Genomic DNA, 66,100 nt, shown 5'->3' with positions numbered 1-66,100 from the left:
CGCACCACTACAGTCCAGCCTGGGCAACAGAGTAAGATTTGGTATCAAAAAATAAAAAAATAAAAATACAATAAATTAGTGAACCCACAAATCAGCCTCCTTATGTCAGGGCCTGAACCAACAGGCTATTCTAGCTGCTGCCTGGTGAGCCATGGGCCACTCTCTCTTCCTTCAGGGACTCACAGCCCTAGTGATCCCTTTGAATGACAAGTCACTGTAGTTGATGATCCTGTTATCTGGAAACTCCAGAGAAGGGAAACAGCCTCTGCCCAGATGCGCCCCTTGGGGTGGTGGATTCACTGACTCTCTGACACGACTGACTAGACTGACTACCGGGTACACCCCTTGTTTTCCTTTTTTTTTTTTTTTTTTTTTTTTTTGAGATGGAGTCTCGCTCTGTCACCCGGGCTGGCGTGCAGTGGCCGGATCTCAGCTCACTGCAAGCTCCGCCTCCCAGGTTTACGCCATTCTCCTGCCTCAGCCTCCCGAGTAGCTGGGACTACAGGCGCCCACCACCTCGCCCGGCTAGTTTTTTGTATTTTTTTAGTAGAGACGGGGTTTCACCATGTTAGCCAGGATGGTCTCGATCTCCTGACCTCGTGATCCGCCCGTCTCGGCCTCCCAAAGTGCTGGGATGACAGGCTTGAGCCACCGCACCCGGCCCCCCTTGTTTTCAAAAAGCACAGTTAGCTTACAACGGGCTCTTGTCCCAGTGAACCACCTGACCGCAGAGGCCTTGTGACTGGAGCCTGACAGTCCCATTCGGAGGGTTTTCAACTCAGACACAACAACCACAAAGAAGGAGGGCCCGAGAGCTTCTCTTCGCAAATGGAAGATTCTGTATTCAACAGCAGCGGGCAGGCCCCCGGTGATGTCTCAGCTTCACATCGAAAGTGGCCACTCTCCCTTTGGGGGAAACTTGGCTAGCTGTACTCCACCATCCGAGGAAAAGCTCATGGTTCTCCAGGGCCCTCGATCCATCAGGCCCCTAAATGGCCGCTAAGCTCATGGCTCTCCAGGGCCCTCGATCCACCAGGGCCCCCTAGACGGCTGCTAAGTTCATGGTTCTCCAGGGCCCTCGATCCATCAGGGCCCCTAGACGGCTGCTAAGTTCATGGTTCTCCAGGGCCCTCGATCCACCAGGGCCCCCTAAACGGTCGCTCACCTGGGGCTTGCAGAACTGGAACCTGATAGTGACCCCACAGCTGCTGCCGTCTGGCCTCAGCACCAGCAACACAGGACCTAGAGTAAACATGGTCACTTGGCTCAGTGGCCAGAATTCAAGCCATTCGTCTAGCACTGGCCAATACCCCCGTTCACAAAGCTTGCTGTATTTTCACTGACTTTTGGGCTGTTTTGAATACTGTACTGATTTGAATACTGTCTCCTCCAAAATCATATCCACCTGGAACCTCAGAATGTGTCCTTATTTGGAAATAGGGTCGTCTGCAGATGTAATGAGTTCAGGTGAGGTCATACTGGACTAGGAGGGGCCCTGATCCCATGGCTGGTGTCCTTCTGAAACTCAGAGATGCGATGGGGACACATGGGGTCCAGGCCATGTGACAGTAAAGGCAGAGACTGGAGCGACGCATTCACAGGCCAAAGAACACGACGATCACCAGCAACACCGAAGCCGGGAGGGAGAAGGAAAGACCCTCCCCTGCAGCCCTCCCCACACCTTGGTCCCAGACTTCTGGCCTCCAGCGCTGTGGGAGAATGCATTCCCGTCGCTTTAAGTCAGTTTGTTACTGTTTTTTTTTTTTTTTTTTTTTTTTGAGACAGAGTCTTGCTCTATGGCCCAAGCTAGAGTGCAGTGGCACGATCTCAGCTCACTGCAAGCTCCGCCTCCTGGGTTTATGCCATTCTCCTGCCTCAGCCTCCCGAGTAGCTGAGACTACAGGCACCCAGCACCTCGCACGGCCGATTTTTTCTATTTTTAGTAGAGACGGGGTTTCACCGTGTTAGCCAGGATGGTCTTGATCTCCTGACCTCATGATCCACCCGCCTTGGCCTCTCAAAGTGTGGGGATTACAGGCATGAGCCACTGCGCCCAGCCCGACATTTTTTTTTTTTAATTTTTTTTGAGACAGGGTCTCACTCTGTCATCCAGGCTGGAGTGCAATGGCACAATCTTGGCTCACTGCAACCTCCGCCTCCCAGGTTCAAGCGATTCTCCTGCCTCAGCCTCCTGAGTAGCTGGGATTACAGGCACCCACCACCACACCCGGCTAATTTTTGTATTTTTTTAGTAGAGACGAGGTTTCACCATGTTGGCCAGGCTGGTCTTGAACTCCTGACCTCGTGACCCACCTGCCTCGGCCTCCCAAAGTGCAGGGATTACAGGCGTGAGCCACTGTGCCCAGCCGAGTTTGTGACGTTTTGGTACAGCGGCCCTAGGGAATGGAGACAGCCTGCCACCTGGAAAACCGCAGATTAAAGACATCTGCCTTTGGGGCTACAAACCTGAAATAAATCAAAGTTGCCGACTGAAGTGTCAGGGTCACTTGTACACGCCCGTGGCAAGGACATCTGATGTGACCGGCTAGAATGAAACTGCTCTGCCACCGCACCAGCCCCAGCTATGGCCTGGATCTGTCACAGCACCAGGTACAAGAACGTAGCATCCCATCAGGTGTAATGCCATGGACCTCGCTCCTGCTGCAGACGTGGCCTCTGCAGGCCTGACACAGGACCTTCTGCTGTACATTGATCATTTCTCTCATGGGGGGGTGACATGGTTGCATGGGGTGTTCCTGTAACTGCCCCGTAGGTTCACCTTGCCCACTGCCTAGACAAAGCCTATTTATTGAGACAGGGGAATTGCAATAAAGAGTAATTCACGGACGAACGCGGTGGCTCATGCCTCCCAGCACTTTGGGAGGCCAAGGCAGGTGGATCACGAAGTCAGGAGTTTAAGACCAGCCTGGCCAAGATGGTGAAAACCCGTCTTTACTAAAAATACAAAAAATTAGCCGGGCGTCGTGGCACATGCCTGTAATCTCAGCTACTGCGGAGGCTGAGGCACAGAATGGCTTAAGCCTGGAGGGGCAGAGGTTGCAGTGAGGCGAGATCGCGCCACTGCACTCCAGCCTGGGCGACAGAGTGAGACTCCGTCTAAAAAAAAAGAAAAGGTAATTCACGTTTTATTATTACCGTCCGGGGATCAGAGTTGTTTTATTTTTTGGGGGGGGCTTTGGGGGGTATAGTAGCTCAGTTTTATTTTCTGTAGTAACAAACATTTAAGAACCAGGTAAAACAGGGGGCTCCTGCCGGGCACGGTGGCTCACACCTGTAATTCTAACACTTTGGGAGGCCGAGACAGGTAGGTCACCTGAGGTCAGGAGTTCGAGACCAGCCTGGCCAATATGGCAAAACCCCATCTCTACTAAAAATACAAAAATTAGTTGGGCGTGGTGGTCCATGCCTGTAATCCCAGCTACTTGAGAGGCTGAGGAAGGAGAATTGTTTGAAGCTGGGAGGTGGAGGTTGCGATGAGCCAAGATCGCACCACTGCACTCCAGCCTGTGCAGCGGGAGGGAGACCCCAACTCAAAAAAGAAAAGAAAAACAAAAAACGAAGGGCTCCTGAGCACCCAAAGGCCTCAGGCTGAGCATGAGGCCCTCACAGGAAAGCAGCAACTGTGGGAATTCCTGCCCTAGGGAGGGATGGACACACTGCCTAGAAGAGGGGCAAGCTTAGACCTCGCCCCATTTTCCCAGGCCAGGCTTAGTGGGAAACGGGGGGCGCCCAAAGCTCAGCACGGTCCGCACCACCAGGGAAAGCTGGTCGAGAACGTTAATGACGGAAATTCGGAGCAGGTGACACTCTTCAGCTATCCCGGGGACAGCCAGGATCCTGCCACTCACTGGGAGATCCTTCCCAACCACCCTTTGGTGAGGCTCGGCATCCGGAGCCAGGAACCCATGGGCGATTTCCGCCTCCAAGGGGGTGAGGAAAGGCACACAGAGGGTGCATATGAGCGGCCGCATTCCCGGCCCCCTGGCTGCAGATGCTGCGTCTCTGCCGGGACCTGGCTCCTGCGGTGGGGGAGCGGCATCCGCATCCCGCATGGATCAAAGTTTCTTTTTTTTTTTGAGACGGAGTCTCTCTCTGTCGCCCAGCCTGGAGTGCAGTGGCCGGATCTTAGCTCGCTGCAAGCTCCGCCTCCCAGGTTCACGCCATTCTCCTGCCTCAGCCTCCCGAGTAGCTGGGACTACAGGCGCCAGCCACCTCGCCCGGATAGCTTTTTATATTTTTTAGTAGAGACGGGGTTTCACCGTGTTAGCCAGGATGGTCTCGATCTCCTGACCTCGTGATCCGCCCGTCTCGGCCTCTCAAAGTGCTGGGATTACAGGCGTGAGCCACCACGCCCGGCCTAGATCAAAGTTTCTAAAGACAGTTTGGTAGGTGGGGAGGGGCAGTGAGCCCGGAGTGCTGCTCGGTTGAGTTGGAGATGAAATTATAAAGGTGTCGCTGTCTCCTTAAACTGAGTCAGATCCTGGGTGGGGCCACAAGATCAGACAAGCCACTTTATCCATCTGGGTGGTGCCACAGCTGATCCATCAAGAGCAGGGTCTGCAAAACATCTCCAGCAGTGATCTTAGGAGCAGTTGAGGGAGGGTCAGACTCTTGTAGCCTCCAGCCGGTGACTCCTAGACCATAATTTCTCATCTTGTGGCTGATGTCAGTAGTCTAGTCCCCAGGCAAGAAGGAGGTTTGTTTTTGGGACAGGACTGTGTCGTCTTTGTTTGAAACTATATCCTATAAACGAAGTTGCTCCCAAAGTTAGTTCAGCCTACGCCCAGGAATGAACAAGGACAGCTTGGAGGTTAGAAGCAAGGGGGGAGCTGGTTAAGTTAGATCTCTTTCACTGTCTCAGTCATCGTTTTGCAAAGGCGGTTTCATTCCCCCACCCCAGCTCCTGGGAAACTGATTCCATCAGACCTCCAATCCCTGCTCGGGGTGATGGCTGGTGCCTCACGGCCTCCCGACCTTTGACACTTCCCCAGGTAGGTGCTGTGTCTCCAGTCAGTCAGTTGACCGGGCCCGCCCTGGTGGCCGCTGAAGCTCATCAGTATGTCTTCAGCTTCCTTCCCAGTCTGACAGCAGTGCTTCCTTCATTGCGAAAGCTGCCAATCATGGGCTGATGGCCAGGCTACACAAAGGCTCTCCCATGCCTGCTGCTGCCCACAGGTGTGTGGTGCTGCTGAACTGGAATAACCCTCTCCAAAATTCACCTGAGAAGACTTCTTTTTCTTTTTTTGAGACGGAGTCTCGCTCTGTCACCCAGGCTGCAGCGCAGTGTCACGATCTTGGCTCACTGCAACCTCTGCCTCCTGGGTTCAAGCAATTCTCCTGTCTCAGCCTCCCAAGTAGCTGGGACTACAGGCGCCCAACACCATGCCCGGCTAATTTTCGTATTTTTAGTAGAGACAAAGTTTCACCATGTTGGCCAGGCTGGTCTGGAACTCCTGACCTCAGGTGATCCACCTGCCTCAGCCTCCCAAAGTGCTGGGATTATAGTCGTCAGCCACGGCACCCAGCCTCTGAGATTTCTGACCCTACCTCTGTCACCCCCTCCTGGCCCAATGAATGTGGCTGTCCCCAGAGAGGGTCATCTCTGTCTGGCAACCTCCTTCTTGGTAATGATTAGGATGAAAGGGTGGCAGGCATAGTCCAGGTCTATTTCGGACATTCCAGGTTCTGCCCTGACCCTTCCCACCCCTTTCACCTTTCATCCTGATCATTACCAAGAAGGCCGAGGGCACTGCCCTGTGGCGTTCTAGGTGGACCACAGGGGCCCAAGAATGGTGTAGTGGGTCTCAGTAAGGTTTTTTTTGTTTTGTTTGTTTGAGATGGAGTCTCTGTTGCCCACACTGGAGTGTAATGGCACGGTCTTGGCTCATTGCAACCTCTGCCTCCAGGGTTCAACAATTCTCCTGCCTCAGCCTCCCGAGTAGCTGGGATTACAGGCACCCACCACCATGCCTGGCTAATTTTTGTATTTTTAGTAGAGACAGGGTTTCACTATGTTGGCCAGGCTGGTCTCGAACTCCTGACCTCAGGTGATCTGCCCACCTCGACCTCTCAAAGTCCTGGGATTACAGGCGTGAGCCACCGTGCCCAGCCATGGTCTCAGTAAGTTTTTTTTTTGTTTTATTTTTTTGAGATGGAGTCTCACTCTGTCACCCAGGCGGGAGTGCAGGGGCGTGATTTCTGCTCACCGCAAGCTCTGTCTCCCGGGTTCATGCTATTCTCCTGCCTCAGCCTCCCGAGTAGCCGGGACTACAGGCCCCCGCCACCATGCCTGGCTAATTGTTTTTTTTTGCATTTTTAGTAGAGATATGCCAAGACCAGCTCAGTCGGGGAGACCCTAACCCAGCGGCGCTAGAGGAATTTAAAGACACACACACACAAATACAGAGGTGTGGAGTGGGAAACCAGGAGTCTCACGGCCTTCAGAGCTGACAGAGCCTCAACAGAGATTTACTCACGTATTTATTGACAGCAAGCCAGTGATAAGCATTGTTTCTATAGATTGTAGATTAACTAAAAGTATTTCTTAAGGCAAACAAAGGGATGGGCCGAAATAAAGGCATGGGCATTGGCTAGTTATCTGCAGCAGGAACATGTCCTTGAGGCACAGAAGTTCATACTATTGTTTGTGGCTTAAGAATGCCTTTAAGCGGTTTTCTGCCCTGGGCGGACCAGGTGTTCCTTGCCCTCATTCCGATAAACCCACAACCTTCCAGCTTGGGCGTTAGGGTCATTGTGAACATGTTACGGTGCTGCAGAGATTTTGTTTATGGCCAGTTTTAGGGCCAGTTTATGGCCAGATTTTGGGGGCCTGTTCCCAACGGGGACGGGGTTTCACCATGTTAGCCAGGATGGTCTCAATCTCCTGAGCTCGTGATCTGCCCGCCTTGGCCTCCCAAAGTGTTGGGATTACAGGCGTGAGCCACCGTGCCCGGCCTCAGTACGTTTCATAAAAATGCCCGTGTTCCTGTGTACCTGATCCGCCAGCCAGAGTCCCCTCAGGAGACAGAAGCAACACGGTGATCTCAACAGGCAGAATTTACCACCAAGAATTGTTCACTACAATGGAGGTGTGACTGACCGACATGAGGACTCCCCCAGGGCTGAGCTACAGCCCCTGCCCCTAGGCTGAGATCCAGACCCTGTGGGGCAGGCACAGCTATGGCCCACTGTGATGCCATGCCAGAACTTTCTAGAAATCTGCCCTCTGGAACTTGCTGGAAAACCAGGTTGCTGGGTGCCGGGGCAAGCCGCTCACAGGAAGGCGTTTCACGGAAGGCAGTCACTACCAAACTGCCTGAGGGGGTGTCATGGGAGCTATGGGGCACTGGGCAGGAGTCAGATGCGGCGGACACCAGGTGCAAGAGAAGCATGCCTGCTATAGGGGCTGGCTGCGCAAATACTTCCAAACCAGGAAGGCAAAGCCCCTTTCCAGCATGCTCTCCAGCACCCTCTATGGCCAACACTCCGCATCATGCCCGTAGCAAAGGAAACGCATTTCAAGGGTCCAGCTTAATTTTCATCAGGCAGGCAACGTAGGGTGAATTTGGAGCTGCGAGGGATTAAACTGATAACTGGCAATGACTCTTCCAGATAAAAGGTCTGGGTGTGAATAGGGGATGATTGGGGAAGAGACTCAGTTATAGCAGTTGGAATGGGATATGCCAGTTTTGCAGCAGGGCAGGGAGAGCAATGGGCTCCCTGCCTGGGGAGGAAACTCCCAGGCCTCAGGAGGAATGGCAAGGAAAGAGAGGGCGGAAAGATCCTCGACTTTCAGAATTGCCCCCGGAGCCTTCCCCTGAAGGTGTGTGTGAGCCTGTGTCTCTGCAGCGGACCTTTCCTTTCCTTTACCTGCCGTTTGCACTGGCCAGGGTTTGAGCTCAGGGCCTCAGGCCACGAACGGCACTGAAAACAGCAAGGCACAGCCCAGTTCCTGCCCCTCACACCTGAGATACCGGTCAGCATCTCCCGGGTCCTCTGCCCCATTCGTGTTTCAGGCAGGTGAATACCACCCACTGGTGGTGCAGAAAGAAGGGCCCTAAAACGAGAACTAGACCCACTCAAACTGAACTGGAACCCGGCCAGTGCCCATTCTAGGGACACTTGATGGGCTAGTATCCACGGACAGTGTGCAGGTTCTGGGCCGGGCGCCGCAGGTGCACAGGAGAACATGGTCACTGGTCCCTGCCTGGAGGGAGCACCCCATCCCGCGGGCCCTGCTGGGAAATGCCTTTTTGGAAGATCTCAGGGACAGGGTCACCCAGGGCCAGCTATGCATTCACCAGGCACTCCTCCCAGGGTGGGCCATCTCCATCCTAGCAGCCTGAGGGTGGCACTGAGGCTGCGCTCATCCTTCTCATGGCCCATACCTTCCCCAGATCCTGACCCACGGACCACTCTCTCCTGTGCCCCTCCCCCAGGAAGCCCTCCCCAGGAGACCCTCCAGAACTTTCTTGGCCGCAGTCTTGGCCTGGCTCACGTTGACGGAAGGCATGCGCTCCTGCACCCTCTGGGTGAACTCCCTGCAGGCCGGGCCGACCACCACTGCCCTGCACCCACTCCCCCTGGCCCTGGGACAGCCCTCCTGCAGGAGGAGGACAGGCCACTCAGGGAAGCACATGCTCTCCCAGCTGCAGACATGGCAAAGCCTCCCTCCAGGCCAGGAGAAGCCCGCGTGTTGGCCTCTTGGTGCTTGTGCTCTGTGTCCCACCCTCTCGTACTGGTCTTCCCTTTCTTGGAGCTCCGGGACCCTCACTGGGAGACAGACAGTGCTTGGATTGAGGGAGAGAGGAAAGGTCACTTGGGGACATGGCAGTCCCTCTTCCCAGCCTGGGCTGCAGCTACCTTGGGGGTCACTGAGACTGGGAGGGTCTACCTGCCACTTTCTCCCACTGGCCCCTCTCCCCTTCCTCACGTTGCCTCCAGCCCTGTCCATCCAGGTCTCTGGCCTAGGCCACTGCCACACCCCCGGGCCCACCCCTCCTTTCTATACCTGGCAGAGAACCCTGACCCTGTTGCCCCCTGGCGTCATCCCTCTCGGTTTAAGTCCCTGCCATGCAATTCTGTGGGGAGGGACTCATCTTTTCAATGGATGCTGCCAGAAGGATTGGATGTCCATGTGCAAAAAATGCTAACAAAACCCCCAAACCCCAAACTGAAAACACTCTGATCCACACCCTGCATAATACACAGAAGTTAACTCGAACTGGGTCGCTGACTTAAATATGAAGCTGAATACTATACAACTTCTAGAAGAAAGCACAGAAAACCTTTGTGACCTTTGGTTAGGCAAAACTTTCTTAGAGATGACACACTCAGAGCATGATCCGGGCTGGTTGCAGTGGCTCACTCACGCCCGGAATCCCAGCGGTTTGGGAAGCCAAGGTGGGAGGATCGCTTGAGCCCAAAAGTTCAAGACAAGCCTGGGCAACATGGCAAAACCCCATCTCTACAAAACATCAAAAAATTAGCTTGGTGTGGCCGAGCGCAGTGGCTCATGCCTGTAATCCCAGCACTTTGGGAGGCCAAGCTAGGCGGATCACGAGGTCAGGAGTTTGAGACCATCCTCACCAACATAGTGAAACCCCATCTCTACTAAAAATACAAAAATTATCTGGGCGTGGTGGCACGTGCCTGTAATCCCAGCTACTTGGGAGGCTGAGGCAGGAGAATCGCTTAGAACCAGGGAGTCAGAGGTTGCAATGAGCCGAGATCGCACCACAGCACTCCAGCCAGGTGACAGAGCAAGACTCCGTCTAAAAAAAAAAAAAAAAAAAAAAAAAATTAGCCTGGTGTGGTGGCACACACCTGTAGTCCCAGCTACTCAGGAGGCTGCAGCAGGAGGATCACTTGACCCAGGAGCTGGAAGCCGCAGTGAGCCATGATTGGGCCACTGGACTCCCACCTGGGTGACAGAGTGAGAACCCGTCTCAAAATAAATAAGCAAAAGCACAATCTATAAAATAAAAAAATAGTTAAATTGGCCCTTATCAAAATCAAGAACTTCTGCTCCTTGAAAGATACTGTTGGCCGGGCTCGGAGGCTCACACCTGTAATCCCAGTACTTTGGGAGGCCAAGGCGGGCGGATCACCTGAGGTTAGGGGTTCGAGACAAGCCTTGCCAACATTGTGAAATACCATCTCTACTAAAAATACAAAAATTAGCCAGGCATGGTGGCTTGCACCTGTAGTTCCAGCTACTTGGGAGGCTGAGGCAGGAGAATCACTTGAACCTGGGTGGTGGAGGTTGCAGTGAGCTGAGATTGCGCCACTGAACTCCAGCCTGGGGTACAAGAGTGAAACTGTCAACAAAAAAAAAAAAAAAAAAAGGAAAGGAAATAAAAGAAAAGAAAGAAAATGTTAAGAGAATGGAAAGAAAGCCACAGACTGGGAGAAAAATCTTTGCAAATCACATATGTAATAAGGGACAGATATCCAGAAGATATAAAGAAGTCTCGGGCCAGGCATGGTGGCTCACGCCTGTAATCCCAGCATTTTAGGAGGCTGAGGCAGGTGGATCACTTGAGGCCAGGAGTTTGAGACAACTCCTGCCTGGGCAACATAGCAAGACTGTCTCAAAAAAAAAAAAAAAAAAAAATTCTCGGCTGGACATCAGGTGGCTCATGCCTGTAATCCCAGCACTTCGGGAGCCCAAGGCGGGATGATCCCTTGAGCCCAGGAGTTCAAGACCAGCCTGGGCAAAATAGCGAGACCCAGTCTCATTCTATATATTAAAAATTAAAACCAAAACATAAAGAAGTCTCAAAACTTAATAATAAGGAAAGAACGTGATTTTTATTAATGGTCAAAAACTTGAATAGACTCTGGAGAAGATACACAGGTGGTAAATGATCACGCAAAAAGTGTTTAACTTCGGCCGGGCGTGGTGGCTCACGCCTGTAATCCCAGGACTTTGGGAGGCCGAGACGGGCTGATCACGAGGTCAGGAGATCGAGACCATCCTGGCTAACACAGTGAAACCCCCCTCTCTACTAAAAAATACAAAAAACTAGCCGGGCGAGGTGGCGGGCGCCTGTAGTCCCAGCTACTCGGGAGGCTGAGGCAGGAGAATGGCGTGAACCCGGGAGGCGGAGCTTGCAGTGAGCTGAGATCCGGCCACTGCACTCCAGCCTGGGCGACAGAGCCAGACTCCGTCTCAAAAAAAAAAAAAAGTGTTTAACCTCATTCCTTACTCGGGAAACGCGAACCACAGCCCCAGCGAAAGTCCACCACCAGGGAAATGGCTAAAATTTAAAAACCTGCCGATGGCGAGAGCCGCCCGGGATGCGGAGCAGCTGGAAGCGCCGGCGGCCGCGGGGAGGGAGCGCGTCTTGGCAGTTGCTGGCGGCGCCCCACATCCCTCAGCGTCCAACTCAGCCCCCCCAGGTGTTTACCCAAGTGCAATGAAAACTTCTGTTCACACGGAACCTGTCTGTGGAGGCGGCAGCGGCTCATCCCTGAGCACCCCACGCGGAGGCGACGGGAGTGTCCTCGCGGCAAGTGGCCAAGGCGCGGGGTCTCAGGCCGGAGGGAAGGGTCCAACCCCAGGGCGGGCTGCAGGATCGGCCGGCCCAGGGTTCCGCGCGTCTGACCCCATCCTGAGGACCCAGGGAAAAGACCAGCCCTGGCTCTGCGGCCTCGAACCGGGGGCGCGCATGGGGAGCCCTGAACCCCGCAGCCTGTGCAGCGCACTGGGCCTCCCTTCTGCGTGGGAAGCGCCCGCGAGACGCCAAGGCTTGCCCGGGCCCCAGCCCCGACCCCAGGCCCCTCCCGCGCGCCCCCGGCCCCTCCCGCGCGCCCCCGGCCCCTCTGCAGGAGGGGCGGGATCTGCGGGTGGGCGTGGCCTCGGTACCCGCCCCCTCCTCAGCCCAGTCGGGGGTCCAAGGCGGGCTGCGCGCCAAGCCCCGCCCCCGCGCGCCCCCGCCGCGCCGCCGTCGGCCGTCAGAAAGGCGCGCGCCTTCGCCTTTAACGCGGGCCCGGGGGCGCGCGGCCCGCATGGCGAAGGAGCAGCGGCCGCTGCGGGCCGGGCCGGGCCGGGGCTGAGGCCGAGCGAGCCGCGGGGCCCGCGCAGCCCCGGCCGGCGCCCACCATGCGGCGGCTGCGGCGCCTGGCGCACCTGGTGCTCTTCTGCCCCTTCTCCAAGGGCCTGCAGGTAAGCGCGGTGCGCGCCCGCCGCCCCCGGCCGCCCCTGCTCGGGGAGGCCAAGCTCCAGCCCCGGAGTGGGCCGAGCGCGGAGCGGGGCCCCGGGTTCAGACACGAGGGGTTCATGAGCCCGGGCTGGGCAGGGGGGAGGGGGCGAGTGGCTCGGGAAGGACGGGACACTGGGCGAGGGGCGGTGGCGGCGACAGGAGAGTCTGGCGGGGGATGCTGCGGCCTAGAGGCCCCCCGCCCCGCCCTGCAGGCGGTCCCTGCCCCCCAGGCCCAGAAACCACACAAAAGTCCTTTCCTCTTTTCTTCCATTAAAAAATAAGGTGTGTTATTCTGCAGTAGAAAACTTGGGACACACAGAAACGCCCTGGCAAGGACATGACCTCCCTGTCCCCCGCCCCTTCATCCCATCAGCCAGCCATAGCGCAGGGACCCTGCCCTGACCCCGGGATGACCTTGAACAAGTCACCGTCTCCTCCAGGGGCGTTGCCGGGTCCGCATGGGAGACCCGGGCTGCCTTGGGTTCCGGCTGCCAGGCGCCCTTTCACCTTCTGCTTTGGGGAGATGCAGGCCAGGCCCATCAGGCTCCAGTCATCCAGGGCCCAGCCTCTTGACGGGATGCCTTCCCAGACCCTCGAGGACCCCAGGCATCTGCCAGAGGAGCCAGTCCTGGTCAGATCTGCCTGTACCTCCCTGGTCCCCGCAGGGTAGTCCCGGGTCAGCAGGAGGAACCCTGCCAGGGTCCTGCCTGAGCTCAGGGCCTGGCTGGCTTCAGCTCCCCTTCTGGGAAGAGTGTATGGAACCCAGCAACTCACAGATTGCAGCGAGACCCTCTGTGCCCACCTGGGGTTTCAGGGTGTGGTGGTCCCGGCTCAGCCTTGGGGCAGGGTGAGAGCTAAGGGGACCACCCTTAGCTGAGGACCACCCCAGTCGCTGGGAGGTGGGGTGCACAGTGGTCCCCTCCCAGGAGGAAGGGCCTCAACCAGCGGCTGCAGAAGAGATGCTGATGCTTGGAGCTCCGCCCAGGAATGGCAGGAGAGGGGTGTTGGCTGTTCCCAGGGTGGCTGGCTCAGGGCCAGAGCCCTGGTCGGAGTCCAGCCTGCCCCTCTAGTGGCCTCAGTTTCCTGGCCTTGTGAACTGCCTTTCTGGGTCAGTGTTGTGGGGCTCCCGGCCCATGGTCTGAACCTGCCGGGCTGAGGACCACTGTGCTGTTCCATCCCGTGGGTGACCCTCCCCACCCTCCAAGTGGCTACACTGGCAGCTGGTCCCCACCTGCCCCTGCAAAGCCCCAGCCCAGGTCCTGGATGGTGGGGCCACCTCCACACTCAAGCTTTGCCCATCCCTCTGTGCCAGGCCCAGGAGCCAGGGTGGGCCAGGGAGCACTATGGGGCCCTTGCAGAGCAGCTGCTTGGGATCCCAGGACCCACAGCGGGGTCAGGGATGGCAGCTGGGGAAGATCAAGACCCCGGGGAGAGCTGGGCAAGGTGGCTCATGCCTGTAATGCCAAGAACTTGGGAGGCTTGGTGGGAGGGTCACTTGAAGCTGGAAGTTCGAGGCTGCAGTGAGCTGTGACTGGACCACTGCACTCCAGCCTGGGCAACACAGCAAGACCTTGTCTCAAGAGAACAACAACAAAAGACCTGGTGGATGAACCAGAGCTGGCCAGGCGGAAAGAGGCCCTGGCCCAAGCCCAGGCAGGGCTCTGGGGAGCAGAACTGGGTAAGTCCCTAGCTTGGTGTCACTGTCCCCAGCTGGGGTCAGCCCTGGGCCCAGCACCAGCTGCAGCCTCCCTCCTCCTGGCTGTCCTCCGAGGCTCCGCCCATGCTGGGCCTCCCTACCTGGCCCTGCTTCGGGATCGTTCACCCCAGACGGAGCTGTCCGACCTTATCCTGCCAGAACAACACCCACCCCCCATTGTTTCTCTGCTTTCCTGTTTTTCATCTTGAGCAAGTCTGCCGGAAACAGATTCAGTGCCCAGGACAAGTGGTCTGAGGGGTCGAGACCAACCTGGGCCTGGAGGGCTCCCCCCACCGGAGCCATGCCCTCTGCTCCAGGCCCCCCAGGACCCCACTGCTACTGGAGCTCTGGGCCCTTCCCCAGCTGCTGGGGGTCCTCCCTCTGTAGCCCTGCCTGGGGCAGCCATCAGTGAGTGGATGCCAGGGAAGCAGGAGGCCAGGGCCCACCCCTCCTGAAAGAACCAGAAAAATGACCTCAGTTGCCTGGACTGTGCCTTGTCCTCGTTGAGGAGCTGGTGACCCCATTTCAGGGAGGAGTCCCCTGCTCACGGCCTGAGCAGGGCTGCAGACCACGACCTCTGACAGGGGCTCTGACTTGGGCAGGTGGGTGTGTGGCCAGGCGCTGCCAGGAGGAGGATGTGACCAGTGCGTAGCCTCTCCCTGGCCGCAGGTGGACAGGAGGCCACAGGAGTGCTTGGAGCCAGCGGTGGGGCCTCTCTGAGGGGAAGCTGACCCCCAAGCCTGGGCCCTTCACCCTTCAGCTGCAGGTCAGGGATGTCTGAGCCCCTGTGTAGGGCAAGGCCCCTCTGCTGGCCACTCCTGGACAGTGCCTGAGAGGCCTGAAATTTGCTAGGAGGCTGGGGAGAGGGAAGGCGGCACGCAGCTGTCCCTGGCTGTCACCCTTGGAAGCCCAGCTTGGAGGCCTGGATGGGGATGGATCGCCCAGCAGCCTGAGCCTGCACTCTAGAGCCCGTGCCTGAGCCTCCTGGTGCCAGCAGGGAAACCAAGGCAGAGGGGCTAAGGATGGCAGAGTGACCTAGAGCCCTCCCAAAAAGCTGGTTCCCAGACATCTGGGTCAGAGTTTTAGGCAGGGGCCAGAGGCTGCATGATTACTTTTTTTTTTTTTTTTTTTTTTTTTGAGATGGAGTCTTGCTCTGTCACCGAGGCTGGAGTGCGGTGGTGCGATCTCCGCTCACTGCAAGCTCCGCCTCTTGGGTTCAAGCGATTCTCCTGCCTCAGCCTCCCAAGTAGCTGGGATTACAGGCATGCCCCACCACGCCTAGCTAATTTTGTATTTTTAGTAGAGATGGCATTTCTCCATGTTGGTCAGGCTGGTCTCGAACTCCTGACCTCAGGTTGTCTGCCCACCTCGGCCTCCCAAAGTGCTGGGATTACAGGTGTGAGCCACCGTGCCTGGCCTTAATTTTTAACTGTGGTAAAATACATATAGCATAAAATGTATCATCTTAACCCTGTTTAAGTGCACAGTTTAATGGCACCAAATAAAAGACTCTCTTTATGCAGCCGTCACCTCCCTCCATCCACAGAGCTCTCCAATTTCCCAAACTGAAGCTCTGTCCGCATCAAACACACACTCCCAGTCACGTCCCAGCCCACAGCTCCCTCCACTCTCCTTCCTGTCTCTATGGTTTTGGCGACTCTGGGGACCTCGTGTAAGTGGGTCCTGCAGGATTCGTGCTTTGGTGAGGGGCTCGTTTCACTGAGCCGCTTGTCCTGGTATTCCTCCCTGCTGGGTGAAAGTCAGGATGTCCTTCTTTCTCAGAGCGCAGTCACTCCGCAGTGTGGATAGGATAGACATAGCTGCTCTTCCATCCCCTGGCTGTGAACTCAAGGACTGCCCACCACTGGGCTGTTGTGAACATCAGTGTCTGAGTCTGCGTCTTTTTTTTTTTGGGGGGGGGGACAGTGTCTCGCTTTGTCACCCAGGCTGGAGTGTAGTGTGCGGTCACAGCTCACTGCAGCTTCAACCTCCCAGGTTCAGTCAATCCTCCAGCCTCAGCCTCCCAAGTAGCTGGGACTACAGGCGTGAGTCACCACGCCCGGCTAATTTCTGTATTTTTAGTAGAGATGGGGTTTTGCCGTGTTGCCCAGGCTGGTCTTGAACTGCTGAGCTCAAGCAAGCCACCCACCTCAGCCTCCCAAAAAGCTGGATTACAGACAGGGTGAGCCACTGCACCTAGCTAATGTTTGTATTTTTGTAGAGGCAGGGTTTCACTATGTTGCCCAGGATGGTCTCAAACTCCTGGGCTCAAGCAATCCGCCCACCTCAACCTCCCAGAGTGCTGGGTTTACAGGGTGAGCCACCACGCCTGGCCCACCTGCGTCTCTTAAAGGCTTCCAGGATGTGGCTGCGTTGGGCTCCTGGGGTCCCGTTCTCCAAACCTGGTTCCCTTTGCAGGCCTGGTCCGGCCGGAACTTCCTACCAATCTCCATTACAGTGGGAAAAATAGGGGCAGTGTCACGCGCGGTGGGCGCGCTCACCTTGTGCGGAGGTGATGATGTTATGAAATGAGGTCAGGATAGGAAAGCTTTGTAAAAAATAGCTTCATTCGGCCAGTCGCGGTGGCTCACACCTGTAATCCCAGCACTTTGGGAGGCCGAGGCAAGTGGATTACCTGAGGTCAGGAGTTCAAGACCAGCCTGGCCAACATGGTGAAACCCCGTCTCTACTGAAAATAAAAATTAGCCGGGTGCAGTGGTGCATGCCTGTAATCCCAGCTACTCGGGAGGCTGAGGCAGGAGAATCACTTGAACCCGGGAGGCAGAGGTTGCAGTGAGAGGAGATCGCGCCACTGCACTCCAGCATGGGGTACAGAGTCAGACTCCCTCTCAGAAAAAAAAAATCTTCATTCAGTAGAGGAAAGAATTGGCCACCCCGTAGTCCCCTGCTTTTGACATTTATTTGTACCTGCCCATAACACTGAAAGTCTGGGCAGCGCCTGCCCCCACCTCCAGCCCCTGCAGCCCGTTAAGTGACCCAGGAGAGGCAGAGCCAGGAGCGGGTATCGCTGAGCTGGGGTGATTCTAGAAGATCGGGACACCAGTGGGCCAAGGAGATGGCAGGGGAAGGCTGGGGTGGATCCAGAGGCCCTTCCCGTGGGAAGTGAGGTTGAGCACACCCCAAGTGTGGGTGCCCCTGAGGGCACCTCCTCATGTAGCCCCTTCCCCTACAGGGTCGGCTCCCGGGCCTCAGGGTCCGGTGCATCTTCCTGGCATGGCTAGGCATCTTTGCGGGCAGCTGGCTGGTATACGAGCACTACTCGTCCTACTCGGAGCGCTGTCGTGGCCACGTCTGCCAGGTGGTCATTGTAAGTGTTGCGTGTGTGGGCTGGGGACTGGGCTGTGCCCCTTTGCTGCCCTAGACGCTGGGGCACCAGGCCCTGGAGACACCGTCCTCCCCAGATCCAGGGCTCACAAGGCATGTGGGTTTCTAGGTGGAATCTGCAAAGCTGCCTTAGACTGGGTGTGGAGGATGGGGGTCCAGGGGAGGACAGGGGAGACGTGGGGGTGGCTGCAGGGGCTCAGGAGAGAGAGAGAGGCTGGGGTCTGGGGGCAGGGCAGACTCCAGAAATGTTTGGGAGGGAGGATGTTTAGCAGGAAGCCTGGGGTGGGCAGTTGGCCTCACTGGCCGGGATAGAGACCCCGTGTGGTGTCGTCATTGGCCGGGATGGAGCCCCCCACGTGATATCCTCAGTGGCCCAGGATGGAGACTCCCGTGTGCTGGCCTTAGTGGCCTTGCTAGCTCCCCTGGGACCAGTGATTCCCCGAGGCAGGTGGCAGCGTCCTCCACAGCTTCCACCTCAGGGAGACAGGGCTAAGTCCCCTGGCGTATGTGAGCATGTGTGTGTCTGGGAGCAAGCGTGTCCACGAGTGCACACCAAGGTGACCCCCTGCTCCTCTGCACACCCTGTGACTAGCTGGGGGGGAGGTCATCCCAGCTCTGTCTTCCTGGCAAACCCTAGACTCGCCCAGAACTGGGCAAGTCCCCCACCGAATTTTGACCCCAGCCTGCCTCATGACCAGGGTTCCGATGCCTCCACTCCACTTGGGGTCAGGCCAGGGCATAGGTGGATCTGGCCTGTAGCAGCGGCCACTGTGGGTTGTCACAGGGGGATTGGGTGCAGGGAGACCCCAAGTTCGGTGTCTCCTCTGACAGATGGGGAGGGCGCCTCTCCTGGCAGCTGGGTGGTGAAGCTGCCTGGCTGGGCGTGGGCAGGCCCGTTCCCCACAGAGCCATTTCTGACAAGGGCCATGTGGAAAGGCCCCAGGTGGCAGTGGAGGAGTGGGGTATGGGGTCTGGAGCTAGGAGAGCTTCTGTGCCCAGGATTTGTTTGGAACCCATGCCACCCCAGGGGAGGTCTCCAGGCTTCTGGCACCAGGCCTTGCTCACCCTTGAAGTCCAGGGCGCCTCTGAGCTCAGCAGGGCAGGAGGGTGGCACATTGGGCTCGTCCTGGGGCCATGAGTGGGGAGGGCTGTGCCCCGAGCAGATGCACCCCTGGAGCTCCTAGAAGGACGGAGGAGGTGGAGGGGCCGGACCTCCGGGCCGGGGTGTTGTGGGGAGGTGGAGAGGCTGGACCTTTGGGCCGGGGTGTTGTGGACAGGGGTGGGTGGGAGTGAGCAGAGGATTCATATGGCCGGGCAGGTTCTGTGCACCTACTGGGTGCCAACCGCAGAGGCCGCTGAGGAGCAGGAGGAGGTGCCCCCCCCACAAACAACAGGAAGCTGCAGTGTCCGTTTCCCAGGGTGCTCTGGCCCTTCGCCCAGCGGGGGTTTCCCTGGCTGCTGAGAGCCTTCCCAGAGGTCAGGCCAAGTTCAGCTCTCCTGAAGCCACCCCAGGGGCCATGGAGACGTCCCCTCCTTTCCAGAGGAGGCGCCCTACCCCGCCTCGTGGAGGCATTGGATGTCTCAGAGAGCCGCAGAGGCTGGCCCAGCTCACACAGCGAGGCAGCAGCAGTGTAGGGCCAGTCCCAGGTTCCACCAGGGCCCTCGAGAGGCCAAGAACTGGACTGTGAGATCCCACTGAGCTCTGCTGCAGACAGGTAACAGGCTGGGCAGTGAGGGGACTGGCTGGGGACCGACGTACGGTGGGGACCCTGAGGAGGCCTCTCCCCACCCCGCTAGGTACAGGGAGGCACCCAGGACCATGGGGGCAGCTCCATCTTCCCACCCCTGGGGGACCCCGAGTCCCGGCCCCAGCGCCAGCCTGGCAGAGGGCAGCGTGGCCCACAGGCTCCTTCCCCGGCACCACTGTGTGCCAGGAGCAGGGCATCCTCCTGGGGTCTGGGGCTCCGGGCGCAGGGGGCTGGTCTGGGGACTGGAGTGGACTCCAGTAGTGAAGGGCCTGCCTACAAGGTGGAGGGTTGGACAAGTGTGCGGTTTTCCTTCATTTTTCTTTTCTGTCTTGATGAAGAGCTGGTGTTTTCTTGCTGCTGGGACAGACACTGCCTTCATGCCTCATGTGGCGGGGTCCTCAGCCTCTGGTTGGCCCATCTCACTTCTGTCCCCATCCTTGGTGTGCAGAGCGGGGAGGCAGGGACCCTCCCTCTCTCCCATCCCGGAGAGCGGGGTGTTCCACAGCTCACTTCCCTGGCTCCCTCCAAGCCTGCTTGGCCAGGCTCCATGGCAACTGAGGCTGTACATCCAGGAATTCTCCCCCCAACTCCCAGAGGGGCAGGCCAGCTGCATCGTTCTGTCACCTCCCGCGGGGCGCTGGGATTCAGGGGCTGCCAGGCTCCTGGAGCTGGAGTGGGGGCTGAGGAGGGGCGGCAGCCAGCCCCAGGCCTGATTTAATTACCACTAACAGTGTTTCCCTGGGGGTCTGGCTGAGGAGGGGGCCTGTGGGACCAGGAAGGACAGGCCCGGAGTCATTGTGGGGCCCCAGGGATCCATTTTCTAAGCCTTGACAAACAGCTCTTGACAACAGAGTGCTTGAGCCTGGGCACTGGCCTCAAGCAGCTGGGAGAGGAGGTCAAGGCTGGGGCTCCGTTGCCCACTCCACACCAGGGGTACCCTTGAGGCTGTCAGCTCTGGCGGTGAGCCCTGTCCTGGCTGCACGTGGGGCAAACAATGAGGCCGCGGCCTGTGCTCCGGCCTCAGCCTGGGGAAGGCTGGGACCGGCCGAAGATGGAGGCCAAGTCCTTGGGACAGGAGGAGACCCAAGCCTGGGAGCAGTGGAAACCCACCCGGAAGCTGCCATGCAGGTGTGGCTCTGGGCACCAGGATCGGTCCTGAGAGCCCCCATGACTGCCCAGTGGAGAATGGCTGGCAGCCCGCCCTGACGGGGAGCAGAGGGGCTGGGTGCGGCACCCTTCACGGGTTGACACCCAGCTGTTTGACCTCTGACTGGGGGCTGCTTCTCTGACAGACGCCCTGTGGCTCGTGCCTGACTCCTGTCCAGGTTCTACCAGCCTGACCATCCCTCTGGCACCAAGAGCCCACCCTTCTGTTCTTCCTGGTGTCCTGGGGAAAGCCCTACCCAGGCGGGGCAGCTCCTGGCCCTTCAGACGGAAGACGCCGTCCAGTCAGCACCACGATGGGAAACAAGTTCAGAGATGTCTCACTTACTGACCCAGGCAGGGAGGGCACCATGAGTCAGGGGGCCATCCTCCCTCCCAGCGTCACCCGAGGCAGGAATGAAGAGTCAGGCAGAGAGCGCGCGTGTGGCAGCTGGTGGTGTAGATAGTAGAGACTAGGGTGAATTCTAGTTCACCGGCCAATACCTGGACGGCCCAGAAAGCTGGGTCGGCTGGGCGGGATAGCTGCCTCCAGGTTCCTGCCTCTGGCCCTGGCCCGGGCTTGACACTGGGTGTGGTGTTTGTCTCATGTCCAGGCAGTGGCCTTTACTGAGCCATCCTGTTACAGGAGCCAGGGTGGTGGGGACGGGACCGGACCAGAGGGTTGGCAGGGCTGCCCCTGCAGCCAACAGCCCCATCCTGCGGCCAGCAATGGCATGGCCCAGGGCCCTGGCACTGCCTGTGAGGGGCTGGCAGCTTTCCAACTGCAGCAAGTGGAGGCCCCTGCCAGCTGGCGGGTGCTGGGCCCACAGTGTGGCTCGGGGACGGGTGTGGGCTGGAGGTGGCCCCGTCGCCAGCTCTGGCAGTTTGGGGGTCTGAGAAAAGATGGCCAAGGAACAGGGGCCCAGTGGGTGCTGGGACGGAGTGACCATGGTGATGGGTGCTTGGCCCTCCATGCCCCCTTCCCGCCCACCTGGCCCTTCCTGTGGCCTCTCCCTCCCAGGGGTCCTGGAGGAACGGGTGCAGCTGGGCTTCGGGCCTGTGGGGAGAGGCTCAATGGGGCAGGGATGTGGCTGCCCCACCCCAGCACGCCCTGCACCTGTCTCCTCAGTGTGACCAGTACCGCAAGGGGATCATCTCAGGCTCCGTCTGCCAGGACCTGTGTGAGCTGCATATGGTGGAGTGGAGGACCTGCCTCTCAGCAGCTCCGGCCCAACAGGTATGGTCATGGGCAGGGCGGGTGGGCCTGGGGCTGATATTGCCGGTGCAGCGGGAGGGGGACGTCTGCACGGAGGACCTCTATGGCCCTGTCCAGGTGTACAGTGGGCTCTGGCGGGATAAGGATGTAACCATCAAGTGTGGCATCGAGGAGACCCTCGACTCCAAGGTCCGGTCGGATGCGGCCCCCCGGCGGGAGCTGGTGCTGTTCGACAAGCCCACCCGGGGCACCTCCATCAAGGAATTCCGGGAGATGACCCTCAGCTTCCTCAAGGTCAGGTAGCTCTCCTGAGGGGCAGGGCAGGAGTCCACACCACGGTCATGTGCCCAGCAGGCGGCCCTGGCACCAACATGCTCAGCACAAAGGCGTAGATGGGCCCAAGTGGACCCCGGGCAGACCTCCTATCCCCCAGCCCCTGGGCAGGAGGCCTGCTAGGGAAGGAGCCTCTCCAGGGCTGGGGGCACCGGTGGGCTGGCAGCTGAGGTCAAGAGGAGGCTCCTGCAGTCAAGGGCCATGGGTCCAGCACGGCAGGTGCCCCAAGTGGAGACCAGGGCTTGCAGAGAGGGGCCGTTTCCTAGGGCTTCAGCCAGCGCATGCCCTCTGCCCTCTGCGGAGGGCATTCTCATCCTCAGGGAGGCTCTGAGGCTTCTCTGCTCAGGTGCCCACCCCCGAGCTCCCCAGGTGCACCCAAGGCTGCTGGGAGACGGGAGGTCTGTCTGGCAGCAGCAACACAGGCCAGGAGAGTGAGTGGGCACCTTGCTGGCTGCCTCCTCCCCCCATGTAGCTGTGGGCTGGGACCCCTAACCTGGCAGAGTGCTGGTCTGGTCGGCAGACCACCCAGGTCAAAGCCAGGTTGTGCTCCTAGACATCCAATCAACTGGCTTTTCCTTTCTCTTGGTCCCAAACGCCAGGCGAACCTGGGAGACCTGCCTTCCCTGCCAGCGCTGGTTGGCCAGGTCCTGCTCATGGCCGACTTCAACAAGGATAACCGGGTGTCCCTGGCGGAAGCCAAATCCGTGTGGGCCCTGCTGCAGCGTAACGAGTTCCTGCTGCTGCTGTCCCTGCAGGAGAAGGAGCATGCCTCCAGACTGCTGGGCTACTGCGGGGACCTCTACCTCACCGAGGGCGTGCCCCATGGTGCCTGGCACGCGGCTGCCCTGCCGCCCCTGTTGCGCCCGCTGCTGCCGCCTGCCCTGCAGGGTGCCCTCCAGCAGTGGCTGGGGCCTGCGTGGCCTTGGCGGGCCAAGATCGCCATCGGCCTGCTGGAGTTCGTAGAGGAGCTCTTCCACGGCTCCTATGGGACTTTCTACATGTGTGAGACCACACTGGCCAACGTGGGCTACACAGCCACCTACGACTTCAAGATGGCCGACCTGCAGCAGGTGGCACCTGAGGCCACCGTGCGCCGCTTCCTGCAGGGCCGCCGCTGCGAGCACAGCGCTGACTGCACCTACGGGCACGACTGCAGGGCCCCGTGTGACAGGCTCATGCGGCAGTGCAAGGGCGACCTCATCCAGCCCAACCTGGCCAAGGTGTGTGCGCTGCTACGGGGCTACCTGCTGCCTGGCGCGCCTGCCGACCTCCGCGAGGAGCTGGGCACGCAGCTGCGCACCTGCACCACGCTGAGCGGGCTGGCCAGCCAGGTGGAGGCCCATCACTCGCTGGTGCTCAGCCACCTCAAGACTCTGCTCTGGAAGAAGATCTCCAACACCAAGTACTCCTGATGGGCAGCGAGGGCCTGGCCACCCTTCCTGGAGCTGGCTGGGCGCCAGGGTCCAGCGCGCCCTCAAGGAATTCTGTCAGAAGGTATGAAATGCAACTGTTGCAAAATCACTGCCCTAAGGTTAGGGCTCTGGATTCCAACACCACAGACATGAGATCCCAGCTCAGAGCAAAGGTGGACATCCTGGCAGGAGGGCCCTCCAAGGGGGTTTGTTACTCTGAAGAATGTGATGTCAATAAACAGCTTTTATGTAATGCCCAGGGCTGAGTACCCTGAGCTCCATCGATGCTGCGCACGGGACCCTGCGCCCGCTGTGGATCCAGGCCCTCGGGTGAGCCCCTGAATCCTGGGGAGGCAGCCCTCAGGTGTTAGTACAAGGTGAGGTCTGTTCCAGAGCCCCTGCCTGCCCTTCAACCCGCACACACTTCTGAAGCCGCCAGGACAGTTCCCCAAACACAGGGGCTTCTGCAACAGCCAATGACCAGTACCCCTAAACCTGGACCGTGACACAACAGAACAAAAAGGTGTTCTAGTAACAAAACAGATTTACGCGTTTTTTTAAAAACTGATTCTACAAAATCCAGCCATGAGATGTACAACTCATTCCCTAGAAACTTCCTTTCCAGCCCCATGCGCTCTCCCCAGCAGCCCAAGGCACCCAGCAACCGTCCCCCAGGAGAAGATCCCACCACAGCAACACCTTTCTTCAGGCCGGGCTCTGCTCCCAACATGAGTCAACACAGTCCATTCCGTTCGAGGCCAATTTATTCTCAAATTTTGCCAACACAGAAATATTGTCCTTGAAGAAATGTGCATTAAATATTTTAATTCACTTCATCCTGTATTTTAAAATAAACGTTTTCCATATAGATTTTCCCCCTTAGAGGGGAAAAAAAAATTCAGGATCTTAGGTTCCAGGCAGTTCAAAAACAGACAAGCACCCGAATACCCACCAGAATACCACAATGGCAGAACTTAAGAATCGCGCTATGAAAATGGAGGCGTAGTCCTGGCAGTGGCCCCTGGCTAGAATACACAGCACTACCCAAGCAGGGGCAGCGGGTGCCCCCATGCCAGCCTGCCCATCCCCGTAATGAAAGCAGAGCAAGAGATGCAGCTGTGGCCCTGGGGGCAGGTGGGCTTGTGGAAAACTGGGCTCTGAGGCTGCAAACACCCCGAGTGCCAGTGGTCCCAGAGGGGGCAAGGCCTGTATCTGTACCTTTATTCCAGCCAGCCTCCTGCACAGGGCTGGGCCCACATCCTGGCCTCTGCATCTGAAAAACGAACAAGGACAGTGATGCAGACCAGGGTTCTTTAACCTGGATTCACCAAATGACCTTCAGGGAACCCAATTTATGAAATCCTGAAACTTTCTTTTTTTCCACGACAGAGTCCCACTCTGTTGCCCAGGCTGGAGTGCAGTGGCACGATCTTGGCTCACTGCAACCTCTGCCTTCCGGGTTCAAGCGATTCTCCTGCCTCAGCCTCCCAAACAGCTGGGATTACAGGCTGGCGCGACCACACCTGGCTAATTTTTGTATTTTTAGTAGTGATGGGGTTTCAGGCTCAAACTCCTGACCTCAGGTGATCCACCTGCCTCGACTTCCCAAAGTGCTGGGACTACAGGCCTGAGCCACCGCACTCGGCCTCCGGAAACTATTTTAAAGTTATCTTTCTTGATGCGATCTCTTAGAAATTTAACACTGGCACTGCTGACATTTAGAGCCACATCAGGCCGGACGCGGTGGCTCAAGCCTGTAATCCCAGCACTTTGGGAGGCCGAGACGGGTGGATCACAAGGTCAGGAGATCGAGACCATCCTGGCTAACCCGGTGAAACCCCGTCTCTACTAAAAAATACAAAAAACTAGCTGGGCGAGGTGGCGGGCGCCTGTAGTCCCAGATACTCGGGAGGCTGAGGCAGGAGAATGGCATAAACCTGAGAGGCGGAGGTTGCAGTGAGCTGAGATCCGGCCACTGCACTCCAGCCTGGGCGACAGAGCGAGACTCCGTCTCAAAAAAAAAAAAAGAGCCACATCACTCTTCACTGTGGGGCGTCCCAGGCATTGCAGGACGTGCGGCCGTGTCTTTGGCCTCTGTACCCCCATTCCTACCCATTCTGAGGAGAGGATTCCCGTTTCCAAATAGCCTGTTTATCCCAGCTCAACTGCTCTTAGTCAAACTTGCCCAAGGCCTCCCAGACAGACCCGCAGAATCATTTCCAGAACAAGGCCTGGGAGTGAGACACACACTCCTGGTAACCCCATGAGTGCCCGGAGCTTCAGATACACACGCACCTCATTTATACATATCTACACCTCAGGATTCTCCGCAATGTTGCTACCCCTCCCTCATGGAGCAAAGCAGGTAAGGTGTTTTCCAAAGCAAAACCCAAACGCTGCCTGATTTTGGCTAAAAGTCACGTCATGTCAGGCCATAAACCATTCTCAGTGCCCACTGGTTCCCGGGCATTGAGTGTAGAAATCGCCACTTCCTCTTTGCCCCGAGGTCACAGGCATAGCAGAGCAACCGTCTGGTGCCGACAGGTCCAGGACAGCATCTGCAGGGCAGCCGCTCACACCCACCCAGCAGCAAGGACAGGCAGGGATGGTGGGCAAGCTTCCGCCTCACTTCTTACCTTGATCAGGGCTGGTGCAGGTCAGCCTGGTCACCCTGGCCAGTGCTCACACTGGAAGTCCATCACAGGCAAAGTCACCTCCTTCCTGTGTTAAATAACAAGAATGCTTGGCAAAGCATCAAGAACACAATCAAGTGGCTGCCGTTGCTGCTATTAACTGAGACACCAGCAAACCCTTCCCCAGTCCTGTCCTGCGTGATCCTGACACGGTGTATGGCATGACCCAACGCATGCCAGACCTGACCGATCCTCTCACAGGTTCTTAAAACTCACTCCTGAAGGCACCCTCTACCTTCCCACTATCCCTTCAGACCCCTAGCGGCCAGCCTAGCCCAGAGCAAGGGTTAGAAAGCCCACTCACAAGGCCTGCCCTCTCTGATACCAGCGAAGGAAAACAGATGCCTGTCCATATAATAGGAGTGTCAGACTATCAAACATTCAAACGTTCACGGGGCAGAACGCTGAGCGTAGACATAGCCTCTCTAATCTCTGCCACCTAATGACACAGATGTGACATGGCAGCCACAGCTGCAACGCCTCTAGGGGCAGCGTCCTGTAGAAGATGAAATAATCCGTTTTTATTCCCCTGGAGAGACAGCTTCTAGCCACAATGTGAACACAAGACCGACTGGTCCCTCCAGTCACTGAAGATGTCGCACAGCAGGGCTTAGTTACGCTGGAGGACTGACCCTGTTCCAGCTCCAATGTACCAACTTACCCAACACCCCAAGCACATGCCGTTTCCAGTGAGCACCGGTCCTAGAGAAAAAAGAAACCCCAATTTTGTATAAATCTTGCAAACACCACAGAAGGGCATCACACTAACACTGCATTTTTTGGGAGGCCGAGGCGGGCGGATCACTTGAGGTCAGGAGTTCAAAACCAGCCTGGCCAACATGGTGAGATCCCGTCTCTACTAAAAATACAAAAAAAAAAAAAAGTTAGCTGGCCTTGTGGGGGGCGCCTGTAATCCCAGCTACTCGGGAGGCTGAAGCAGGAAAATCGCTTAAACCCAGGAGGCAGACATGGCAGTGAGTTGAGATCGCGACACTGCACTCCAGCCTGGGCTACAGAGCGAGACTCTGTATCAAAAAAAAAAAAAAAAAGGCCGCGTTCCTGGTCTCCAGGAGGGCGGATCAAAAATGATCCCTGCCACCAGAAAGTTCACTGTCACAAGGGCCATTCTAGAAAAATCCGACCCATGTTCCTCTCTCCCCTTACTCTCTGGTTAATTCGCGGGAGAGGAAGCTGGAGTTACAACACAGTGCCACGAAACGCGGGCTGCTGATCCCCTGCAGGTACCAAGGGACCAGGACCACGAGGCGGAATGCCCGCCAGACAACTGAGCAGTCCTCCTTCGGCCAGAACAGCCTCCCGCTGAGCAGCCACAGTGACACGGAAACCATCGGACGCGTGGACACTGCCTAAGAAATCCATTTTTCAAAGATGCCGACAAACATCTTCCCACAGCCTCAGCAACTCGGGAAGCAGCAGCAGGAGCGGAAGGGTCGTGGGTGAACGGGATGCTTTTCTCTAAGATCCGAATTCGCGCACCGAACTCTCACCAGGATTCTCGAAGCTTCCTGGCTGGAAACCGCGCAGGGCCGGGCAGCGCCCTCGCCACCAAGGAACACAGCAGCGGCGCCTCCTCCGGGGCCAGGACCCCATTCCGCGGCTTACGCGGCCAGGACGTCCCAGGTCAGAGCCCGCCCCCACCCCGCACCCGGAGGCCGGCAGCCGAGTCCCTTAGGCCGCGCAGCGCCCGCGGGAGCAAGAATGCAGGGCGTGGCCCGCGCAGGCGCTCGGGAAAGGGGCGGCAGGAGAATGCAATCACCCGACCCACCATGGCAGCCGCCGGCGCACGCAGAGGACGAGAGAGGACGCGCCGCAGCTTTTATAGCGCGGACGGCGGCCCGCAGGAGTCAATCCTCCCCGCCCAAGCAGCGCCCCCCAGCGGTCCCCGGCCGTGCCGCTCCCCGCGCCCGCCGGTGGGCGCTGCTCCGTGGCTGGCGGGTGGGCGCGTGGGTTCGCCACGCAGAGCTGCGGAAGCGCCTGCACCGCGACGCCCCACGGGGCCAGCAGCCGGGGCCGGGCCGTCGCCGACCCGCCGGGTGCCGGGCACGCAGCAGACACTCGCGGCTCCCCGTTTTCGCGGAGGATTCCCAGGCCGGGTCAAGAGGACGTTCCACGAGCCCGTGGGTCCCGGTGGTCCCAGCCATCCGCGGCTCCCATGACTGCCGAGCAGCGCCCGCCCGGGGCAGCGTGGGACTCCCACGACGCACCCCGTCCGTTCCCCACCAGGGCGCCTACCGGTGTCGGCCATGGGCGCGGGTACACACCAGGCGCCTAATGAGTGCTGAGGCGGGCGAGGGTCCCGGCCGGCGGGGTAACCCCAGCCAGGCCTGCCCAGCGCCCTGTCTGCGCTGTGTCCTGGGACCTCGGTCACCGCTCAGGGCGGGACACCGAGGCCTCGCGACCAAGCGACTCGCCGCGGTCGCCGGGCTGCGAACGGTGGTGCCGGGACTCGGACCAGGACGCGAACTCCAGAGCAGGGGATGACAGGCCAGAGCCGCAGGGGCCGGGAGGAAGGCCGCTCTGCTGTCCTGGGGCTGGGCAGCCTCTGCATTGCTCAGCGCAGACCGCTCTGGCCTTAAGCCTGGAGGGGACACCAGAAGATGAGGCTTCTCGCTCAGCCTGCTCTCTGCAGCCACAGGCAAAGGCCAGGAAGGCCAGGGTGCAGGAGCTGGCATAGGAGCTGGCTGCAGCTCGGGTGCTGGCTTAGAGGGGGCAGGAGCTGGTGATAAATTCAACTCAAATTTTCATTGCCTTTGCAAAGCCAGAAAACACCTCAGGGCTCCTAAGAAAAGCCCCAGCCCGGGACCCCAGGACACCTTGCAACTGGGCTGCAGCTGTGTGGTCTGATGCTCCTCCCTGTGTGGCCCCACCTGGTGTTGGGGCTAGAGCTGGCCCCAGAGCAGGCTCCAACTCCAGAGATGGTGCAGGCTGTGTCCTAGCACTGACATGGGTGTTGGAGACAAACTGGCTCTGCCCCAGGACTGACGTTCTGGAACTGCCTCTAGATGTGTTGCTGTTGCTAGTCTTTGCACTGGGAAGAGTGTCAGAGCTGGTCCTAGCTCTGGATATGGTGCTAGAGCTGGTTCTTGATTGGATTTCGCTCTAGAACTGGCAGGAACTCTGGCTCTCGTGCTGAGGCTGGTGCAGGAGCTGGTGCAGGTCTGAGATGGCTGTAGCTCTGGAGGGGCCTCTAATTCTGGTTCTGGTTGTGGAATCAGCCATGGCTTTATGTCTGGTGCCAGCTCTGGCTCTGGAGGTGGTGCTGCAGCTGGCCCTTCCTCTGAACCTGTCGCTGGCTTGAGGCCATGCAAATGGTTTTGGAGCTGGTCCTGGCTGGAGGGCGGATGGTGGAGCTGTACTGGAGCCGGCGCAGAGGTGGCTAGAGCTGTCCCTATCTCTGGGTGTGCTGCTGGAGCTGGCTCTGATCCTGGAACTAGCACCAGAGTTGTAGCTGGAGCTGGCTCTACCTTCTGAGATGGTGCAGGAGTTGGCTGTAGCTCTGTAGCTAGTGAAAGCTCTAGCTGTGAAGAAAGGGCAAGAGACATCTCCTCCAGAGATACTGAGTCCCCTGCACCCTGACCCAGCACTTGCTCTGTGCTGGGGGGCAGATCTACCGAGCACTTACTGAAACCGGTATGCATAGCCCCAGAGCAGGCCACGACCTGCTGACCCCCAGGAGAGGACCTGAACCCCAGCAGGAGCTGCCCCGTGAAGTGGGGTACTTAGAAGGTGGAGATGTCGCATCTCCTGCCCTGGGTCACATGACAGAAGTCAGACGGTAGGTAGATGGCACTTCTGTGCAGAGGGTCAGCCCGGGCTGGGTGTGGTGGCTCACGCCTATAAGGCCAACACTTTGGGAGGCTGAGGCGGGCAGATCACCTGAGGTCAGGAGTTCGTGACCAGCCTGGCCAACATGGTGAAACCCCGTCTCTACTAAAAATACAAAAATTAGCCGGGCGTGGTGGCGCATGCCTGTAATCCCAGCTAATCGGGAGGCTGAGATGGGAGAATGGCGTGAACCCGGGAGGTGGAGTTTGCAGTGAGCCGGGATCGAGCCACTGCACTCCAGCCTGGGTGACAGAGCAAGACTCGGTCTCAAAAAAAAAAAAAAAGAAAAGAAAAAAACTCCCTGGAGAAGATGATGGTGGTGATGGCTGCACAACAATGTGAATGTACTTAATACCACTGGAGTGTGCGCTTAAAAATGGTTAGGGCAGGCCAGGCGCAGTGGCTCATGTCTGTAATCTCAGCTCTTTGGGTGGCCGAGGTGGGCGGATCACATGAGGTCAGGAGTTTGAGACCATCCTGACCAACATGGAGAAACCCCATCTCTACTAAAATTACAAAATTAGCTGGGCGTGGTGGTGCATGCCTGTAATCCCAGCTACTTGGGAGCTAAGGCAGGAGAATCACTTGAACCCGGGAGGCAGAAGTTGTGGTGAGCCGAGATCGAGCCATTGCACTCCAGCCTGGGGAACAGAGGGAGACTCTGTCTCAAAAAAAAAAAAAAAAAAAAAAAAAAAATTAGGGCCAGGCCGGGTGTGGTGGCTCACACCTGTAATCCCAATCCTTTGAGAGGTCAAGGTGGGCAGATTGCTTGAGGCCAGGAGTTCCAGACCAGCCTGGGCAACATGGTGAAAATTAGCCGGACAAAATTAGCCAGGCATAGTCTGTAATCCTACCTACTCAGGTGGCTGAGGTGGGAGGATTCCTTGAGCCCAGGAGTTTGAGGCTGCAGTGACCTGTGATTGTGCTACTGCACTCCACTCCAGCCTGGGTAACAGAGAGAGAACCTGTCTTAAAAAAAAAAAAAATGGTGAATTTTGTGTTTGTATGTTTTGCTGCAATAAAAAAATTAAGGACATTATTTATTTACTGCCTTAGTTTATTTGTGCTGCTATAACAAAATACCTGGGACTGGGTAAAGTATAAAGAACAGAACAGTTCTGGAGGCTGGGAGGTCTGGGAACAAGGCAAGTGTCTGGCGTCTGGTAAGGGCCTTCTTGCCCTGTCCCGTAGCATCAGAGCAGCCTAGCAGGAGGCTGGACGCTGCTTCAGAAGGGCCTTCATCCCATTCACGCAGGAGGAGACCTCATGGCCTAATCGCCTCTTCAAAGGCCCCACTTCTTGATACGTCCACACTGGCAACATCTGAATTTTGGAGAGGACACATTCAAACCACAGCACTTACCACTCAGAACAGAACAGAAGCCCACCAGGCGCGGTGGCTCACACCTGTAACCCCAGCACTTTGAGAGGCCGAGGTGGGTGGATCACCTGAGATCAGGAATTCAAGACCAGCCTGGCCAATATGGTGAAACCCCATCTTTACAAAAATACAAAAATTAGCCAGGCATGATAGCGGGTGCCTATAATCCCAGGTACGCGGGAGGCTGAGGTGGGAGAATCGCTTGAACCCGGGAGGTGGAGGTTGCAGTGAGCTGAGGTTGTGCCACTGCACTCTGGCCTGGGTGACAGAGTGAGACATCATCTCAAAAAAATTTAAAAAAGAAAAATTTAAACCCAACAAAACAGGTCTGGTGCAGTGACTCACGCCTGTAATTCCAGCACTTTGGGAGGCCGAGGCAGGTGGATCACCTGAGGTCAGGAGTTCAAGACCAGCCTGGCCAACATGGGGAAACCCCGTCTCTACTAAAAATGCAAAATCAGCCGGGCGTGGTGGCACGTGCCTGTAATCCCAGCTATGCGGAAGGCTGAGGCAGGAGAATCACTTGAACCTGGGAGGCAGAGGTTGCAGTGAGCGGAGATTGTGCCACTGCACTCCAATCCAGCCTGGGCAACAGTGAGACTCTGTCTCAAAAAAAAAAAAAAAACTACCAACAAAAGTGACAGCAACAGACAGCCTGCAGTTCCAGAGCACCCACACTCTCTGTGACGCCTCAGAATTTCTTCCAGACTTCACAGATCACCATTCTGGATAAAACAACAAATCAACTAAACGTGGACGCCTTCCCCTCCCTGCTTTTGCTGCCTTGGTGTGAACACAGGTTCACACCAAGGTCATTACCAAGGGTTTGCATCCCCCCCAAGCTCTCCCCCCGACCACACCCCTGAGGGTTGGGACATGCTGGAATTGCTTTGTTGATCGGCACTGATGGGGAGGGCTTTGAAGGAGGCGTGTGATCATCTTCAGGTCGAGGCCTGGACGAAGCTGGCCCTGAGGCTGGAAGACATTCCTGGAGAAAATGTAGGGGCTCTTGGCCTCTACACGAAGTCCAAATAAAGTGGGCGGTGAAGTGGGCAGTGGGTGTGGGAGTGGGAAGTTGGAGGTGTCATGCCCCCGCCCCGGTCACGTGACGGAGGTGGAAGGGGTGAGTACAAGTCAGAGTACCCAGTGGAGCCCCGCAGGGCTGCTGGCAAGTGCTCCTGGGGCTGCAGAGTGTGTGAAGCCAGGCACCCCAGGACGTTTTGGCCATGAGCAGGGATCAGGCCCCATGGGGAAGGGAGAGTGCTGGGCAGGTCTGACCCTGGCAGGGGCAGATCAGGGGAAGCTGACTGTGCAGGGCTGAACAGTGTCCCCAAAATGTCATTCCACCTGAACCTGTAACCCCAGACCGTGTGTGGAATAGTGTGTCTGGGTGCAGCGCCTCACACCTGGAGCCCCAGCACTTTGGGAAATCAAACTGGGAGGATAGCTTGAGCCCAGGAGTTCGAGACCAGCCCAGGCAACATAGAAAGACCCTGACTCGGCCGGGCGCGGTGGCTCACGCCTGTAATCCCAGCACTTTGGGAGGCCGAGGCAGGCGGATCACAAGGTCAGGAGATCGAGACCATCCTGGCTAACACGGTGAAACCCTGTCTCTACTAAAAATACAAAAAGTTAGCTGGGCGTGGTGGCGGGCGCCTGTAGTCCCAGCTACTCGGGAGGCTGAGGCAGGAGAATGGCGTGAACCCAGGAGGAGGAGTTTGCAGTGAGCCGAGATCGCGCCACTGCACTCCAGCCTGGGTTACAGAGCGAGAGTCTGTCTCAAAAAAAAGAAAGAAAGAAAGAAAGAAAGACCCTGGCTCTACAAAAAATAAAAGCAAGTTGGCTGGGTGTCGTGCTGCACTCATCCCAACTACTCGGGAGGCTGAGGTAGGAGGATCACTTGAGCCCAGGAGGTCGAGGCTGGAGTGAGCCATGATTGTGCCACGGCCCGCCAGGCTGAGCAACAGAGTGAGACCCTATCTCGAAAAAACAAATCCAAAGACAAAATAAGGTCCTAGATCCAATGACTACTGAGAGGAGGAGGGCCGGCCACAGGAGACAAGGCCTCAGGAAGGCGGGGACAGCGATGGGAGAGGTACAGCCCCAGCCCCAGAACACCCAGACCTACCAGCACCACCCGCTGCTGGAAGAGACAGGAAAGAGCCTCCTTCAGCGCCTTCGGAGGAGCGCAACCCTGCAACACCCAGGTCTGGGCTTCCAAGTCCAGGCCTTTAGAACTGAGAATGAGCTTCTGATGTCCCCAGTTTGCAGTACTGGGGCATGTCAGGACCTCCCGCAGCCGGTGGCCGTTCACAGTGCAGACCTGATCAGGGGCTGCAGACACACTCAGTCTGACCCCACGGTCCACCTTGCTTTCGTCACCTGGAGGTCGGCCCTTCCTATCCAGTTCTTTGAAACTGTTAGGGCTTTTGCTTAACAGAAAGAAGAAAGATGACCCAGTCACGTGCAGTGGAAAAGCCGTCAGCCCAGACTGGTGACTCTGGGTCTTCAAACACCTTCCATGGGGCCACACAGGTGCCCAGGCCCGTGCCAGAACCTTTGGGAACTGCAAACTCTGACCAAAATTGTGGGGCTCTGGCAAGAGCCTCAGACCACTCCCTGCTACTTTTTCTTTTTTTTTTTTTTTTTTGTTGAGACGGAGTCTCACTCTGTCACCCAGGCTGGAGTGCAGTGGCCGGATCTCAGCTCACTGCAAGCTCCACCTCCCGGGTTTACGCCATTCTCTTGCCTCAGCCTCCCGAGTAGCTGGGACTACAGGCGCCTGCCACCTCGCCCGGCTAGTTTTTTTGTATTTTTTAGTAGAGACGGGGTTTCACCGTGTTAGCCAGGATGGTCTCGATCTCCTGACCTCGTGATCCGCCCGTCTCGGCCTCCCAAAGTGCTGGGATTACAGGCTTGAGCCACCGCGCCCGGCCTCCCTGCTACTTTTTCATCCCCAACCTGGACCTCGAAGGCCCAGCGGAGTGACCATTGTAACTCCAGGACAGAACTGCACAGGGCCCTCGGGAGGTCGGGGGTGTCCAGGAACGCTGGCCAGCCCCATCGGCCTGGCCGCAGCTGTCTCTGCTGCCAACGAGCAAGGATGTCCATGGGCTGTGGGCTCACCTAGGGGTTCGTTGGTAGCAGACACACCTGTGGGCTCCCCCGGATTTTTTTTTTTTTTTTTTTTTTTTTGAGGCTGAGTCTTGCTCTGTCACCCAGGCTGGAGTGTAGTATCACGCGATCTTGGCTCACTATAGCCTCCATCTCCCCGGTTCAAGGGATTCTCCTGCCTCAGGCTCCCAAGTAGCTGGGATTACAGGCACGCACCACCACACCTGGCTAATTTTTGTATTTTTAGTAAAGAGGAGGTTTCACTATGTTGGCCAGGCTGGTCTCGAATTCCTGACCTCAGGTGATCCACCTACCTGTGCCTTCCTCCCAAAGTGCTGGGATTACAGGCGTGAGCCACCACATCCAGCCTCCTCTGGATACTTGTTCTCATTTTCCTCCAGAGAGAACCCTGGCCGTGCTGCCGCCTCTGAAATGGGGGTCAGGGAAATGCTGGTGTTCAGGAAGCAGCTGAGGCTATGGTGTCTCTGAGGCTCACTCCAGGGCCATGGAGTGGACCTAACCCACAGGGCTGTGTGTGATGAGAGGGCGTCATAGACCGCACTGGCTCTGCAGAGGGTGGCGGCTGGCACCCACAGAACCTCAAGCAACTCTGACCCACCAGCTGGCACGCCGTGGAGGGAGGTGCACTGGTGCGGGTGGTGTGTGCGCGTCTAACCTTGCCTGCTGTCCCTCTCTCCCTGCCCGTGGGACCCCAAGTGGCCCCTCTCCCCATTCTCCCGGCTCCTTCCCTTCTTCCTTCTTCTCCTCCCCACTGACAGGATTGAGTTGTGGCAATGGCAGCTTCCCTGTGCCCAGGGAAGGGAGGGAGCAGAGCCGGAGGCCCTGGGACAGAGCAATTGCCCTCACCCTGGTGAATGGGCTGTTCAGAGGCCCACACTCGGGGTTCTCGAGGCTGGACGGCAGTTTGGGGCTCCCACTTAGCTCACGTCCTGCCTCTGCAGCTCGCTGGCATGAGGGAGCAGAGATATCGGAGGGGGGCTGGGGGCCTGGGCTTACCTCTCCATGACTGTGCCTTGGCCTGGGATTCTGGAAGAGATGGTCACATCTCTGCCACTCTTTAATGTTTATTGAGACCGTGTCTGCTCTGTAACCCAGGCTGGAGTACAGTGGTGTGATCTTAGCTCACTGCAACCTCTGCCTCCTGGGTTCAGGCAATTTTCCTGCCTCAGCCTCCTGAATAGGTGGGATTACAGGCGTGTGCCACCACGCCTGGCTAATTTTTTAGTTTTTTTTTTTTTTTTTTTTTTTTGAGACGGAGTCCCGCTCTGTCGCCCAGGCTGGAGTGTAGTGACCGGATCTCAGCTCACTGCAAGCTCCGCCTCCCGGGTTTACGCCATTCTCCTGCCTCAGCCTCCCGAGCAGCTGGGACCACAGGTGCCCGCCACCTCGCCTGGCTAGTTTTTTGTATTTTTTAGTAGAGATGGGGTTTCACCGTGTTAGCCAGGATGGTCTCAATCTCCTGACCTCATGATCCGCCCGTCTCGGCCTCCCAAAGTGCTGGGATTACAGGCTTGAGCCACCGCGCCCGGCCGATTTTTTAGTATTTTTAATAGAGAAAGGGTTTCACCATGTTGCCCAGGATGGTCTTGCTCTCTTGACCTCGTGATCCACCTGCTTCAGCCTCCCAAAGTGCTGGGATTACAAGTGTAAGCCACTGTCCTGGCCTATGTATATATTTTTTGAGACAAGGTCTCACTCTGTTGCCCAGGCTGGAGTGCAGTGGCGTGATCCTCCCAGGCTCAAGCAATCTTCCCACCTCACCCTCCCGAGTAGCTGGGACTACAGGCGCCCACCACCACGCTCAGGTAATTTTTGTATTTTTTGTAGAGATGAGGTCTCACCATGTTGCTTGGGCTCCTAACTACTTTTCTGCACACAGGAGAGCTTTATTTCTCATAAGGGATTGCAGCCAGCAAGGCAGCCCTTCTGACAGGCTGGGAAGCGTAGCCTCGGGCCAGAAGCCTGGAACAGACACTTGGAGGGAGAGGCAGAGGGAAGAGGAATTTGTGCTGAAGGAGATGGCCAAATACAGATGTTCAACAAGCTTCAGGAGGAGTCATGAATATTCATGAAAGGAGAAGCGTGTACACGTGCAGCTGAGTGAATTCTCCATGGACTGCACAGAACCACTCTCTGAGGGGTCTGACCTCTCACCCCGTCATGGCTGAGGACTCGGGTTCAGGGGTTCAGGGTTTCTTTGGAATCCCCTTGGCCAGAAGAAGGTCCATTCATTCAGCTTGGGGGTTCGTCTCAGACAACCTCCCGTCATCACATGGAATGAGACCACCACTTCCCCTGTTGTCTTCCCAGCTTCTCCCCCACCTCCCCTTTTCCCTAGTTTATAAGACAGGAGAAAAGGGAGAAAGCAAAAAGTTGGAAAGAAACAGAAGGAAGATAAATAGCCGGATGACTTTGGCGCCACCACCTGGCCCCAGTGGTTAAAATAATAATAGGCCGGGCGCGGTGGCTCAAGCCTGCAATCCCAGCACTTTGGAAGGCCAAGATGGGCGGATCATGAAGTCAGGAGATCGAGACCATCCTGGCTAACACGGTGAAACCCCGTCTCTACTAAAAATACAAAAAACTAGCCGGGCGAGGTGGCGGGCGCCTGTAGTCCCAGCTACTCGGGAGGCTGAGACAGGAGAATGGCGTAAACGCAGGAGGCAGAGCTTGCAGTGAGCTGAGATCCGGCCACTGCACTCCAGCCTGGGTGACAGAGCGAGACTCCGTCTCAAAAAAAAATAAAAAAAAAAAAATGATAATAATAATATTAACCCCTGACCAAAACTACTGGTGTTATCTGTAAATTCCAGACATTGTAGGAGAAAGCACTGTAAAACTTCTTGTTCTGTTATCTGATGTATGTATCCCCCAGTCACATTCCTCACGCTTACTTGATCTATATTATGACCTTTTCACGTGGACCCCTTAGAGTTGTAAGCCCTTAAAAGGGCTAGGAATTTCTTTCTCCGGGAGCTCGGCTCTTAAGACGCGAGTCTGCCGATGCTCCCGGCCGAATAAAAAACCTCTTCCTTCTTTAATCCGGTGTCTGAAGAGTTTTGTCTGCGGCTCGTCCTGCTACAATCACCCCTTGAATGAGACCCAAGCCCTTCACTGCGGCCTTTAAGGTGCCATGGTCTGGTGGGCCCCTCCTGCTCCTCTGCGTGGCTCTCCCCACTGCCGTGCTCATACTGGCATGCCCAATCTCCTTGAAAAGCCATTTTCTCTACTCTGATGTCTTTTCAGAAGTCACATCCTGTTCTGGGGATGCACCCCTGCTCCTCCAGCCCCACCCGAACTGACTTAATACCCACCACCCTTCCCTGGTCAACCCAAATGCCACGTCCCCCAGGAAGCTCTCCCTGATGCTGCCCTGGATGGAATGAGTCAGACCTGCTGTTGTTGGGCCCTGGCTGCCCCTAGATAGACTTCTAGGGTCTATACTCGAGTATCCGGATGATCTAGGGTCTATACTCGAGTATCCAGATGATCTAGGGTCTATACTCGAGTATCCGGGTGATCTAGGGTCTATACTCGAGTATCCGGGTGATCTAGGGTCTATACTCGAGTATCCGGGTGATCACGCAGCTGAGGTTGGCTTCTCCTGATCGGCCATTAACTCTGGGACTGCATTCGACGATTCTGCTCCCTAACGCAGCCACAGGGGCAGCACGCCGCCTGGCATGTCCTGGGGGCTCCTCCATGTTGGGCGGATATGCAAACGGCTTCCTGAGAAAGTGCAGGATGCCAAGGAACACAGAGGGTGGCGGCGGCATGGAGGGCAGAGGGAAGGCACAAGGCGAGAACTGCGTTGGGCCAGCCTGTGGTCTATTTCACGGAAGACAGGGAACAGCAGCAGCCTGCAGTGTGCTCCAGAGGACACTGTGGAAGGGGCCTGGCTGACATCTCGCCACCCGGTCAGCCTGTACCCTTCTTCCTCATTCTTTCTGTGATCATAAAGGATCCCTTGAAACACTTGAGTTTCACACTGTCAACGACCTAGAGCCACCAAACACCTCTCAACAAGCCGTGGTCTCCACCTGACATCTGGAACAATGCTCCCTGGGTATGGGAGGACCACACTTCAAAAGGAAAGAACAGAGGACGCTGGCTTTCATGGCAGGATGGTGTGTGCACAGGAAGCTATGGGAGAGGAAAACGACCATGAGTGGGCTGGCTGCTCCGAGGAGAAACACAAGCCGTGAACACGTCTGCCCCGGCCACCCCCTGGTTCCATGCGTGCTCGTCTTGGGCACCACGAGAACACAGCCATGCAGCCCCCGATCCTGTAGCCACAGCTGTGGCACTGCCTGGTCAGATGCAGCATCTGCTCTGGGCACCTCTCGCTGTCGGTGCAAGGCCTGCCAGGCCAAACCCCGATTCTCAGGGGTGGCAGGAGGCAGGGCAGGAGGCACATTTGGGCGGATCTTTAAAATGGCACCTTTTGGCCAGGCGCGGTGGCTCAAGTCTGTAATCCCAGCACTTTGGGAGGCCGAGACGGGTGGATCACGAGGTCAGGAGATTGAGACCATCCTGGCTAACACGGTGAAACCCCATCTCCACTAAAAAAATACAAAAAACTAGCCGGGCATGGTGGCAGGTGCCTGTAGTCCCAGCTACTCGGGAGGCTACGCAGGAGAATGGCATGAACCCAGGAGGTGGAGCTTGCAGTGAACTGAGATCCGGCCACTGCACTCCAGCCTGGGCGACAGAGCGAGACTCCATCTCAAAAAAAAAAAAAAAAATTGGCACCTTTCAAATGGGTTCTTTCGTTTCTCCTTCCCTCAATGAATCAGCTCCCTGTTGGGTGGGACAGGCAAGTGGGGCCAGGAGGGCAAACGGCTGGGGGCACAGTTTACCGTCTTTCGGGAGGATGACGGCGGCCTTGGAGAGCCCCAGAATTTCACACGCGTCCATGAATTCCTTCAGACTCTGGAAGCTCGAAACGTTCTGTCTATCTGAAGTTGAGATCAGGATCACATCAGAGGCTCCAGCTCTGGCCATTTTAGCATCTGCACCCTGGCCCCCATCCCCACCCTGGGAGCTGCTGAAATGTCCTCAGAGCTTAGGTGTGAAGCAGGGATCGGCCCCGGAAGGACAGCGGCCACTGGGTCCCTCCCCACTTACGAGGCAGCCAGGCTCGGGAAGCCGGGGTCACCACGCTGTCGCCTGGGGAGCCGTCTCTGCTTGCAGAATCCCCACCGGCCATCCCCTCAGCTGTGCCCCGGCTTGCTGCACCCTGAGTGTGCCCCGCCTCGACTGAGACCCCAGGACCCCACCTCCCCACAACCCCTTCCAACCAGGAGGGCCACTCTTTTCCCTGTACCCCAAGTGGTTGGTGCCTAGAATTGGGTTTGTGGCCCTTAACCCACACTGGGTCACTTCCACACCCCTCCATCCCAGGCAGACTCCTACCTGGGACCCCTCTGGCACCTCCTCATCCCTATTCCATCCCTCACCCAGAACATTGCACCTGCACCTGCCACCATCCTTGTGGCCTCCACGCCACCTGGATGGCCCACCCTGCTCTGCAGCCTCTTCCTGACGTCCCCCTTGCTGCAGCGACCACCAGGACCTGCCTGCTGTGGTCTCGGCTTCCACTGCCCCTGCCCTAACCACCGCCCCAACCCCCACTCTCTCTGCCCACCTCACCCCTGGGTCCTGCCCAGCCCCGTGTGCCCAGCACCCCTCTATGTACCCCCTCCACCATCCTTTGCCATCCACTGTGCCCGCTCACGGAAGAGCAGCAGGTTCTTGTAGTTTTGGGCTGCGCGCCCCAGGCGGAGGTAGACCAGACCGTAGCTGTAGTCAGTGGACAGCACGTGGAAGGCCTTCACCCCTTTCACTGAAAGAGACGCCCAGAGATGCCCGCTGGTTCCCGGATGGTGTGGCTGTGCCCACCCAGAGCCCTGACCCCTGGTGTCTGAGGCCTCGGAGCTCCCAGCCGGGTGCAGGTGTCCAGAAAAGACTGAGTGCCCTCCTGGGGCCTCCCCTCCCTGGCCAGGCCTGCTCAAGGCACAGAGGGGACAGAGGCGTCTCACGCAGCTCCTCAGGGGCTCAGAGCCCGAGCACACCGCCCTCCCGTCCTTCCCTCAGGCCCACCGCGTACGCACAGGTGTTCCTGAACACCGGCTTCTTCCCGTCTTTCCTCAGGATCACCTCCTGGGACTGGCACCCCTTCAACCTGGGGCAAGGCAGGGGCTCAGGCTGCAGACCAGGGAACCCCTCCTCCCCCCTGCCGGCCACCGAGTCCCACCAACACAACTCGGTCCCGCCCCTGCTGCCGTGAGACCTGGAAAGGTTGGGGCACCAGGTCCCCAGGTTTTTGCTTCACTATCCAACTCGTGTCAAATTGAGGCTCTGTGGTATGAGGATTTTCCAGTTCGGACCGGGGCCTGTCCCACGGCACGGGAGAAACTCCCAACACCCAGTCGCGTGGGGCCCAGGGGCTGCAAGCGGCTTCCTCTGAGTTTAGGGGGAGGAAGTTGGGGGACGGTCCTTGTGGAACTTCCAGACAGACAGGTTCCTCCCACACTCCTTTCCAGCCCCCAGGCAGCTTCCTCCTCCTGGAAGGGGAGACCCTTGCCTGGGGGGCGCTGCCCACTCACCGGCTGAAGGCAAGGAGCACGCGGAGCTGGCCTACTTTGTTCACTTTTATCACGGACGCCCCCAGCTTCCTCTTGTCCCTGGCCGGCAAGAATCCCTGGGCGTCTGTGGCCGTGGCCAGAATGTACCAGAACCCTGAAAACTGCGCAGCAGGTGTGTGGGCGGGGACAGGAGCTGCCACCCAGGGGCTGTCCCCACCCCCGAGGTTCCCAGCTAGAGAACCCAGGAGACAAGTGACCCTTCTGTGAACCGGAGCTCCAGCCCCACCCGGGTGCTGCCTCGGTCCCGGCCACTCAAGCCCTGGCCACTGGAGCAGGGCCGCAGAGAACCAGGTGCCCGGAAGGTCAGGGACCCCAGGCAGCACAGGGCTGGGCTGTGGCACCAGCAAGTAGAAGGCCTCCCTACCTCAGAGGCCCCGGCTCCTTTCCACGTGGCCTCCTAGGGGATGGGTACTGCTCGGCCACTTCCCTTCCCGCCGGCCCTCGGCTCCCAACTCTGCCTGCTGCCAACCCTAGTGCCCTGGGCACCGCCATGCCCATGAGTGCTGCTCCCGCGGCTCACTCTGCAGGTTCCTGGGCCCTCCCGCTACAGAACATGCCCCGCTTGCTCCACACTCATTCTGCCCTCTGGGTGTCTTCCAACCTCCTCGGCCACAGCTCTCTGGGCCCCTCCACCCTGACCCTCCCTGACCCCCCCAACTCCCCTGAACGCCTCGAGCCTCCCTGCTTCTGCCCTGCAGCTTGCGGGGCCCCTGTGCTGGAGGCTGCAGTGGGAGAAGCCAGGTGGGCATCGCCTGTGCCTGGAACTCCTGGTAGCCCTGCTCCTGGGCGGCTGCCGGGAGACTGTGCAGGAGCCGGCTCCAGCTCCAGGGCCGGTGCCCGGCTCAGGGACCAGTGGCACATGGCTCACCTTGCTCCAGTTGAGGGTGTGGGACTCCCTGGGGTACCAGTCCTGCACCTGGGACCCTGCAGCCAGCACCAGCACCAGCACCAGCAGCCCCTGCCTCATCCTCATCCTCCTCCCTCAGCCGCCAAGGCCAGTGTTTAAACCTCCCCGGAGCCACCAGTCTGGGTCAGGAGGGGTGGTAGGCAGCAGGTGTGGCCTTGGGCTCTGCTACCCTCTCCCCGCCCAGGGACCACCCCCAGACACTCAGACGCAGCCGGCACAGCCCCGCCCCGTGGTCACCACTGGCCTGGGCTGCCCCGACAGACAGAGGCCGCTCTGAGGCCCCAGGACCCTCCTGCCCTCAGTGCCTGGCCTGCAGTCACTGTGTGTGCGCCTGAGACTCATTAAGCCCTGGCCCTCATCCCAGGCCTCCCAGGTGACAGGCAAAGGGCTGGTCGTAGCCCTTCTGGGGCACATGTGGACGTGGGGAGCACCGTGCGGCAGCCACACACACTGCCCCCGCCACCTTCTTGAGGGCCTGGCACCACAGTACCTGAGCAGGCACCAAAGGGTGGGCCAGGGCTGTGTGCCTGGGCCCATGAGTGTGTGTGCATGTGTGGGTACGTGCTCACATGTGCACGCGTGTGCATGCCCAGCCTTGCAGGTCAAGGCATCTGTGTGCGCCTCACCTCACCCCAGCATGAGCCTCGCACAGTCCCCAGCCCCGCATCCAGCCCTGAGGCCTCCACGGCCTGTGCTTCTCCCAGGACGGCAGGCAGCCCCCCACGCCCATCAGAACACAGGAGAACCTGCAGGCTCGGGCATCTGGGGTCCCCGTTCCTGCCCAGGCAAGAGCCACAACCCCAGCCCAGAGAAGCCTGAGCCTGGGGGGTCAGGGGCCCCTCTGAGCCCCACCAGCCTCTGCGCTCTTGTCCTAGGCAATCTGTGGAGCCTGTGGCACCCCAGCTGTGGTCCTGGTGGACGTCATTGCTGGCTTCTTCCCAGGCTGTGTCCCCCGACCTCCAAGCTGGGGCCTGAATTTGGGTGTCCGAAGACCCAGAGGGGCTCTAGCAAGGGACTGGGTTGGGCACGCATCTTCTCTGCAGCTGGCTCTATGGTTCTGTGGCTCGGCCCTTGGTGACGACCCCTGCCATCCTCCCTGCAATTCCCCAGCTGGCCCCCAGTCAAGAGCATCCCTGGTTTGCTGTGGAATTGCTTTATTCTGAGCTGGAGCTGAGCCCTGGGAGCCGGTGAGCGAAATGGGCGGACCCTGGCTGGCCGGGTCACAGGACCCTGCGGGCACTGTCCCTGCTGGGGACGCAGCACTCACTGAAAACCAAGACAAGTGTGAGGGGACCCAGCCCACCACGGAGGCGCCCTCCACACCCTCAGTCACCTTAGAGGCAGTGGAGCCACGAACCCGTGGGCTTGGGCAGAGGGTCCTCCCGCCCACTGTGCTCACGGTGGCCTCCCCCACCCCTACTCCCAGGGGAGCCCAGGGTGAGGCTTAGAATGGCGGCTTACCGGGAGGATCTTGTGAGCACAGGTGACTAGAAGGGGAGGCAAGACTGGCTGTGGAAAAGGACTGAGCCCCACAGGGCTCCACCCACAGGACTCGTCTGCTGTGGGGACCAACCCCCAGGCCTGACTGTGGGCAGGGGCAGGTGAAGACCCCCTTAGCCTGCCTGACTCCCTGAGGGTGACTGAGTCAGGCAGAAGCCAGAAGCAGCCCCAGGGTCTGTGCCACCCCGTCATGCCCTGTGGGCACCAGAACTTGCCCCAAGCCTCCCCTGTGGCTGCTCCGGTGGACACTCACGATCCTTCTGCAGCTGGGCCTGCTGCTGTGACAGGAAGCCCAGGCCCCTGCTCCACTTGGTGAAGAGTCCCATGGCCTCCTGGCTGGCTGCCTCCGTCCGACCTGGGGGCACCAGGGCAGTGCAGGGGGATGCAACCTCTGAGAGCTGGGGCGGGGCCAGGGAGGAGCTGGGGCGGGGCCAGGGAGGAGCCGGGGAGGGGCTGGGAAGGGTCAGGGAGGAGACCGCCTGCCCTGGGATGCTGGCCCCAGCCCTTCCAAGGCCACCTCCAGTGCAGCGAGCCTCAAGGTGGGGGAACTTGGCCTGCATGAGGCCCCGAGTGGCCCACCCACCACACAGCTCCCCGCGTGGCCCCCGCACGGCACACTCACTGTACAGCTCCACAGTGTTGAAGGGCTCGTCCCCAAACTCCAGCTGAGTGAAGATGATGGCATAGTCTCTGAAGTTGGTGGCCAGCACCCGGAGCTCCAGCACGCCTATTGCTAGAAAACAAAACCCCCCGCCGTGGAGGAGGGCAGCTGCTGTATCTGTCCAGGGGCTGCTGAGCTGGTGCTGGCCACAGGGATGGAGGGTCCAATCCAAGTGAGAGCCCCCAACCACAGGAGACCTCTCAAAGCACACCCAGAGCCCCCAAGCTTTGTCCCCCAACCCCGACCCCACCTGGTGCCAGCATCAAGGGGCTTTCAGAGACTGATGGACAGACAGATAGACAGACAAGCACTGCCCCAGCCTGTCCCGGGTGTGAACGAGGAGTGGCTGGGTCACACTGGCCCAGCCCTGTCCCTATGGACAGCCACTGGACAGGCCCCTTGCCCTCTGCACCTATGGGGACCTTGGCTGGACTCCACTGGCATCTGAGCCTGCTGGGAGCAAGGTTCCAGTCCTCTGTCCAGGGGCCTCTCTTCACCCTCGGGATGGGCACCAATCCTAAGACCAGAACCTGTAGCCTCCTGGCATTCGGGAGTGGAGTCAGCCCTCCGTCCCTGGCCGCAGGGGGCCTGGGGATGCTGCAGGGAAGAACGGCCTGGGTGAGGCCATGGTGGTCAGACTCACAGGGATTCTCAAACACCCATCCGGAGTTTCGTTTCAACAGCTCCATGACACTCTGGCTGCACCCCTCCAGCCTGGAAAAGAAGGGGCCCATCACCCACTCAGGGTCAAGACCCCGGGGCCCGGTGAGAGGAGACGGAGCCCAGGAGTCGAGTCCAGGCCAGGCCAGCTGGCGGTGAGGCCAGAGCTTCCATCTTCTGCCAGATGCCCCGATGCCTGGAAACCTGCTCTCGGAGAGTGGACGGCGTGGGAGTCCTAAGAGGGGCGGACACTCCCATTCACCTCCTGAGAGATGCTCAGTGCCAGATCTCCACCAGGAACGCTGAATGCTGCTGAGGACGCAACAGGAGACTCAACAGACGGGAGGTTCGCCCGCAACTCAGGGGAAGAGGCTGGCGCTCCCTAAGTGGTCAGTCCCGAGTAAGCAAAACCCAGCAAAGGTGCAGTGGCATTTGCCAACGGAGGAAGCTGAGGCTGAAGTCCACGCGGGAGAAACAGCAAGAAGAACCAGGAAAGCCACGTGTGAGCTGCCACCTCAGCCTGGAGCCCCTTGGTCCCAGCTCACCCTGAGGCCAGGCCTGGGGGGTGCAGCAGGGCCCCTGCCCATAGCCTCCAGGCACAGGTGCAGGGGGAGGGCACGCTGGGTAGGAGGGCAGGTTCTCCTCTTTGGGCCCTGTGTCTGGCTCAGTGGTTCAGGCCTGGGCTCTGCCACCAGCTTGCCGGGGGGTAGACGCCCACCACGCCACCCAGCAGGCCACTCTTCTGCAAAGGGAGGCAGGCACTGACTCCTGCCCCAGCATGGCTACCCCTACAGCCTGGCTGCCCTGTAGGTGTCCCCTGCATAGCACGATCTCAGGGGCTGGCCCCTCCTTTAAGGCCACACAGCTTCTGGGTCCCCCAGGGCCAGCCCAGACCAGCATGGGCAGTGAGGGATGAGTTGGGCCAGCCCTTAGGGGGATCCCAAAGGCAGGAGCCCCAGGGCAGGAGGGGTGGATGCTGGAGGGTTGGAGGCTGGAGGGCTGGAGGGTTGGAGGCTGGAAGGTTGAATTGGAGGCTGGACACCCATCCCTGCACACTGCCACCAGCCATGCATGTGGTCAGGTGCATCGGCCTGAGGCCACAAGGCCAGTCTGGCCAACAGCCTGCACGACCATATTGTTTGGTGATTTATATTATAAAAGAACCAGTGGTTCTTAGGCCCGAATGCATTACCCTCCTTTAAACAGAATTCCCGGAAAAGCCTGCCGAGAGGACCGGCTTCTCCAGCTCTGACCCCAGCCTGCAGCCAGATGGCCCAGGACAGGGATGCATCAAGGAGCGTGGTCAGAGCCGTGCCCGGCCGCGGTATTGAAGGTGGGAGTCCCACCTGGAGGCCCCAGGGACACAGATGTGAGTAGCTGGGCAGAGGGCTGGTGGCTCTGCGCAGAGCCCAGCGGGAAAAGTGAGGGGAGTGCAGGGGGGCCGTGGGAACCCCCAGGCCGTGGTGCCCGGGAGCAGACATGCAAAGGATATGATGTGCCTGGGCCACAGGCCTGCCTGCGGGAAGGCCTGGCAGGACCCCCCCCCCCCCTACTCACCCGTGCTGAGAGGACAGCAGTCGCAGGTTGTTTTCTGGAGTGAGGGTCACCACCACCCCCGCGACGTTCTTCATGTCCTTCTCCACTGCAAAGCTCTTTTCCCGGGAGGCCACCGCAAGCACGTACCAGGGCCCAAGAAGCTGCATTGAGGCCGCTCCTGTGAGGGCCGCCAGCCCTCCAGCCTCCAGCCTCCAGCCATCCAGCCTCCAGCCTTCCAGCCCTGCAGCTTCCAGCCTCCACCCTCCAACCGTCCAGCCCTCCAGCCTCCAGCCTCCAACCCTGCCACCCTCCAGCTTCCAGCCTTCCAGCCTTGCAGCCTCTAGCCTCCAGCCCTCCAGCCTTCCACCCCTCTAGCCTCCAGCCTCTACCCTCCAGCCTCCAGCTCTCCAGCCCTTCAGTCTCCAGCCTCCAGTTCTACAGCCTCCCAGCCTTCCACCTCTCTAGCCTCCAGCCTCAGCCTCCAGCCTCCAACCCTCCAGCCTCCAGCCTTCCAGCCTTGCAGCCTCTAGCCTCCAACCCTCCAGGCTTCCACCCTCTAGCCTCCAACCTCTAGCCCTCCAGACTCCAGTTCTCCAGCCTTCCAGCCTCCAGCCCTGTAGCCTCCAGCCTCCAGTTCTACAGCCCCCCAGCCTTCCACCTCTCTAGCCTCCAGCCTCAACCTCCAGCCTCCAACCCTCCAGCCTCCAGCCTTCCAGCCCTGCAGCCTCCAGCCTCCACCATCCAACCATCCAGCCCCCCAGCCTCCAGCCTCCAACCCTCCCACCCTCCAGCCTCCAGTCTTCCAGCCTTGCAGCCTCTAGCCTGCAGCCTTCCAGCCTTCCACCTCTCTAGCCTCCAGCCTCCAGCTCTCCAGCCTTGCAACCTCCAGTCTCCACCCTCCAATTCTCCAGCCCTCTAGCCTCCAACTCTCCAGCCTCCAGCCTTCCAGCCCTGCAGCCTCCAGCCTCCACCCTCCAACCATCCAGCCCTCCAGCCTCCAGCCTCCAACCTTCCCGCCCTCCAGCTTCCAGCCTTCCAGCCTTGCAGCCTCTAGCCTCCAGCCCTCCAGCCTTCCACCCCTCTAGCCTCCAGCCTCTAGCCCTCCAGCCTCCAGCTCTCCAGCCCGGCAACCTCCAGTCTCCAGCCTCCAATCCTCCAGCCCTCCAGCCTCCAACCCTCCAGCATCCACCCCTCCTGCCCTGAGGCTCCTGCCTTTGGAACCCCCCAAGGGCTGGCCCAACTCATTCCCCACTGCCCATGCTGGTCTGGGCTGGCCCTGGGGGACCCAGAAGCTGTGTGACCTTAAAGGAGGGGCCGGCCCCTGAGGACCAGCTTTCTCCACCCCCAGGAGGACTGTACCTGCTTAGGGTCCAGTCTTCCCAACCACACGGCCTGGGCCCTGGGCACCGAGACCAAAGCCAGAAGAGCAGCCAGCAGTAGGCCACCCATCCTCCCAGGTCCACACCACGCCTCAGGCCCAAGATGTGCAGTCCCTCCAGGCCCTGGAGACCCATTTATATGGCTCTGAATTTCTCTGTGTGGGCAGCACTAACTGCCAGGAACCCTCCTGGCCTCCTGCAAAATTACCCAGGGGGCACTGAGCAGTGGCAGCCTCTGAGCCCAGATCAGACAGCTGCACAGCCGGGAGAGGGTCTGGAGTATGTGCATGAACCACACTGTACTGATCTCTGTTTCCTTCCACCAGAAGGTTCCAGAATGGGCATCCTAAAGCCAGCTGCATCACCTCCCTGCTTCCTGGGGACCCACGCTCTCCCTCACCCAGTTTGGAAAGCAGGGACCCTGCTGTCTGCTGCCAGGCCCGGCGGGAGGCCAGGGTCAAGCCCTAGGAGAGGTACAAGCAGGATAAGAACAAGCGGTTCTTAGGAACTGCGGCTTTGGATATCTTTTGTTTCAATCATTAAACATAAAAAGTCTCTGAAAGCCTTTTGATAAAAGCTCCCACCCCCTCCTGGCCCACACACCATTCTGCTTTGTGGCCTGGCCTCCTGTCCCCCACAGCCAGCACCCCCAGAACAGACTGTCCTGTTCCTTTCACCCCTGCACCCCACCGTCCGGCCCTGCTGCCTCCTGCCTCCCCTCCCTGGGACCCTGGCCTGCTTGTGCCTCCCAAGGCCCCTTGAGAGCTCTCTGCAGCCCCTGTCCAGGAGCAGAGGACAGAGGTGCTCGTCAGGGTCTATCTGAGCCCCTGAAGCCCACTGGGAGGCAGCCAGGAGGGTCCTCCCCCAATGCCATGGCCTGAACCCTCTGGGATTCACTCCCACACACCTTCACTCATTCGTCAACAAGGGTGCAAGGAGCATGTCCATGCAACAAGGCTGCAGTGCCCAGGGCCGCCTGCACTCACAGAGCTTACACTGCAGCCCTGGCTGCCTGCCCTGTACCCACGCAGCAGGGCCTGTGACCACCAGAGTGCAGGAAGAAGGCAGAAACCACGCAGCTACTGGGGGCCGGGCCTGCGAAGACTTACCGGGCAGTGGGGCCATGGAAGTGCCAGCCAAAGCCATGGCAAGCAGGAGTTGCCCAGGGGCTGAGCCACAGAACAAGGGGGCGGGACACTAGGCCTGGAGCCTTCAGGAGGGAGCCATGGCCGGGCACGGTGGCTCACACCTGTAATCCCAGCACTTTGGGAGGCTGAGGTGGGAGGATCACTTGAGTCTAGGAGTTCGAGACCAGCCTGGGCAACATAGCCAGACCTCATCTCTACAAACAAATTTAAAAATTAGCTGGACATGGTGGTGTGCTCCTGTGGTCCCAGCTACTTGGAGGCTGAGATGGGAGGATCGCTTGAGCCCAGGAGTTTGAGGCTGCAGTGAGCTGTGATCGTGCCACTCCACTCCAGCCTGGACGACACAGCAAGACCCCATCTCTAAAATAAAAATACAAAAAGGAGGAAGTCAAGCAGCTGGGCCAGGCCTCTGACAAGGAAACACCGGCTAGCCCCACAGTGTCCCTCAAGGCTGCGGGAGGCTGGTTTTCGAGGTAGCCACAAAACAGCACACAGCATCAGTTGGGCATGGTGGCTCACGCCTGTAATCCCAACACTTTGGGAGGCTGAGGCCAGCAGATCACCTGGGGTCAGGAGTTCGAGACCAGCCTGGCCAACATAGTGAAACCCCGTTTCTACTAAAATTACAAAAATTAGCCGGGCGTGGTGGCACATGCCTGTAATCCCAGCTACTCAGGAGGCTGAGGCAGGAGAATCGCTTGAACCTGGGAGGTGGAGGTTGCAGTGAGCTGAGATTGAGCCATTGCACTCCAGCCTGGGTGACAGAGTGAGTAAGACTCTGTCTCAAAAAACAACAAACAAACAAACAAACAAAAACAAAAAGCATAGGATAAACCTCAGAGTCTAATGAGACTAGTTCCCTGCCGGAGCTGGGAGCTGGAACAGAGTGAGGGGAGGAATTTAGACTCTTTTGAGTAAACTTTTTTGTATAGTTTTGACTTTGGAATCAAAGTAATTTGGTATACTATACCGTTATACTCAAAAGTAAAATAAACAAATTCCAAACACGGAATACAGTTGTATTATAGATAAATGACAGCCACACTAAAGGGGAAAGGACTGCCCCCCGGTAACTTCTGAACAGTAGTTTTTCTGTATACTCGGGCTAATGGCAGAAGGAGCTATAAACACATCCTAAGCTCTCGTCTGCAGGTTCATGGCTCACGGTGGTTTGGATGAGCAATTCTGTTTTATTTTGTTTTGTTTTGTTTTGAGATGGGGGTCTCATTCCGTCATCTAGGCTGGAGTACAGTGGTGCAATCTCGGCTCACTGCATCCTTCACCTCCCCAGTTCAAGTGATTCTTCTGCTTCAGCCTCCTGAGAGCTGGGATTACAGACATGCGCCATCATGTCCAGCTAATTTTTGTATTTTTAGTAGAGATGGGGTTTCACCATGTTGGTCAAGCTGGTCTCGAACTCCTGACCTCGGGATCTGCCTGTCTCGGCCTCCCCAAATGCTGGGATTACAGGCATGAACCACCGCACCCAGCCTGGGTGAGCAATTCTGATACTACTTTCCATGTGCTCTAGAAGGGACCTAATGAATAAATATATCAAGGGTAATGGGTTTCTCTGTGTTGGAAAAGAGAATTATAAATACAGACATATAGAAAGGGGAGAGATCAAAGTGAACCCTGTGGCGTTGGGTTGGAATTGGAAGTATCCATGTGAACTCCGATTTTGGTAGACAGATGAGGAGAGGCAGGCAGAGAAGGAGAGAGACAGGAGGAAAGGAAGGAAGGAGGGAAGGGAGGGATAGAGGGCAGGCAGGGGAGGAAGGAGGGAGAAATGGGAGGGGAAGGGAAAAAGGAGAGAGAAAGAGGGAGGCAGGGGATGAGAAGAAGGAGGAAGGAAGGGGAGGAAGGAAAGTCCAGGCTCTGTCTGCTGAGGTTTAGATACAATCAGACCCAGTAAAAGTAAAAGCAAGCACACCCAACACTCAGAGCTTGGTTTCTCAACATCATTCTATATGAAAAGGTGAATTATTCAAAGGCTGTGTATAGAAAACATAAGAGGAACTTGGAATGTTTTTTGTGCCAAAAAGCAAAAATGTGCCCACGGAATCGGGGAATGTGCCAACAATACTCTGAAGCCACTTCAAAGGCACTCCCATTGGGTAGAAACTATTGTCATCAATTGTAACCTACGGAAGAAAACAGGAACTACTGAGTTCATGCTGACATAATTAAGTAACCAAATGGAGGACAAGGAATGCAGCTTCCAATGGACTCACTTGGTCTCTGTTTGTCACACGGATCTTCTTCCTGCAGACCTGAGTGGCCACCCAGAGTCATTTCCCCTCTGCCTGAGGAATATCCTTGGCATTTATTTATTGTACCGAAGCTGCGTTAGAGATAAATTCCCTCCACTTCCATTTCTCTCAAAGTATGTTTATTTGACCCTCAGTTTTGAAGGGTATCTGTCCTAGATATAGAGATCTGCTTTGATTTTGTTTTCAGCAATGTAAAGATGCCCTATCGTCATCTCCTGGTTTCCATTTGCCATGAGAAGACAGCCATTGTGTCCCCCCGTTTATGTCCTGTATTAGTCCATTCTCACATTGCTATAAAGAACTACCTGAGACTGGGTAATTTATGAAAAAAAGAAGTTTAATTGGCTCATGGTTCCACAAGCTGTACAGGAAACACGGCTGTGCAGGCTTCAGAAAACTTCCTTTTTTTTTGCCCAAACTGGAGTGCAATGATGCAATCTTGGTTCACTGCAACCTCGGCCTCCTGGGTTCAAGCGATTCTCCTGCCTCAGCCTCCCAAGTAGCTGGGATTACAGGTGCACACCACCATGCCTGGCTAATTTTTTGTATTTTTAGTAGAAATGGGGTTTCACCATGTTAGCCAGGCTGGTCTCAAACTCCTGACCTCAGGTGATCTTTCTGCCTCAGCCTCCCAAAGTGCTGGGATTACAGGCGTGAGCCACTGCACCTGGCCAGGAAACTTTCAATCATAGTTGAAAGTGAAGGGGAAGCAGGTAAGTCTTTACATGGACAGCAGGAGAGAGAATGAAAGGGGAAATGCTACACACTTTTAAACAAGCAGATCTCCTGAGAACTCACTCACAATCACAAGAACAAGGGTAAATCCATCCCCATGATCCAATCACCTCCAACCAAGCCCTACCTCCAACATTGGGCATTACAATAATGCCACATGAGATCTGGGTGGGGACACAGAGCCAAACTGTATCATGCCCTGTCTTTTTTTGTTTGTTTCTTTGTTTTGAGATGGAGTCTCACTGTGTCGCCCCGGCAGGAGTGCAGTGGCACGATCTCGGCTTACTGCAAGCTCCGCCTCTCAGGTTCACGCCATTCTCCTGCCTCAGCCTCCCCAGCAGCTGGGACTACAGGTGCCCGCCACCACGCCTGGCTAATTTTTTTTATTTTTAGTAGAGATGAGGTTTCACCGTGTTCGCCAGGATGGTCTCGATCTCCTGACCTCGTGATCCACCCACCTCGGCCTCCCAAAGTGCTGGGATTACAGGCGTGAGCCACCGCGCCCAGCTTGTTTGTTTGTTTTTAATGAGAGATGAAGACTCACTATGTTGCCCAGGCTGGTCTCAAACTCCTGACCTCAAGTGATCCTCCCACCTCGGCCTCCCAGATTGCTGGGATTACAGGATTACAGACGTGAGCCACCAAGCCTGGCTGTGTCCTGTGTTTTACCCACAGATCCTCTTAAATTTTTATCCAAATCATTGGTTGGCAGTGCTTTGACTATAATGTCCCTCGGTGTGATTTCTGTGAGGCTTTGTTTTCATCCTGCCTGGGTTTCTCTGAGCCTCTGGGCTATCTACGTTGATGTTTTCATCAAGTTTGGGTTATAGCCGGGCGCAGTGGCTCAAGCCTGTAATCCCAGCACTTTGGGAGGCCGAGACGGGCGGATCACGAGGTCAGGAGATCGAGACCATCCTGGCTAACACGGTGAAACCCCGTCTCTACCAAAAAATACAAAAAACTAGCCGGGCGAGGTGGCGGGCGCCTGTAGTCCCAGCTACTCGGGAGGCTGAGGCAGGAGAATGGCGTAAACCCGGGAGGCGGAGCTTGCAGTGAGCTGAGATCCGGTCACTGCACTCCAGCCTGGGCGACAGAGTGAGACTCCATCTAAAAAAAAAAAAAAAAAAAAAAAAAAAAAAAAAGTTTGGGTTATTTTGGCCACTATCTCTTCATATATTCTCCCTCTCTTTTCTTTCTCAGGCTAGTTTACATTTTTTATCTTGCCCCACAGATCTTTGAGGTGCTATCAACCATTTTCTTCTCTGTTCCTCAGATTGGATAATTTACATTGGTTTGTGCTCAAATTCATGGACATTATTTTTGCCATGGCCAATCTCCTATTCCTTCCAGTAAATTTTTCACTTATTGCACTTTTCAGTTCCATAATTTTTTCTTTTTTATAATTTCCATTTTGCTGTTGATTTCCTGATCTGATCTCCTACGTTCGCTCCTTTATTCTTTCTTTATCAATTAGTCCTTTAACACTATCATGTCACTATTTCTTTCCTTAGAGTATATCTTGCTTTTTTTAAACTACTTATAAGAGTTGCTTTAGACCTTTAACTTCTGCATACAACTTTGGGTCTTCTCGGTGTCGGTTTTTAGTAACTTTCTTTTCTTCTTCTTCTTTTTTTTTTGGTGGGGGGTAGACGGAGTCTCGCTCTGTCTCCCGGGCTGGAGTGCAGTGGCCGGATCTCAGCTCACTGCAAGCTCCGCCTCCCGGGTTTACGCCATTCTCCTGCCTCACCCTCCCGAGTAGCTGGGACTACAGGCGCCCGCCACCTCGCCCGGCTAGTTTTTTTGTATTTTTTAGTAGAGACGGGGTTTCACCGTGTTAGCCAGGATGGTCTCGATCTCCTGACCTCATGATCCGCCCGTCTCGGCCTCCCAAAGTGCTGGGATTACAGGCTTGAGCCACCGCGCCCGGCCTTTTTTTTTTTTTTTAACATAGGTCATATTTTTCTGTGTCTTTGGACGTCCAGTGACTTTTGGGCAGGACGTTGTTGATGATGGCAGCCCTGCATCTACTGTCACCGTCTAAACTGACTTTTGTTCTGGGATGAATTGTGTCCTCCCAAAATTCCTGCGTTGAAGCCCTGGATCCCATGGTCACTGTTTCAGGAGATGGGACTCTTAGGAGGCGATCGAGATTAAGTGAGGTCAAAGGGTGTGGCCCTAAGTTAACAGGGCTGGTGTCCTTAATAGGGGAGAAAGAGGCAACCAGAGAGCGCTCCCCACCAGGAGAGGACGCAGTGAGGGGCTGCCTTCTGCAAGTGGGCAGGAAGCCCTCACCAGAAACTGCATTTTCTGGCACCTTAATCTTGGACTTCCACCCTCCAGAACGGTGAGGAAATACTCTCCTGTTGTTTAAGGTGCCGATCTGAGGTATTTTGTTACAGGAGCCTGAGCAGACAGCAAGAGTGACAGCCCCTCCGGCAGGAAATCCAAGTCCAGGCTAAGCTCGTTGAACCTGTGGGCCTCAGCCGGGCACAGCTGCGCAAAGTCACCGCTGTTTCCCAGGAGCCCCTAACTTGTCAGAATGCAGCCTCTACATGTCCCTCCTGTGGCTCTCGGGGGGCACGATTCTGGATTTGAGGCACATCTAGGGTGCAGTCCTTGTTCCTAGAAGGGCCTTTCTGGTGTCCCAGTCGATGCTGGGGGCTGGTGAGGTCCCCCGAATTGGGTGGTTCCCCCCACGGCCCCCGGCACCATTCAACCTCAGATATCACTTTCCGCCACCCCCACGAGGCAGCCACCCTCATAAGCCCTGGGTTGTCTCACCTGCGTATATGGGGGACCGGTTGATCCCCAGGGGCCTGGGCGCAGAACCTCCAGGCTGACACCTGCTACTTTCCTTGCTCTTCCCATGTCCCAGTTCAGGCGGGAAGAGAAAGACATGCAGTCGGCTGGCGGCAGCCCAGGCCACGGGGTGAGAGCCCACTGTGGAACTGGACACTGAGCAGGGCTGGGCAGCTGGGGATCCAGGGAGGCTGGAAGCAAGACCCATCAGGTAGGGTCTTGGGCACAGGCCACGAGCCTAGAGCCCTGGGCAGTGGGGAGCCATGGAGGATGCAGGCAGGAGGGGTGTGGCCTCCATGCATTTGAGACACCTGCTGAGACTCCACCAGGAGCCCTGTTTCTGTCTCTGGTCTACACCCTGGGGCAGCCTGACCATGACCCTGGCAGGGTAGGAGGGCAGGGGCTGCTGCCTTGTACGTGAACCATGCTGTTTGTCCAGCAGCCACAGAAAACACACCTCCTATTGCCAGACCTGGGGCAGGCACGTCCCCCCACACCTGTCACCCATTGGCTCTCCAGAAAGACACACCAGGCAGTGGCTAGACATCACAGTTTATTCAGAGCAGGTGCAGGTGACCCGGTGGGCAAGGTGCCCAGGAGGGGCTGGGGTGGGCGGGGACTCCGAGCCTCATGGTCTGAGGCAGAAACTCCATTAAATCAGCTCCTGCGACACAAAAGTGTGGGGGCTCAGGCCCGTGTGCAGGCCCCATGGGGCAGTGATGAGGGCCACGTGTCGGGAGCTTCTGTCCTAGCTGCCTGGCTTTGGGCAAAGCACTCAGCTCCCTGAGTGCCTTCTCAATCTGCAAAGTGGGGTAACAGTCCCAACCTCTAGGGCCAAGACAAAGTGAGGTGAGGGAGACTCTGGGTTCTTGCAGTGCCCGACATAGGACCCTGAGGCAGGACCTGTGTCCCGCCCCCGACAGGACCTTCAGGGACAGAAGCAGCCAGCAGTCGTGCATGGAACACCGAAGAAGAGGCGCCATTTCTTCTTTTTTTTGAGACAGAGTCTCACTCTGTCGCCCAGGCTGGAGTGCAGTGGCCAGATCTCAGCTCACTGCAAGCTCCGCCTCCCGGGTCTAGGCCATTCTCCTGCCTCAGCCTCCCATGTAGCTGGGACTATAGGCGCCCGCCACCTCGCCCGGCTAGTTTTTTGTATTTTTTTAGTAGAGACGGGGTTTCACCGTGTTAGCCAGGATGGTCTCGATCTCCTGACCTCGTGATCCGCCCGTCTCAGCCTCCCAAAGTGCTGGGATTATAGGCTTGAGCCACCGCGCCCGGCCAAAAGGCGCCATTTCTGCTCGCCTGCCCAACCCAGCTCTGCACCCCATGACCCCAGCCTCCCAGGGTCCCTGCCCAGCAGCCTAAGGTCACCACCCTGGAGACTCCAGCTCTTTCCAAACCAGGAGACAGACTCATCTCTGGGGCTGCCCACCAGTGGTGTTCAGGCTCCTGTTCACAGGAAGGGGTGAACAGGCCCCACCCCAGGGCTGGAAGGTGGAGCCACGGGGGGCTCCTGACAGGGCCAGGGACTGGGCCAGGGGCCCAGGGACTTCAGCGCAGGCCAGGGTCGGGGGTCAGGCTCACCTCCTTTAGAAGCTCGGCACACCGCCCTGCGTGATAAGGCCAGCGTGAGGAGCTGCAGAGCCAACCCACAGGGCCCAGCCCAGCCTCCACCCCAAGGACCCTGGGCTCACCAGGCCGGGCTGCCAGGTAGAGACCAGTGTCTGCTGTCAGCTCCCGAAACCTCCAGAACCCCAGCCGGTCCTCATCCTCCAGGCTCCGAGCTGTGGGGCACAGGGGGGCTGGGTGGGCAGTCCCTGGGAGGACAGCAGCTGGGCAGAGCCCCCCAGGGCCAAGCTTACTGAAGTACTTGAGGACGTGAAAGCTCCTGCCCCGCCACATCAGGGACACCCGCAGGATGGCATAGCCCTCGTAGTCGGTGTCCAGCACGTGGATCTCTCTGTGGCCTTCAGGAGCCGGCCATGGCGTTGGGGGAGACCTCTGAGGGGGATGGACCTCGAAGGCCAGGGTCTGCAGGGTCTAACTCCATCCTGCCCCCACCCAGTCCCGGCACTTGAGTGATTGGGGACACTACAGAAGCTTTTGAAGGATGATCCAATGTGTTGGTAGAAGAATGGGAAGGACTGGGGCATGAAATGTGCAGGGAGCAGCATTGGGAACAGTGCAGGGAACTGTGCAGGGAACAGCATGGGGAACGGCACAGAGAAAAGTGCAGGGAACAGCATGGGGAACAGTGCAGGAAACAGCATGGGGAACAGTGCAGGGAACAGCATGGGGAACAACTAAGGCCTAGCTGTGTGCACAGCTGGGCTCCACTTGCCATGACAGGGCAACTGCACTTACCAGGAAAAGCAAATTTTCCCGTAGTGTCTATTTCTGAGCCCACAATCCTCTCTATCTCACAGCTTCCTGAGCTGAAAGGCAGCAAAGTGCCCATCAGGAAAATGCCAGCCTGTGTCCCACCTGCTGGCCTCCTTCCCGGAGTGGGGCCTAGTCTTTAGGAAGGGCACAGGCAGCACTGTGGAGCGTCCCAGGGCCTGGAGCAGGATGAGGTGGGGAATGTGCCAGGTGGGGGCTACACCGGCCTTCCCCTGGGGGCTCTGTTCCCTCCAGCCAGCCACCTGCCCCACGCCCCTTTTCCTTCCTTATAAGCTCACGGGACTTCATTAAAACACTATGCTTACATTTGGGAGAAAATTCAGATCCAGGAGCCTGGGAGTCGAGGGCCCAGGCAGGTGGGCAAAGGGAGGGCTGGCTCACCGGCAGGACGGCACTCAACCCAGACCCCATGCTGCAGTGGGTGCAGCGGCCCACGCCCAGTCCCCGGCCATGCATGCCTCTTCTTCTCCAGCAGCCCCCAGGCCTCTTACCTGTTATATGCGACCTTCACGGTCAGGTTACTCCCGCTCAAGGTGAGGAACAAGCCCTCCACCCGCTTTGGGGCCATCAGCACCAGACTTTGATAGGAGGCCACACCGACTTCCCGCCAGAATCCTCCAATCTAGAGAGATGCGGAGCCTGGCCATGACCTGAGCAGTGGGTCTGAGACCCCCAGGGGCCTTCCACCAACCCCCGGGCAGGGGCCTGCTGGGCTCTGACAGGCCAGGAGATGGCATCTGTGAGCCCAGCTGTCCCCAGGTGCGTGTCCTTCCAAGGGGTCCCTTCGAGCCATCAGACAGCAACGCCGACAGGGCGGCTCCTCCCCACCAGGCCATCTAGAGCTACCGAACAGGCCCTGGGGCTTCCGGGGCATTTGGGGAGGAACCACAGGCCCTGCCTGACCTCGGGGGCAGGACCCAGGAGCAGGGGCCTGGAAAAGAAAGCCCACAGGTGCGGCGGAGTGAGAAACGGCAGGGAACGGGGTGGCTTGGGTAGCACAGCTCACCAGCCTGCCAGCCACGCCGGGGAGGGGCCTCCTGCCCTCAGCAACCTGCCCAGAACCGGGACTTCCACTGAGACTTTTAAAAACCCCATCATTTGGCTGGGCACGGTGGCTCACGCCTGTAATCCCAGCACTTTGGGAGGCTGAGGCAGGCGGATCACCAGGTCAGGAGATCGAGACCATCCTGGCCAACACAATGAAACCCCATCTCTACTAAAAATGCAAAAAAATTAGCCAGGCGTGGTGGCAGGCGCCTGTAGTCCCAGCTACTCGGGAGGCTGAGGCAGAAGAATGGCGTAAACCCAGGAGATGGAGCTTGCAGTGAGCTGAGATTGCACCACTGCACTCCAGCCTGGGCGAGAGAGCGAGACTCTGTCTCAAAACAACAACAACAACAACAACAACAAAAAAAACAAAACCCAGTCATTTTCGGGAGGAAGGAATCTTCGTCTCCAGCAGCTACCTTCTTTGGGCCTGCCAATGTGTGCCTGGCCCAGCAGCCGACACAGACTCAGCAGAAAAGAAAATGCCACTAACAGGAAGTGTCTAGCCAGGCACCAGCGTCCCCATGAGCTCCCCACACCAGGAGAGGCCTCCTTCCCTGAGCCCGCGGGGCTGGGGGTGTAGGAGAAGCCCCACCAACGAAGAAGGAGAAGCCACCTTCTGCCGGTCCAGTTCCACCATGGCTGCTGCCACCTGCGCCCAGAGCACCACGAGGACACCCAGGATGGTGCACGGCAGCCTGGCCTCCATGGCGGGGTCCGGGCTCCGGGCTCCTCTGCTGCACAACCTGGGCCTACTATATACAGACAGCACAGGCTCGTGCGCTCACCCAGGAACGTCATCAGGACAGCTTAGCTGCTGGCTGCTCAGACTTGGATTTCTGCACAAGCATCATCCGGCCCTAGTGCCACCCACGCCCACCGCAGGGGTTAGCCTGGCCTAGAAAACAGCCTGCCCGGCCACCCTCCTGGTGTGTGGACAGCAGTGGATGCTGTTGGGGCTGTCTGGGGGCCTGAGAGGAGGAGGAGCTCCACCCACACCACCTGGGGCTCAGTGACCCCCCCCCTTACCCCACAGGACACTTGTTCTTTTGGGCTCGTTCGGCCCTGCCCTGTGAGGGCCGTGGGCACTGACGGGCAACGGACCAGAGCCTCCAGCACCTTCCTGTGCCACCCCACACCCGGCCCTTTGAAATGTGCGCCAGACACAGTGGGTAGTCAGAGCTCCGGAGGCCAGAGGCACAGTGCCAGTGACCAGAGTGACAGTGGGGAGGGCCTCTGCTGCGCCAGACATCACCCAGGGCCAGTGCGGAGCCCAGCCCTGGAGCCTGATCACCCAGGCTTGCAGCCAGTCTGGCCTCTTCCGGGCTGTGCAGCCTTGGATAAGTTACCCAACCCTTCTGTGCCTCAGTTTCTTGATTTTTTTTTTTTTTTTTTTTTTTTTTGAGACAGAGTCTTGCTCCATCGCCCAGGCTGGAGTGCAGTTGTATGATCTTGGCTCACTGCAACCTCTGCCTCCTGGGTTCAAGCAATTCTCCCTGCCTCAGCCTCCTGAGTAGCTGGGATTACAGGCGTGCACCACCACACTCAGCTGTCTTGTATTTTTAGTAGAGACAGGGTTTTGCCATGTTGGCCAGGCTGGTCTGGCACTTCTGACCTCAGGTGATCTGTCCGCCTTAGGCTCCCAAAGTGCTGGGATTACAGGTGTGAGCAACCGCGCTGGGCCAGTTTCTTGATCTTTGAAACAAGGAGCCCACAGGGTAGCTACCTATGTCTATGAGGTTGGCTGTGGAGCGCCCAGGCTGGCTGGCAATCCCCTGGCCACAACTGTGACCCATTTCCAGGGGTATAAACCAGGTGCCCACAATCACATCAGTGGGGGGGAGGGCACAAAACCCAAATGGGCCTAACTCCCCAGCCTCCTGCAGCTGGACCTTCTTCACAGGGTGCCCAGTTCCCCACAGCACTGCAGACCCATAGAGACTGGGCCAGGATGCTCCATTCTTCCTGTGGCTTCAGCCCCCGCACAGGCCAAGAGTGGCTGCTGCCTCCTGCCCCTCCCCAGGGTCCCTAACCCCTGTCCCCTGCCTCTTCACCCAGGGTCCCTCACCCCTGCCCCCTCACATAGGGCCCCTCACCTCCGCCTCCTGCCTCTCCCCAGGGCCCCTCACCCCTGCCTCCTGCCTTTCCCCAGGGCCCCTCACCCAGGGCCCCTCACCCCTGCCCCGTGCCCCCTCACCCCTGTCCCCTGCCCCCTCACCCAGGGCCCCTCACCCCTGTCCCCTGCCCCTTCCTAGGGCCTCTCACCCCTGCCTCCTGCTCCCTCGGCCAGGGCCCTCTCACACTTGCCTCCCTGCCTCAGTCTCCCCAGCAGTGCTGGGGTCAGGCAGGGGCCCACTGTGCCCTCCCCCAGGGCATTTCCAAAGAGGTGAGGGCTGTGAGGCTGCAGCATCTGTTTATTGAATAGAAAGAGGCGTCCCACGAGGCGTCCCACAGGCGGGGGTCAGAGGATGGAGAGGCTCTGGGTGGTCCCCGAGGGCTGTGGGTCTCGACTCCAGGGGCGAAGGCGCCTGCTGCCGTGGCTCCACCTGCATGGAAAATGCACGGCGACTCCATCACCCACTCCCACGACAAACGCCCTTCCTGCTCCCCACAAGCCGGGCATCACTCTTCCACAGCCACCGCCAACAGGCCAGGGAGAGCTCATTCTGCTCCCAAAACTCCTGCAAACCTGGAAACACACGCCAGCTACCACTGCTGCCCCACAGGCCCCAGGTGAGAGGCCGACCCTGGCTCCAACACCTCCCCACCTTCCCCGGGGGTGGGGGACCCAGCCCCATGCCCAGTCCCTGGCTGAGTGGCAGCGAGCCACGGCCTCTGCCTGGTCCTTGGTGAAGGGGCCAGCGTGGCAAGAAAGCCCCGGAATGTCCATGAAGCCACCACAGAACCCACAGCCTCCATGGTCACCCGTGGTGGCCCAGGGGGGCACTCTACCCCGAAAGCTGCTTCTTCAAGATCATGGGGGGATGGGGCCACATGTTCTGCTCACAGAACCTTCTGGAGGAGGGCGGTTTGGTGTTGACCCCCATGTTTCCCAACCCAGCGGGTGTGTGCAGGGAGACTTTGGTGCAGACTTGTGCTAAGCTGGACAGCCCCAGTGTCCCCAGGCAGGATGGCGAGTCTCCAGGAAGGGGACCCTGGGAGTGGAGGCGAAGCTCATGGAGAGGAGCAGAGACGCAGGAAGTGCAGCGGCAGCATGGTGGAAAGGAGAAACAGCCCCGCCTCAGAGCCCCCCACCTCCTCCCACCATGCCAGGAAGGGCCAGTGTCCCTCCAGACGCCGGTGACTGTCACGTCAGACACGTGATGTGTGGTTGCGCCCAAATTCTTGGTGGTGAACCTGGGCAAGGGACCCAGCGGTCCTCCGGTGTCTGGCTGAGGGGGAGATCTCCCCAAGACCCCACCCACATGTGGCTCCTGCGATGGGCACTGCGCGTGAAGGCTGTGGTCTGCCCTCCTGGGCCCTGGGGGAGAAGACACGGCCCCCACAATTCCAAAGCAGGACCCTGCCCTGGGGAGGGAGCCAGGGGCTGTTTGGACACAGTGGGGACACAGAGCCGTGGATTGAATCGTGTCCCCAAAACTTCAGGCCCACCTGGAACCTCCGAACGTGGTCGTATTTAGAAATGGGCTTTGCAGATACCATTAGTTTAGAATCTGGAGATGAGACCATCCTGCATTTACAGCGGGCCCTAAACCTGAGGACAGGTATCCTCATAAGAAGACAGCTGTGGGGCACTCGCTTCGGCAGCACAGATACTAGGAGGGAAGTTTGGACACTGACGCACAGGAGGAAGGTGGCCGTGGGAGGATGGAGGCAGAGACAGGGCTGATGCTTCCGCAGGCCAACAAATGCCCAGAACAGCGCCCAGCCGTGGGAGCTGGGGGGCAGTGCGGGAGGGAGTCTCCCTCAGAGCCTCTAGAGGAACCAGCCCTGTGGACACCTTGATTTTGGACTTCTGGCCTCCAGAACTGGGAGAGATAAACTTCTGCTGGTTTTGTTTGTTTGTTTGTTTGTTTGTTTTATTTTGTTGAGACAGAGTTTCTCTCTTGTCACCCAGGCTGGACTGCAATGGTGCAATCTCGGCTCACTGCAACCTTGGCTCACCACAACCACGGCTCACCGCAACCTCCGCCTCCTGGGTTCAAGCGATTCTCCTGCCTCAGCCTCACAAGTAGCTGGGATTACAGGCGTGCACCACCACACCCAGCTAAATTCTGGATTTTTAGTAGAGACAGGGTTTCTCCATGTTGGTCAGGCTGATCTCGAACTCCTGACCTCAGGTGATCTGCCTGCCTCGGCCTCCCAAAGTGCTGGGATGACAGGTGTGAGCCACTGCACCCAGCCAAACTTCTGCTGTTTCACGTCACCCCGTTTGTGGTACTCTGTGATGGGTACCTTAGGAAGTCAAGGGAGCCTTCCTGGGAGAGGTGATGTCTAAGCTGAGGCCTGAAGCATGGGGTCGCGAGGCAAAACAGCGGGGCGGGCACGGGGCAGACACAAGCAGATGTCAAGCTGCGACAGGGAGGGGAGAGGCAACCAGGGCAGCCCCTGCAGGGCCTGGAGAACCCACCTGGGAAGGGCCGGGCTCCAGAGGTGTCAGGGTGCCTCCTTGCTCTCAGGGCTGCAGGTGTCTGTGGGGAGGAAGACATCCATCCTTGAGATGCTGATGGCCAGGACTGCCCTTGCTTCCTGCAGCCCCCAACCCTTGGGTACCAAGGGCCACTGGACAGCTCCACCATCCCCAGTGACTGGAGCCCAGAGCCTCCCTCCTAGCGTTGCCCAAAGCCTCTCTGGTAGTCTGTGCTGGGGGAGGTGGGGGAGGGGCTGCAGGGGCTGCCAGCCCACCCCTAGAAGAGAAGACCCCCTGCTGCCCGCACACTGCCTGTGCTGTGAGGGGAAGGAAGGGTGGGCTCATGGGAGGGGAGGGCCAGACGGGGTGGCATGGGAAGGGCAGGGCTTGCCAGAGTACCTGACTTGGGCAGCATGACCATCATGTCATCGGAGAGCCCCAGGGTAGGGTAGAAGTCCTGGAAGGCCTTCAGAGCCTGGGGACTCACGTCCTGGGTCCGGCCTGGGCAGAGCAGAGGTCACTGTGAACCCAGCAGCTCACAAGAGTGCAGCAGGGGATCTCCTGGCCTTAGTCCACCTCCCTGAGGGCTGACAGCAAGGCCGCCACCCTGGGTTGGGCAGGTTGTGCGCTGCATGAAGCTCCTGCCTGGCTGAAGGAAACCTGGGGCCTCCTTCCCCAGTTCACACCAAGGTGTCCGGGAGGTTGGGGTGGTCTGGCTGTCCTCATGGGCCCCACTCCCCCTTGAGCATCTTTCCCTGCAGCCCGGAGGCCTCCAGCCTAACCCCGTCCGCTCCACCCGGGGAGTCCGCAGGAGTTGAAGAACTTCAGCCCTAGCCCCGGAACTCAGGCAGCGAGGCCAGGCAGGGAAGGGCGGGGCACCACTCTCAGAAGTCCAGAGAGGAGCACGCACTGCGGGATCCCCGGCAGCCAACCTCCTCCACAACCAAAGCACCGCGGGAGTCCAGCTCCCACCCTACCTGGTCCTGGCCAGGCCAGGAGTGTGAGGTCACAGCAGGAGATGGCATGGGGCAGCACCAGAAGGGGGTGAGGAGGCGGGGCCTAAACTTGGCCTAAAAGGGGGGGACCCCCCCGGAGGAGGTGAGGGTGGGGCCTGTGAGAAGGGGCGGGGCCGGCAGGCGGGAGGGAGGGGGGGGGTGCAGACAGGATGGGGGCGGGGCCTGTGAGGCGTAGGGGAGGGGCCAGTGGGGGGAGGTGGGACAGGCACTCACTGTAGAGCTGGACCATGGTGCTGAGGGCCCCCTCCAGCTCCTTGTAGATGTAAAGCACTGCGAAGGAGCTGTAGTCTGTGTCCACGATGCGCACGTCCAGGTAGCCCAAGGCTGCGGAGAGGCAGGCAGCCGATCAGGCTGGAGAAGTGGATGGGGCCGGGCACCGACCCCACCCATGCCTGCCCCTGCTGCTGGGCTGTGAGCATGTTCCCCGAGGACAGAGGAGGGACGGGGAGGGGCGGGCAGGGGCTGGAGACTGGGATGGACAGCTGGAGCCCTGGTGGAAAGTCAGCCCCACATCACCCCCAGAGAAGCGGCGTCCAGCACCCCTGAAGGCGGATGAAGCAGGACCTACCTGGGACTCTGAAGTGTCCCTTGGAGCCCACCTTCAGGTACTCGGCATCCACCTGGTTACAGCCGTCCGCCCTGGGGGTGCACAGCTGGCTAACTCATGGCCCCCAGCTACCTCGGCCCCCCAGCCCAGCCCAGGCAGCCCAACCCAAGTAACTCACCCCGGGAACTCCATGTGGACGTGGAGGCCGCCCTCCTCTGTGGGCCTGACGGCCCTGGTGGACATAGACAGGTGGTCTTTCTTGCCCAGGAAGACCTTGCAGTCAGATGCCATGGAGACCACATACCAGAGGCCTGAGAACTGCCGGGGACTTAGTCACCGCAGGCCAGGACAGCCGGCAGCAGGGCCCTCCTTGCCCAAGGACCCAGGGGACAACCCAGAAGTGACACCACGGCAAGGGGCCTCAGAGTGGCCATCTCTCGGGTGCGAGCTGAGCCCAGGTGGACAGGAACTCATCTCGGGCAGGTCACAGTGCAGCTGTGAGCCTCAGTTCCCCAGCTGTGAAGTGGGTGCAGTAATGATCCATTCATGGGTTGGTTTAGGATTAAGCGCAGAGCAGGTCTATAGCACGTGCCTGGCCGAGCACAGAGCAAGCACCCCAGGAAAGGCAGTTGTCACAATTATCACGTTGTCTCTGGCAGGGGCCAGCTCCCACCCACCACAGGACAGCAGAGGCCCCTGGTACCTTTTCAGCATTGAAGTCAGGCTGCAGCAGAACCTCAGCCTGTGCCGTGGGCGCCCAGAGAAGGGTCAGGATTGCACCGAGCAGGAACAACGTCATCCCCTCACCTGCCTTCCAGCCTGTGGTGCTGAGTCCCCAAGTCCCAGGGGGCCAGCTTTATAGCCCAGGCCACCACCTGGGTGCACCTGCTCCTGGGTGGAGCAGATGGAAGCGGAAGGCACTTTGGCTCTGAGACTCCAGCTCTCTTGTCCATTGTTTGGCACAATCACTCTGGTGTCCCCCAGCCTCGGGGGGCATTTCCTGGAGGGCTCCAGACAGCCAGGCTCTGGCCTGACGCACCCGGGCTGAGGATTTGTCCCCTAGGCCTGCCAGACATGTCACCAATCACGGGGTCACTGCCAAGCCACAGCAGAGACTTGTCCTGGCTTACCTGCACTCATGCCCAAGCCCCTCTGTCCACACCCTGTCTGGCTCGGCTGAGCCAGGGCCCTTGGGGTGCAGCTGCAGGCAGCTGGGCTGGGGTTGCTCTGGCTAGGCCCCTCTCCTGGGGTCTGGCCACCCAGAAAGCCCCCTTCTCTCACCCCCAACATGTGGGTAGGGTCACACTGACAGAATGTCCAGGGCAGAGCTTGTGCCCCCACACTGTGAGAGAGGCCTGGGCACCCCTCACTCCAGACCCCCACCACCCCCGATGCAGCCCCCAGCTGGGCTTCCAGCAAGCAGGCTAGGGACCAGATGGGACCAGATGGGACTGGGCCAGCCCCGGGGAGGATTACGGCATTGGATACCACCTTATCACTGGTTGTGTAAGCATGCGGGGGGCAATGACGCCAGGAAGGCGCCGCAGGCTGGCAGAGGCCGGAACCTCCCAAGTGACCTCTCTGTGTTCCCACAGAGCACCCAGGGACACTGGGCAAGGAGCAGAAGGTGGCCTCAGAGCACACCACCCAGAAACCTCTGGTCAGGGTTGGAGGTCCTGCCAGGGAGGCCAGCACTGCCAGTCCTCTGGAGAGAGTGAGAGTGAGGCAGGAGAAGAGGACCTGGAGACAGCAGGGAGCCTAAGGATATCCTGGAACCAAATCAAATGGAAACACCAACGATGATGGGAACGTGAATGACTGTACCTTCACTCCATCCTCTCCATTCACATAGGATTTACATAGGGTTTAGACAGGACCCACACCAAGTACATGACTGGTTTTTTTTTTTTTTTTTTTCGAGACAGAGTTTCATTGTTGTCGCCCAGGCTGGAGTGCAGTGGCGCGATCTTGGCTCTCTGCAGCCTCTGCCTCCCAGGTTTAAGCGATTTGCCTGCCTCAGCCTCCTGACTATCTGGGATTACAGGCACCCACCACCACACCTGGCTAATTTTGTATTTT

The 66,100-nt window shown here is 58.2% G+C and overlaps 5 protein-coding genes, 1 long non-coding RNA gene and 2 other non-coding genes across 14 annotated transcripts; 1 reads left to right on the top strand and 7 right to left on the bottom strand.

Moving 5' to 3' along the window:
• Positions 1-12,021: 12,021 nt before the first annotated feature.
• Positions 12,022-23,386, top strand: DIPK1B (divergent protein kinase domain 1B). 3 transcript variants are annotated; one of them, XM_010372712.2, is made up of 5 exons: positions 12,022-12,190; positions 17,117-17,251; positions 21,289-21,396; positions 21,493-21,669; positions 22,308-23,386. In XM_010372712.2, the coding sequence occupies exons 1-5, from the start codon at positions 12,128-12,130 to the stop codon at positions 23,118-23,120; spliced, it is 1,296 nt and encodes a 431-aa protein (XP_010371014.2). In that variant the 5' UTR covers positions 12,022-12,127; the 3' UTR covers positions 23,121-23,386. The 3 variants fall into 3 exon arrangements, with proteins under 3 accessions (XP_010371014.2, XP_030775970.1, XP_030775969.1); XM_030920109.1 differs by lacking the exon at positions 12,022-12,190 and adding an exon at positions 12,231-13,905; XM_030920110.1 differs by lacking the exons at positions 12,022-12,190; positions 21,493-21,669 and adding an exon at positions 12,226-13,905 and having other exon boundaries at positions 22,308-23,373.
• Positions 23,387-23,866: 480 nt separating this feature from the next.
• On the bottom strand, positions 23,867-27,640 carry LOC104669664. Its single transcript, XR_749018.2, has 4 exons — positions 27,322-27,640; positions 26,475-26,515; positions 25,757-25,841; positions 23,867-24,393 (listed from the first exon to the last, which is right to left on the bottom strand). It is a non-coding gene; the product is annotated as an uncharacterized LOC104669664 (long non-coding RNA).
• LOC115894088 lies at positions 25,543-25,676 on the bottom strand. The gene has a single exon (XR_004054135.1). It is a non-coding gene; the product is annotated as a small nucleolar RNA SNORA43 (small nucleolar RNA).
• Positions 26,175-26,306, bottom strand: LOC115894089. The gene has a single exon (XR_004054136.1). It is a non-coding gene; the product is annotated as a small nucleolar RNA SNORA17 (small nucleolar RNA).
• A 10,527-nt stretch (positions 27,641-38,167) lies between the features above and the next one.
• Positions 38,168-41,845, bottom strand: LCN10 (lipocalin 10). Of its 3 annotated transcripts, XM_010372708.2 has the most exons (6): positions 41,691-41,845; positions 40,784-40,923; positions 40,250-40,359; positions 39,913-40,020; positions 39,035-39,133; positions 38,168-38,318 (listed from the first exon to the last, which is right to left on the bottom strand). In XM_010372708.2, exons 1-6 carry the CDS (start codon positions 41,793-41,795, stop codon positions 38,290-38,292), a joined length of 591 nt encoding a protein of 196 aa, XP_010371010.1. In that variant the 5' UTR covers positions 41,796-41,845; the 3' UTR covers positions 38,168-38,289. The 3 variants fall into 3 exon arrangements, with proteins under 3 accessions (XP_010371010.1, XP_010371012.1, XP_010371011.1); XM_010372710.2 differs by lacking the exon at positions 39,913-40,020; XM_010372709.2 differs by lacking the exon at positions 40,250-40,359 and having other exon boundaries at positions 39,913-40,091; positions 41,691-41,789.
• Positions 41,846-42,866: 1,021 nt separating this feature from the next.
• LCN6 (lipocalin 6) lies at positions 42,867-47,574 on the bottom strand. 2 transcript variants are annotated; one of them, XM_010372711.2, is made up of 7 exons: positions 47,446-47,574; positions 46,108-46,247; positions 44,534-44,604; positions 43,852-43,962; positions 43,483-43,584; positions 43,191-43,216; positions 42,872-42,995 (listed from the first exon to the last, which is right to left on the bottom strand). In XM_010372711.2, the coding sequence occupies exons 1-7, from the start codon at positions 47,533-47,535 to the stop codon at positions 42,993-42,995; spliced, it is 543 nt and encodes a 180-aa protein (XP_010371013.1). In that variant the 5' UTR covers positions 47,536-47,574; the 3' UTR covers positions 42,872-42,992. The 2 variants fall into 2 exon arrangements, with proteins under 2 accessions (XP_030775782.1, XP_010371013.1); XM_030919922.1 differs by having other exon boundaries at positions 42,867-43,584; positions 47,446-47,535.
• Positions 47,575-54,962: 7,388 nt separating this feature from the next.
• LCN8 (lipocalin 8) lies at positions 54,963-59,119 on the bottom strand. 2 transcript variants are annotated; one of them, XM_010372707.1, is made up of 7 exons: positions 59,033-59,119; positions 57,312-57,442; positions 56,785-56,855; positions 56,283-56,387; positions 56,115-56,204; positions 56,005-56,030; positions 54,963-55,084 (listed from the first exon to the last, which is right to left on the bottom strand). In XM_010372707.1, the coding sequence occupies exons 1-7, from the start codon at positions 59,117-59,119 to the stop codon at positions 55,073-55,075; spliced, it is 522 nt and encodes a 173-aa protein (XP_010371009.1). In that variant the 3' UTR covers positions 54,963-55,072. The 2 variants fall into 2 exon arrangements, with proteins under 2 accessions (XP_010371009.1, XP_010371008.1); XM_010372706.1 differs by lacking the exon at positions 59,033-59,119 and adding an exon at positions 58,484-58,855.
• Positions 59,120-60,266: 1,147 nt separating this feature from the next.
• Positions 60,267-64,844, bottom strand: LCN15 (lipocalin 15). Its single transcript, XM_010372703.2, has 7 exons — positions 64,725-64,844; positions 64,200-64,339; positions 64,043-64,113; positions 63,688-63,798; positions 62,858-62,959; positions 62,459-62,519; positions 60,267-60,413 (listed from the first exon to the last, which is right to left on the bottom strand). The coding sequence occupies exons 1-6, from the start codon at positions 64,818-64,820 to the stop codon at positions 62,485-62,487; spliced, it is 555 nt and encodes a 184-aa protein (XP_010371005.1). The 5' UTR covers positions 64,821-64,844; the 3' UTR covers positions 60,267-60,413; positions 62,459-62,484.
• Positions 64,845-66,100: the final 1,256 nt, after the last annotated feature.

Source organism: Rhinopithecus roxellana, chromosome 16, assembly GCF_007565055.1.
Source record: "Rhinopithecus roxellana isolate Shanxi Qingling chromosome 16, ASM756505v1, whole genome shotgun sequence".
NCBI lineage: Eukaryota > Metazoa > Chordata > Mammalia > Primates > Cercopithecidae > Rhinopithecus > Rhinopithecus roxellana.
Note: the sequence above shows the minus strand (reverse complement) of the source record. Positions and strands in the feature narration are given on the sequence as shown.

Bases quoted from the DNA above. Each gene is read 5' to 3' on its own strand.
- LCN10 (XM_010372708.2), bottom strand. From the start codon at position 41,795: ATGAGGATGAGGCAGGGGCTGCTGGTGCTGGTGCTGGTGCTGGCTGCA. The intron at 40,021-40,249 runs GTGTGCTCGGGC...CGTCTCTTTCAG, and splicing joins GAGGGAAGGACGGGAGGGCG to TGAAAGGGGTGAAGGCCTTC. The intron at 39,134-39,912 runs GTGAGCGGGCAC...TCTCAACTTCAG, and splicing joins CAAGAACCTGCTGCTCTTCC to ATAGACAGAACGTTTCGAGC.
- LCN8 (XM_010372706.1), bottom strand. From the start codon at position 58,576: ATGGAGGCCAGGCTGCCGTGCACCATCCTGGGTGTCCTCGTGGTGCTC. The intron at 56,205-56,282 runs GTAAGCTTGGCC...TGTGCCCCACAG, and splicing joins TCACGTCCTCAAGTACTTCA to CTCGGAGCCTGGAGGATGAG. The intron at 56,031-56,114 runs GTGAGCCCAGGG...CTTATCACGCAG, and splicing joins CTACCTGGCAGCCCGGCCTG to GGCGGTGTGCCGAGCTTCTA.
- LCN15 (XM_010372703.2), bottom strand. From the start codon at position 64,820: ATGACGTTGTTCCTGCTCGGTGCAATCCTGACCCTTCTCTGGGCGCCC. The intron at 64,114-64,199 runs GTGAGTTACTTG...GTGCACCCCCAG, and splicing joins GTCCACATGGAGTTCCCGGG to GGCGGACGGCTGTAACCAGG. The intron at 62,520-62,857 runs GTACTCTGGCAA...TCCTCCCCACAG, and splicing joins GGTCATGCTGCCCAAGTCAG to ACACCTGCAGCCCTGAGAGC.
- LCN6 (XM_030919922.1), bottom strand. From the start codon at position 47,535: ATGGGTGGCCTACTGCTGGCTGCTCTTCTGGCTTTGGTCTCGGTGCCC. The intron at 46,248-47,445 runs GTACAGTCCTCC...GCCTCAATGCAG, and splicing joins GAAGACTGGACCCTAAGCAG to CTTCTTGGGCCCTGGTACGT. The intron at 43,585-43,851 runs GTGAGTGTGCCG...TGGTGCCCCCAG, and splicing joins CAACACTGTGGAGCTGTACA to GTCGGACGGAGGCAGCCAGC.
- DIPK1B (XM_030920109.1), top strand. From the start codon at position 13,834: ATGAACCAGAGCTGGCCAGGCGGAAAGAGGCCCTGGCCCAAGCCCAGG. The intron at 17,252-21,288 runs GTAAGTGTTGCG...CTGTCTCCTCAG, and splicing joins ACGTCTGCCAGGTGGTCATT to TGTGACCAGTACCGCAAGGG. The intron at 21,397-21,492 runs GTATGGTCATGG...GGCCCTGTCCAG, and splicing joins CAGCAGCTCCGGCCCAACAG to GTGTACAGTGGGCTCTGGCG.